This window comes from Hypomesus transpacificus, chromosome 5, assembly GCF_021917145.1.
Source record: "Hypomesus transpacificus isolate Combined female chromosome 5, fHypTra1, whole genome shotgun sequence".
In the NCBI taxonomy this organism is placed as follows: Eukaryota; Metazoa; Chordata; class Actinopteri; order Osmeriformes; family Osmeridae; genus Hypomesus; species Hypomesus transpacificus.
Window position 1 is genome coordinate 7,231,501 of NC_061064.1, and position 56,872 is coordinate 7,288,372.

General features: G+C 48.9%; 3 protein-coding genes across 3 annotated transcripts; 2 read left to right on the top strand and 1 right to left on the bottom strand.

The window, feature by feature from the left end:
- Nucleotides 1–2,551: 2,551 nt before the first annotated feature.
- On the top strand, nt 2,552–13,284 carry rps6kb1a (ribosomal protein S6 kinase b, polypeptide 1a). The gene is made up of 15 exons (XM_047020139.1): nt 2,552–3,449; nt 4,529–4,572; nt 4,702–4,822; nt 4,943–5,011; nt 6,068–6,215; nt 6,642–6,699; nt 7,015–7,115; nt 7,346–7,436; nt 7,562–7,652; nt 7,804–7,911; nt 8,045–8,107; nt 8,197–8,274; nt 8,537–8,644; nt 8,977–9,089; nt 9,850–13,284. Exons 1-15 carry the CDS (start codon nt 3,321–3,323, stop codon nt 10,115–10,117), a joined length of 1,590 nt encoding a protein of 529 aa, XP_046876095.1. The 5' UTR covers nt 2,552–3,320; the 3' UTR covers nt 10,118–13,284.
- Nucleotides 13,285–13,559: 275 nt separating this feature from the next.
- rnft1 (ring finger protein, transmembrane 1) lies at nt 13,560–17,861 on the bottom strand. Its single transcript, XM_047020140.1, has 9 exons — nt 17,673–17,861; nt 16,708–17,147; nt 16,481–16,557; nt 16,258–16,358; nt 15,990–16,143; nt 15,707–15,865; nt 15,540–15,605; nt 15,324–15,425; nt 13,560–15,207 (listed from the first exon to the last, which is right to left on the bottom strand). Exons 1-9 carry the CDS (start codon nt 17,696–17,698, stop codon nt 15,073–15,075), a joined length of 1,260 nt encoding a protein of 419 aa, XP_046876096.1. The 5' UTR covers nt 17,699–17,861; the 3' UTR covers nt 13,560–15,072.
- Nucleotides 17,862–41,576: 23,715 nt separating this feature from the next.
- Nucleotides 41,577–56,866, top strand: LOC124467773 (mediator of RNA polymerase II transcription subunit 13-like). Its single transcript, XM_047020195.1, has 3 exons — nt 41,577–42,179; nt 46,527–46,761; nt 56,680–56,866. The coding sequence occupies exons 1-3, from the start codon at nt 42,114–42,116 to the stop codon at nt 56,850–56,852; spliced, it is 474 nt and encodes a 157-aa protein (XP_046876151.1). The 5' UTR covers nt 41,577–42,113; the 3' UTR covers nt 56,853–56,866.
- The last annotated feature ends 6 nt before the right edge of the window (nt 56,867–56,872 follow it).

Here is a 56,872-nt window from a genome sequence, read left to right on the forward strand (position 1 = left end):
CGAGTCAGTCTGCCCACATGTGGTGTTGCGCTCGCTCACTCACTCGAGGCTTTTTGGATTGTAACGGATATTTTTTGTATTCGTTGTCTGAATCGAATGGTTCTTAGGATCAGGTTAGCTCCCCCAACTGGTCTGGCCATTGCAATAAGTTATAGATAAGTGAGAGTCTTGAGGCGGTTGGTCATGGTTGATGGCCTCTTTGAGGGCTATTAGAGCCACTGGAAACCACTGGAGCATGGACACAGGCTGTGCCTTAACACCTGGTCACTTCCTCAAATCTCCAAAGTCAATAAGTATGTCACAACCACCTATTTCCCTGAAAAATATGAAGTTTGTGGTTGAAAGCACGAATAGAGAACAATATGTTGTTCGTCATCACACACGTCAGTAGAGAAGTTGAATATAATGGAACATCCTTGTTCATTTGATTTTTCTTAGGCAACGGGTCTACCTAAGTGGTTGGTACCAGCTTTCTATATTACTGGGTTTTTAATAAACAGATTTAAATGGTGTCTGTTTTAAAAAGCTCTCATGTAACAGCATATTGTGATGTGTTTGAACAGAAAGTAGTTAGTATTGAATTCACATACGTACAAAATAGAATGTCATATATAGGAATTAATTTGATAGCATAGTTAGTTTTCATTCACATGGACTTTCTTTCTTGCTATCGTTTTCAAAATGTCAATGCATTGTCTCTAAGTTGAATATTGTTTACTATTTTAGACAATCCTAGGTTGAATATTTACTAACTATAGAAAATAAACAAAATACACTACTTTTGGAGATTATAAAGGCAACTTGCTTCAACACTTTTTGAGGCAACCCATATCATTTGACACATCACGTATGGCCATTTTGTATGGTTGAGTACAAGTGTCTGAGTCCACGTTCACAAACTGCCAGCAAGGCAGAGTGCTCCAGTGCTAACCGCCTCTGCCAGGTGCCAATGTCAGGATGCCAGGACACTCCCTTGTAATCACCTGGCACAACCTGTCCTGCACTGACTCAAAATCTTGGCTTGATTATTCTGCATTCATCCAAGTTACATTTTTTTTTATGACATCAGTTATATATATATATATATATATAAATTGATGTTGATTGTAGTTTGATTAAGCGATGACAAGAATGACTCGAGGCTGGGAAATGTCATTATTTGGAACCATCTTCATTGTTTCTGTTTACATAAAGAAGCCCACAATGTTTAATATCTAACATTTTCCTCCTTCAGTCCTTAACAACAAAGCTTTAATGGAAATCCCCTTTATAGTATTTGCAAATGTGTAAATGTGTTCTCTCTCTCTTTCTATCTCTTTCTCCCTCTCTCTTTCAACATGTGTCAAAAGCAAAAAGCCCCTTTTTTAATCTATTCTTGTGAATTTCTTGTGGGGAAATTCTCCAGAGACTTTTGATTCATTATTTTAACATACATACAAAGCGTCTCTTTTTGGCCCAATGCATGCATGTATATTGACTCACATGTCACTCTCTTTAAAAACAGGCCCTAATGAATGTTCACCATTCAGCAGTCTTAATTACACATGGTCTGAAATTTCAAACATTTTGCATCCCTTAGTAGTGGGTATCCACCGAGGAAAGTACAGAGGGCGAGAAAGGAGAGAAGAGACTAGCTTTGATCTGAAAACACAGGTGCCACAAAGTCAATCATGTGAGGAATGCCTGGGTTCTTTTTATGTCCAAGAATAAGCCATCTCTGCCCCCAGGCACTAAGAAAAAGGTAAGGGTTGTGGGATTACTCACACTATGGGTATGGCCATGATACTATCTGAAAGACATCACATCAAAATCACCCTCCCTCATCAGTGTTACCTAAATGGGTGTTACATGCACAATCCAACTATGGCAAATGGAAAGAAGCATCTGGATGGATCCAGAAGAAAAGTACCTATTTAATATCAATCAAACCCTTTGTTTCTGCTGCCACCTACTGTTGACTGGAGAGAATACAACTGATTTGTGTGGCCACGGCCCTCTTGGCCACTTCATCAGAGCTGAAAAGTCCTTATAGCAATTATTGTGGTTGTGGAAAGGGTTAGCTGTCTCTGAATCATAGTCATAAGATTCCTTTTTGGATTTGGTTTAGCTCACTAAAAGTTTGGGTTATCCCGTGTGTAAATCTCAGACATTTGCAGTGAGGGATCAAAAGAGTGTGACTATAATGGCTGCACGGAATCAAAGTTCTTGATACTCCATTTTAAATATGACCCACTTCATGTGTCTGGGATTTGCAAAAAGCGAACTCCAACCCGAATCCTATTTAGAGTAGATTTCACTGTAAAGTTGGAAGCCCTACTCATGTCTGCTGTATGGTGATGGGTGGACATGTTTGTGTTGTCTCTCGTCCAATATCTCACTATATGGGATGGTATCATTTTTAGGTTGCCTAGTTGATTGGGCCTGAAAAGGGGTATGTATTTGACCTTGTCATAGTCAAAGTAGACAAATAGTAATTGTGTCATATTATACTTTAACTGTTGGGCCCAATATTTGCAAAATTCTAAGTGTTTCTGATGTCCAATGTATGTGATCATGATTAAGCGTGAAATGTGGTGTTGTATCTTGAATGGGGCGATATATGTAAACTATGTATGAATTTAAACTTTGCAGGGTATCTTTCTGGAGATTGGGAAAATTGAGGATTGAAATTAAGGATTGGAAAGTAGATAGGGGCTAGGTCGTGTGGTGTCTGTTGTTGGCTAACTGCAGTGTGTTTTATGTTTCTGTTTGGGTTATCATGTATTTAACAGTATATTAAAAGTAGAATGTAGTAGATGGCAACCAAAGCTTGGGCATGTTCAAACACCCTATTGGTTGAGGTAGCAGTTTGCTTTTGGCGTATAGGTGCAGGATTGGGGGTGAGTAGAATTAGGAAATCCCGGTCTTCGAATAGTCTTCCCATATAGTTCTCACGAATAAGTGAATATAATGTACCAACATTTTTCATCAGCAACTTGGTTAATAATGGTAACAAAAGAGTAGGGCTATATACGGCATTAATAGGAATGACCATTCACCATTCTAATCCTGAACCCTAAACTAACGAAGACTTTTGTAACATCGGCTTGGATACTTTATTGCGAGTTTGTAACAAGGTTTGCACCTTTACAATTGTTTTAGTGCATCACGTGAAGTAGAAACCTGTAGCTGAAAAAGCACCGTAATACGGCTGCTCAACGCTAGAGGCTTTTGCTTTGTTATTTCCCCCGTGGAATTTGTTTCGTCGTCGGTATTCAATAGTGACTGGCGCATGGTTTCTACCGTAGCCGGTTATGGCGGAGATGTGTAGCTAGTTGTGCATGAGACCGGGGGCGAAAGCTTTTGCTTTACCGAATACATTAATAAAGACAGAGACGATGGCAGGGGTGTTTGACATTGATTTAGATCAAGTGGACGAGATTGTGTCCGACGAAGAATTGGAAGATGGGGTGAGTAGTTCGCTAGTTAACGTTAATGAGCAAGTTGGCTAGCTGGCTTACAGAAGCCTCACTTGGGCAGGCTATGCTAACAGTAATGCCAATGCTGCTGTGTGAAGCATATATCTAAGCTTTGTTAGTGTGTGCGTGGGGCTTCTACTAACGGTATGCAGCTAGCTGTAGTAGTAGCTAAGTAGATAGGCAGCGGCTAAGAAAAGTCAGCTACTAATAGATGGCTAACTAAGCTATGTCATTGCTAGGTAATTTGTGGTAGCTTGCTAACATTAGCTAGCCATACTAATTGATGAGGAATAAGGCTATCTGTTCAACCAATAAACATATTTAACATAACGTTGTCTTTTTTCCAATTACGATGTCTACAAGCAATGTACACGATAGTTTAACTAGATTAGTTAACACCTTGCAGGCTACTTCTCATCTACAGTACTTCTAGATATCGGCTGGAAGGATGCCGGCGGTGGTGTAGCAAGTTGCTAGCAGATAACCATCACTCTGCCCCATGAAATGATCAAGCTGACTGGCCAGGCATACTTGCTCTAGTCTTTCTCAGCAAGAGCAAGTGATGTTGAAGTGTACAGAACAAGCAGTGGCAGTTACACGATATTGCTTTGACGGACTAAAGCCAGACAAGCAGTTCCCTTGGCATTACAAGTGGGCGTTTTGTTCCGTCTTCATCATTACAAACCCTGTTAATTCTGGACTGGAACAGCAGATGATGTATATTTATAAGGACGTGTGATTGTTTACCAAACAGTGAAAACACTGTATTGAGGATGAGTGAGACTTTTATCGTCACTGATAAGTTCACTACCTTAGAAACAATTGAGTTAAAGTTTTCAAAGTGTTTGTCTAATCCTTTGCATTTGATTCAGATGTTCAAATTGCAGACATTTGCATATCGCATGCAAAATACTGCAGAAAATCAAGGATTCGAAGTGCATAGCTTCAGCATTTCAGTGGTTAGAGTCACGGGACAGCCTATATATTACCAAACACAGTGGTAAATCCAACATTGGTCTAAAGTGGTTATTCTTAATCCTCGTTTTTTAAATATTTTTTTTTATTACCAGGCTCAGATTAGTGAGTACATGGACCAGTGCAGCGGGTTTGAGTTGTGAGTATTAAACACAATTTCAATCCACTTGAATAACAATTTCATGTTGCTCAGTATTGCCATTAAATGGTGCAGGTAGATAGCTATTTGGATAGAGTGTATTGTAATGGGATTTGATCATTTCTCTAGTAACATGGATGACTGTGAGAAGTTTGAAATCTCAGAAGACAGCGTCAACAAAGGGACTGATCAGATCCGCCCAGAGTGCTTTGAGTTACTGCGAGTTTTAGGAAAAGGAGGCTATGGAAAGGTAAGGATGCCTATGTCCGTGATCATATTTAAATCTGTACTGTCTGTAGTCATTAGATCTTGTGATTAATCATCTGGTTAAAATGAAATCACTTTTTTCTGGGCTCCTGTCATTCAACAGGTTTTTCAAGTGCGCAAGGTGTCAGGTGCCACGTGTGGAAAGATCTTTGCCATGAAGGTCTTGAAGAAGGTGAGGTGTCAGCTGTGAATCTGGGACTTGTTCAGTTTGTTTCGGACCAAAACCAGACTTTGCAAACACAAATTCTCTTATAAAACATTTTAAAAAATTCACAGGATTCACAACACCAGATTTGACTCTGACCCCCTTGTGCTAGTGGCAGCAGTCTGTGTACACCATAATACATGGTACACTCCAGCTTACAGCACAAATGGGGCCCACCCACAACTTGAAACCAACTCAACCTCCATAGGAAGCTGCAGGGCAAGATAGGGTTAGTAATGGCACAGGGCTCTTTTCTGGAACTGGTAACTGCTGGTTTGGCCTGCTTTTTCCTACCCCCGACCCCACTTCACAAGTGAATTTCCCAGAATCCCTGAAGTTTGGTAATGGCTGTGTTTGTAGTTTTTATAGGCCTGTATTTACAGTAGCTACCATGCGGGAACTCTGTTTCCCTGGTTGGCCTCTGTGGTTGATGATGACAGGCATTTGACCTGCCAGCTGTACTCATTGTCAAATGAAACAGCAGGGTCCCACCCACACCTTCTCTTCTACACCATGTTGGGAATCCTGCCTGTTAGCACCCGGCAGACAGCAGTTTTGTTGTGTCATACTTCAGCCTTGTGTACTTGAGCATGGCAGTAAAACCTCACGCTAAGTGTTCTCACGATCATCCTTTGCAACACGGGCCATTTTAATCCAATCGGAAACAGATACGGTATTGTTCCTAGCGGCTGAAATAGTTCGAATAATTGAGATTCCTCAATCCTGGCCTACAGGATTGTCACGTGTTGTTGACCTGAGGGCAATATTAACCTCAATAATGACATGGCTGAGAGGAGCTCCTCTTGTTCAGGGCCTGGCTAGGGGAGAGGGAGAGCAATTATCTTCACCAGACGGGAAATGAACGTTTCCTTCACTTGGAAACATCTGCATTTCAGCAGGTGGTTTTCATAGAAACTCCTAACTAGATTAACCCACCACCCTGGAGGACAAAGGAAGGCGGTCGGGAACACTCAAACTTGTTTTTGTCATTTGGAGTTGTTGACTGTGTCGTGTTTCCCTCAGGCCATGATAGTGCGTAACGCCAAGGACACGGCCCACACCAAGGCAGAGAGGAACATTCTGGAGGAAGTGAAGCACCCATTCATCGTGGACCTCATCTATGCATTCCAGACCGGGGGGAAGCTCTACCTCATCCTGGAGTACCTCAGCGGTGAGGCGAACACCGACACACACTCGTCATCACGTTGTCTGTGATGTCATAATGGTTCATGTGTGATGTCAGAATGGACTTGCGAGCTACTCTAGTGTTGTCATAGTCTCCAGTAGTATCATAAGGGTAGTGCATGATGTCATAAGAGTAGTATAAAAATGATGTTCAAATATTCCTCTGATGCCTTAGCTATTGGTGTCAGTGGTTCCTCTCTTCTATGATGTCAGTCGTTTTTCTTTTTATTTGTCCGAATGTGACTGCAATATGAATGTTTTAATTGACACGCCTTATGAGTGAACAAGTGTGCCAGCTGAAACGGCACCGGGGGATCCTTTCCACACAGTCGTTACATTGAACTCGAATCAACATGCTGCGTTAAACATTGACGTCGATGAAAATGTTGTCGCACGTCTTGTGTGCTTGCAGGCGGGGAGCTGTTCATGCAGTTGGAGAGAGAAGGGATCTTCATGGAGGACACAGCATGGTGAGCTACAGAGGTAGTCAGACCAGGCGTGTGTGTGTGTGTGTGTGTGCGTGTGTGTCCCGTGTAGACATAGAAGACTGGAGCCTGCTGTCCTCTCAGTGATGTTGTGTCAATAGATGGATAGATGGAGGCGCCCATTACATAATGAATTGTTGCAAGGGTGATTAGGAGTTTGCACAAGAGCCGTCCTCGTAGCCCAAATGTCAAGGCCGAGCCCCGGTACTCAGGCGAAGAGTCCAGATGTCGTTTGACACGACAACGGAATGTTGTGGAAACACAAAAGGGTCTCATGGCTGTGAGGCTTCTCTTTGGCAGCTTCTACCTGGCAGAGATCTCCATGGCGCTGGGGCACCTGCATCAGAAAGGCATAATCTACAGAGACCTGAAGCCTGAGAACATCATGCTCAACAACAATGGTACGCCGGCAGACTTTGACCCTAAACAGAGGCTCTGTGAACTTGACCCACCTTTACCCGAGCCTTTGTCTCCCTTAAAGCGGGTGACCATAAATTCCGTTTCCTACCAAATGGTGGCTTGTTATTGGAATGAATGCGTGGCTCCCTACTGTCAAGGTGTAAAAACGAAAGACCCTACATTTGTTGTATGTCTACTATCTCATCCTGTCTCTCTCTCGCTCTCTCTTCAGGTCATGTAAAGCTGACTGACTTTGGCTTGTGCAAAGAGTCCATCCATGATGGCACGGTTACCCACACTTTCTGTGGCACCATAGAGTACATGTAAGTCGCAACGAGTCACGAGAACCAATTAGTGTATCAGAGAACCGGTCAATAGCCTCTATGTATTTTCCATGAAATGATGTCCTGACCCCCCCCGACCCCCCGTCTTCCTCCTCCCATCCCAGGGCCCCTGAGATCCTGATGAGGAGCGGACACAACAGGGCCGTCGACTGGTGGAGCCTGGGGGCCCTCATGTATGACATGCTGACTGGAGCAGTGAGTGATGTCACTTCCCTTGTTTTTTTTTTTTTTTTTTTTTTTTTTTTTTAAACAAACACCAGAAACGCTCTATTGAGAGATTGAGGATTTTTGGGTTCATCCTGTTATTTTGGACGTCTGCAGTTTACCGTTATCTTTGTCTGCACAGCCGCCGTTCACTGGTGAAAACAGGAAGAAGACCATCGATAAAATCCTGAAATGCAAGCTCAACCTCCCGCCATACCTCACACAAGAAGCCAGGGACCTTCTAAAGAAGGTGAGCCCTCGCTCTGGGCCTGGCCCAAAGCTGCAGAGCTTTTTCCCCTGACTCAGTTGAAACGTAGTTGCAAACTTTAACACGTCCCTCCATTTTTTTTTTCTTCTCCCCCCCCCCCCCCCCTCGGCCCCAGCTGCTGAAGCGCAACGCCTCCCTGCGGCTGGGGGCCGGACCGGGAGATGCCTCCGAAGTGCAGGTAACGGTACAGGCTTCAGCAGCGTTCTCTGATTGGCCAGGGCTCCGCAGAGCGTGTTTCTGAGAAGACGTGTGCTCCTCTGTATCCAGGCCCACCCTTTCTTCAGGCATATTAACTGGGATGATCTCCTCGCGCGGAAAGTGGAGCCTCCGTTCAAGCCTTTCCTGGTGAGTAGACGCGGCCCTCTGGAACGGACACAGCCTTGCGCGGTTTTGCGCGTGTCTGTGGTGAACTTGGTGAGGGCAACTTAAAAGTGTGATTATCTTTCTGTCCCCCATCTGCTTTGAACCTCAAGACAAGTCATTCATGGCCCGGGGGTCCTAGCTAGAAGTGGAACGTTCCTAGACGCGTCCTCCAGATGTGTAAACACGCGTCCTCTTTGGAGTGTGTTCGCTTCTTGACAGACCTGCTTCCTGTTTCCCGTTGCAGCAATCAGCTGATGATGTCAGCCAGTTTGACTCCAAGTTCACCAGCCAGACCCCTGTGGACAGCCCCGATGACTCGACGCTCAGCGAGAGTGCCAATCAAGTCTTCCTGGTAAGTGGGGCCACTCTGTCATTGGTCTGTTTGGTCTTGTTAAACCACGATCCTTTTGTTAGGGTTTGCACCCTCATAAGGGTCGGACATGAGCTGTGTGTATTTTTAAGCACTTTTTAAATATATAATTATATATATTTTTTACGGAAAGCAAACGTTTCTTACGAGAATAAGTTAATGCGTTTCATCTGGGGTTTTATTTTCTCATTCCTGGAAGCTCTATTGACTGTTCCAGCACATTGCACGCTCCTTGTTAGTGTAAGGTTACTCATCTGTCCTGTTGTTTTAGCTGTAACAGTCCTTGATCAGGTCTCTTCTCTCCTCCCACGAAGGGTTTTACGTATGTAGCCCCGTCCGTGCTCGAAAACGTGAAGGAGAAGTTCTCCTGTGAGCCCAAGGTCCGGTCACCTCGGAAGTTTCTGGGAAGCCCAAGAACACCAGTGAGGTAACTGCTGCTTGTGTGCGTGTCTCCGGGGTGGGGTGAATTCTCAGTTAAGGTACAATAAATTCTCTTTCGCGCCTGGAGAATTGAATAGGGTAGCTCCTATGGCCCTGGTCCTCAGGGACCCCCCTGCCCTGCATGTTTTGAGATGGTTTTCTTCTTCCAACACACCTGATTCAAATGAATGAATGAATGAATGAATGAATGAATGAATGGTTATCAGGCTTCTGCTGAGCTGGATGACAACCCAGTCATTTGAATCAGTGTTGGAGCAGGGAAACATCTAGAACATGCAGGACAGGGGGTCCCTGAGGACCAGGGCTGAGAACCACTGCGCTATGGAGATCTGCTGCCCACTTGTGGTAGTACTGGTTGCCAGTCATTCCTGGCTTGGTTATCCAAAAATAAAGGTGAAGTGTGGTGGTAGTAATCAGTTAAAGTCGTGCAGTGCCCCGTTGGCGATTCACAAGATGCATCGCTCAAACTCAACATGGTGACGCGTGCGTTTATTTATATATATATGTCGCGAACAGCTCATTCAAACAAAGCCACACTTGACACTGCACGTCCTTGGGTCCTGAGCATGAGTACACACACCGATGTTCGTCGTCATACAGTGCCTGGTTCTCCATAATGAAGCCACAGACGCACACACACAGACAGACATTCCTGCCTTTCCAGTTAGAAGCAGAGTCGGAGTGGAGTGGTGTGGTGTGGTGTTTCCTCCATGCTGACCCACTGCTGACCCCTTGCTTCTCCCCAGTCCTGTGAAGTTTGCCGGGGGGGTCTGCTGGCCGCGCGGGCCCACGATGGCAGGTGCTCAGTGCCTGCTGTCTCCTGGCGGCTGTGGGGAGCGGGAGCAGCCCATGGAGGTGTCTGCCATGGAGCACATGGACGTGAGCTCCAGCAACTGTGAGGTCTCGGCCCCCCTGCCTATCAGACAGCCCTCTGGCACCAGCACCGGACTCTACAAGAAACACACCTACCCCCTGATGTCCAAGCGGCCCGAACACCTCCGGATGAACCTATGACGCTCGGCTCCGCCTGGAAACCTAGGACTCTTTTTATTTTAAATTCCTCTTTTAATGCCTTGTTGTTTTCTTAAAAAAAAAAAAAAAAAAAAAAGACTCGTAGAAATTTAACAAAATGACTGACAAGACTGTCTGCTCCAAGCACCCAGACCTCTCCTCCCCTGTGTGTGTGTCTGTCTGGCTGACTGGTTCTGAGAGCTGGAGACTGCTGCTTTAGCTGGCCGCTACCTTGCCGCTCCTCTGGTCTGACTGACTCCCAACACACCCCCCCCCCCTTCTCCCAGAACAGACCAGGCTTCTCTCTCACCAACATGTGGATCTAACTCTGGTCAGACCCATTCTTCACTAAAGCTTACAACCCAGGTCATTATCAGGGGTTGTTATCGCTTTTTAATTTATGTACTAAAAGACCTGTTAAGCACCCAAATCGGGGCTGTTGTGCTTTACTAGAAGCGTGAATGAAGAGCTCTCCTTGCAAATTCTCTGGTTTTCACGTTTGTGTAATAAACAGTCGGTGAAATCTGAGGTGGTATTTAAATGTAGCCCACTTGAGTGAACGCGGCCACGAAGATAACGATTGGGCATTGTGCTGCGCCCGTCTGCGTGTAGTAAACAAACCGCGCAGTGTCCCATTTAAAAAAAAAAGTATTTATAGAGCAGTGTCTGACACGGGTTTAATCCACCCCTGGACACGTGTGCAAACACAGGTGGACCCCTCCCTACCAGCGGCTCAGCGCTGGCTTTACGAGGTCCGTGCGAAGGGCCTTCGGTCCGGGGCCCTAACTATAGCATCGTAGAGTCTGGAGGAGGACGGCAGAGCATCTGCTTAGGTTCCTGTGTGCTTGTCTGGCTGATGCCACAACATGGTGCTTTGTACTGTGGGTGGAGGGGACTGTGTGACTCCCCTAACACCGCTGCTTCCCCCCAGTATTATTCCCGCTAGAAGGTTCTAGAACGCTGGGGACTTCCCTTTTTTTTCTTCTTTTCATCTTTAAGATGTTTTAGAACTTGAGGGCCCAGGTTCCCCTCTCGAATGCAACCTGCTTCCCATTTGACTTACTTCCTGACTTCAAACGGGGTTGTATGCCAGAGAATCAGTGAATGAGTGATGCAAGTTGCAACGCAGTTATGAACACACAGGACGGTATTCACTTTAGACGTCTGCCAGAACTGCATTTTGTCCCTTTGCAAAAAATATGGAATCCACATTGCCTTCTTTCTGCTTTTTCACTTGAAATGTTTTTTTATTTTTATTATTATTATTCAGGATAAGATATACCTGGTACCTGTAATAGAAGAGAAGCAGCTATAGAAATAGTATAGTTCTGCTGAAAGCATCACTTCACACCACTCTCAAAACCAAATGCTGACATTGCTTTACCAGTCAAACTGGATAGCTCCAGTCTAGGTAGAAAACCTTGCCTGTATTTGATTTTGTTGAATGTAAACTGACTCTAAATGCCTTTTTTTCTTTGTTTCCATCGTGCAAACGATTGATATATATTCCCCCTTGGTTATAGTAATCCACCCAGATTGTTTTAAGGACCTAGATATCAGGAATCAAACAATCAGATTATGGCCAAAAATTGGGGCCAGATTCTTGTTTGGATCCTCATCACTGTCTGGTTGTGTTGCAAACGTGCAGTTTCACTGACATGAGGAATGGTGCTGTGCCCTCCACACTTTGGCACCTTCCGTTTCAGGTGGTAGTGTGACATTTGAATCTGTCTGTGATGTGAACTGAGTCTTTGGAGTTAAGCCATTTAATCCTCCTCCTCCAAACAGGATGCCATTTATCCAGCCAGGTATTGGCTGAGGGCAGAATATTGTCCCAGGCTCAAACCCTGACATTCATGACTCATTGTGGGTTTTAGGTCTGACGATGTAGCTGAATGTTTAATATAGTTGGTTTGGACAAGGGGCCCAGTGTGTGTGTGTGTGTGTGACTAATTACCATGACCAAATTTGCTTAACCAAATCATTATTTTCAACTTCAATTGTCTCATTTAAGAATCAAGTGTGTGGATTTAGGCTGGTTAATGACCGCATATAAAAAATAAAAAAAAACGTTGGCTGCGGGGCCCCTCCCCTCCTCGACCCTCTGCCGAAATGCTCACTTCTAAAACTGTGTGTGTGTGTATGTGTGACTGTATGGCTGTTCCTATGAGATTGATATGGCCTATTTTGTGGTCTCTTAAAGGCCTCTCTTTAAACAGAGATGAGTGTCTGTGATGAGAGCGTGTCACAGTGAAGGGCTGTCCATCCCTCGGCTCCCTGTGGTCTTTTCTATCAGAGAGGATGCAGCGTGTTCCAGACCAATCACCCCCAACAAATAGGTTTTTAAACTGTTTTTTAAACTCGCCGTAATCCTTTGCCGATTTGTAGAATTGTTTTGATATTTCCGTATACATTTGTCCATTCTTTTTTTTTCTCTGCGTCAGTCACACTATGCAAATAGTTTTCTTTTATTCTGTTTTTCACTCGTAGATCTCGTAAGAGGTTTAGGTTGGGCATTCATTTGTTTTGTCGTCGGTGCATATTTACTGTATTTCTATTGTTTACCTGAAATGCATTATTTCCCAGTTATGAGCAGTGTCTAAAGCTAGAACGTTCTGGTGCAAAAAAAAAAAAAAAAAAGATTCAACAAACACCATTTTGATATCTCGTACCAGCTTCTTTAAATCTGAAAACTTGAACTTGTATGTAGTGTCAGACACAGCCGTGTGTGTGTGTGTGTGCGTTGGGAAAAATATGGGTCACTAATGCAAAAACCAACAGGGGTGGGCTTGTGCCTTGTCATATTGCAGCGTGTATGTATTTGCAGATGGAATGCTCGTGAAGTGCTCAACCCAGGAGCATCTCCCCCTCTGTCACAGGGTCTGAGTGAAGCGCATCTCTTTAGAACCAACCGGGTTCATCTTGATGCTGAAGTGATTCGAGTGGGGGGTTTCCCCTGAAGTGGGTTTGGGCTAGAGATCTTGTATATCATATGATTCAGTGTTAGACAATGTTATTAGCTCAGAGAGAGAGATGATTATGATCAAAAACAGAAGTGAAAACGTAACCCGTCATGTCAATATTCCACTTTATTTATTCCATGAGATTCAGTTGATTTGTATCATGTATATAACTAATGGACCATGACAAAATAAAAAGTTGGCACTGCTGACGGGAGGCTTGTGAAAAGTGAAAGAATATGAATGATGCGGATCCTATCATCTGACAGCATGTTTAGGCTTTGTAAGAACATAATATGTAGGCACGCAACACCAAAAGTTCTAATCTGTGACACACAAAGGTACAAACACTGCAGATGTCATTGTTTTGTTCTTCGAAGTTCACACAAAATAATCCTGATTTGGGTATAGCGGATGAACTAATTTGGCATGTAGGGTAGAGTTTAAACGTAAGCATCTTGCCATCTTCAGTAAGGAAAGAGTCAAGAGATTGAATAACTTTTATTAAATTTGTTGATGGAAACATACTTTTCTTTTTTTTGCAAGGAAATTGTGACATGATTTTACTACATAATGGTACTAAAATAGATGCATCTTCCACTCTTTGGTTTTTAAAAAGGATGTAACTGCACCATAATAGAAAAATAATTTACGCATGGATCAAATTACACTCACAATTGCATATATCTTATTGAAAGCAAGTCCCAAAATCTGTCAAAAAATCCCATTGGAAAAACAAAAGTAAGGATACATATAGTAGAGTACAAAAGTCTGAGAACACAATGAACATTGACTGAGGGAATAGAAGACTGAGAAATACAACCCTTCTGTGACATCTCAAGAAACTCTTTATGACGTCAAATCAAAATGGACTCCACAAAGCCAACTGGTGCAGTCCCACATAGATATATATAAACCTATGGAGTCCCATGCCAGCTTAAGTCCACACTGTCATTCAAACAAAAGGAGGACATGACAAATAACTCGATTCTGAAAGTCCTTTTTCAAAGCTTCAACGTGTCACTCATTGTTGCTGATGAACATTTCGTAAAGACACATTTTGCGTTACTTATGTTTCGTACGTAAAGAATGTATTTAGACGAGTGCTCTCAGACTTTGGGACCCAACTGTATATTGATCACAGCAAAAGTGCCCCAACCCTCTCTCAGTATTTTGTTCTGTGGTCACTACATTGCAGCCTGTCCAGGCCTACCAGATGTCCCCTCTGGGGACCCGGACTGTCGGTACATAATGCAGGAACTCCGTGTGTGCTGTTTTACACCAAAACTGCTGTCATATTTTTTTAATTATAATCTATCAATCAATGTCTGTACTAGCTACGGAACTGGTAGGTCGTTACCGGTCGTTTTCTGCGTACGGAACCAAAACAATCGAAGGTGAGAGCCAGCACACACACAGACTCCCAGGTACTGAGTGAGAAACATGACTAAGGGCACAGGTGGTGTCTTGCAGCTCACTGGAGTCGTGTCAATGACCCACAGCCGACCAAACGGGGAAACTGAACCTGGGGGTTGATCTTGACCTCATTCAGGGCTTCTATAAACCTCTTAGCGTGTCGTTTAATACAGTTTTCCTCTTATGAACCCCATATGTACAAGTAGAGGAAAGCCTTCAGGTACCACATGGTCTTTTTTCTAAATAAGTCAAAACTAAATATAAAGGAACATTTTCACATGATAAAAAAGACATTTGGAAAATGGGGGGAGAAAGAACTAAATAACAAGGACATGCAGAGACCAACTTTGTTATAGTAAAGTGCCTCAAAGGGAGTCGCAATGACATGAACAGTGATGCTTCCCAATGCACATGTATGCCTTTACTGACATAGGCCAGTAGAGGGCACAGCCCTTTATGAATGGACAGAGGAGAAACAGCACGGTGCGCAAGTCAATGGGGGAGAGGGGGGTGTATTGCCATTGATACAACTATGACACAAAGCACCAGAGCTCTGTCCTGTCCGCACACTTGCGCCCTCTGTCAGTAGATCTGCAGGTGGGGTGAGGTGGCCCCGTCTCTCCACTTGTGCACCTTGTCAGTGATGGCTGTTCTACACAGCGGACACGTCTTCTCCCGGTTGAACCACAGAGCGATGCACTCGTCACAGAAAATATGCTGTGGAGGAAACAAACCGCTTTAACCGCTGTTAAACAAACCCGGTCAAAGTGTTTCTCAGAGTGAGAGGCTTCAGTGGGTACTGGTTTGTACTGGTTTGTTTTGATGGTCGTTACCTGACAGACGAGGCTCCGCGGCTCCCTGTACTCTCCCTGGCATATGGGACAGACGTCTCCAGCCTCGCTGCACTGGCTCCGGCTGGCCGCTGCCCCCGTGTGCTGCGGAGGAGGAACTACACGCTTAGTACATATACCCAGCAGCAAATCCAGACCCGTGTTCCTGATCACCCAGAAATGTCAACAGCAACAAAAAAATACAAATGAGTGCTATACCTCGCCATTGAGAAATATCCTCACAGTTTTCTGGAAAGAACCCCACGATCCATACAATCCTAAGAGCTGGATGGCAGAAGAGCAGAAAAGGGGGTTAGAGAAGATACGTCCAAAACTTGAACAAGGGTTTATACCGGCGGTCGCAGTGTAGACGGATGTTTTCGAACCTTGAGAATGAAGTAGAGCAAAGCCAGCAGGACTCCCAGGGTGAGTCCAGTGGTACCATCCACCTCCTGGTAAGTAACCAGGTAGCGGAACCAGAGGGGGAGAGGAACCATGGCCTGGTACACTTGGCCCACCTCCTCAGTTAGCATCAACCATCGCCCCTGGGAACCGCCACAGAGGAGAATGCTCGGAGGATAGAATCACAATCATACGGCATACAATATGACCTTTTTATTTGAGGGATGACGGGGCCTTTAGACACGACACCACAGCTGACCTACGCACCTGGGCTCTATGTGTCACCAGTGTGGAGGGCAGCAGCAGAATAAGGCACTTGAACCCCATGAAGAGGAACTTGACAGTGAAGTTGGTGACGCCCACTGCCCACAGGACCTCCCAGAAGCCCAGGAGTTCAACAGCAGGGCTGAGGAAGATGAGGCTGAGGAGGAGAAAGAGAGAGAGAGGGGGGTGGGGTGGTGGTTAGACGTGCTCTTGAGCCTCCTCGCAGCGCAGAGAAGCAAACGCGGCACAGCTCGCTCGGTCTCCAGCTCACCAATAGTAAAGTGTCTCAGTGAGGAAGGTGTAGTAGAGCAGGAGCGTGGAGGAGGTCAGGAAGAGGAGGAGCCACGTGCACTGCCACTTGGAACGGCGGTCCTGGGGAGAAACGATCCGGAGGGGAAGGCCCGCTAAGAATCACGCACACTCACAGAATGGGTGAAGAGAATGGCATGTGGGAATGCGTTGACGTCTCTGTGCTTCCCATGGCCGTGACTTACCTGAAGAAAGACTTGGGTTTGGAGGTTTTTATTTACATACAGGAAAGTTGTAAACAAGCCAACTCCAACTGCTAGACCTGCAACAATAACGTTTTAAATCATTTAGAATAAATTCATCCATTTAAATAGTTATCCCAAAAATATACAAACCATAATAATCAATGAACGTAAACAACCCCCAAAGAGAGGTCAACGTTCACAATAAAGCATTGCTTCTCACTACCTACCAAGGGCATGCTGGATGACTAGTTTCGCACATAGGATGACTAAGAAGGGAAGACTCTTCTGGACCCAGCGGAAGAGGTAGCGCAGCTCAGCAAAGGACGTGCTGGGCTCGCCAGCCTCCAGGTCCGAGTCCGCAGGGTCAGGCTCAGCATGGGAGTGGTGGTGGCCACGACTGTGTCCGTGCGAGTGGCTATGGGAACTGGCTCTTGACCTCCTGGATGATGCCCCTCCTCCACTGGACTCTGCTGGGCCACTGGAGATAGGTATATGCACCTCGCCAGTGCCTGATGTGTCCGAGCCCCCTGTGGCCAGTGTCCTTGTAGGTAGCTCCGGTTGAAGGGGCAGGGATAAGCCGTTTCCTGCCTGGGCACCCGGCTCATTAAAATTCGGCTGCATTACAGTTGGCGACTCCCTCAATATCAGTGTTCTTCTGGAATCACTCCTTTGACAAACATGGTGAGGGATTGGAGAAACAACAGATATCCTGGTTAGATAAAAAATACTGTAAATGACAGGACGGTTGTGAATAGGAGGGGGTAAAATGTTTAGGTAGCGAGATACCATACGATTAGCAACCGATTTATAACGACCCACTTCGACATCTATATATCATTATCTCACAAACTTCAGTTGCATTGCGTACACGTATAACAAACCGACAACAATAGTAGCTAGTGCTAACAGCACCGGACAAGCAATTGTCAGATTAAGTATTTATTGATGGCCTGACATTGGCTAATGATCAGTAAAACAGTCTAGTTAGATAGCAAGGCTATGCTGGTACTGGTGGGTGGCAGTAATCATAGCCAAGTGTTATCTTTAATGGCTTGTTTGCCTCAAGAACTGACTTCAGGGTAGAAAAACAAACAGCTACTCAGCTGTAAGCTTGTACTCACTAGTACTACTGTACTGTAGCTAGCTAACGTTAGCCAAAATGTTATTTTCACGGTTAAAAACTCTTGAATACCTGTCATACTGAGTCCGGAGTTTCATGATAAGCCACTTATACCCATCTAATAAATTTCCAAACGCATAACATTAAACAAAAATTAAAACAAAACAAACGATCTCAAATGAAAACTAACTCGCTCGCTAATGCATAAGCTTATTGGTTTTGCGACATCATGCATACGGCAGCATAGACGTCGCAAACTGACGTAAAATAGGTTAAAATGAAAGAATCGGTAATAAATAAGTCTTTACAATTTTTTACAATTGCTAGGACAGTTTTTTCAATACCTTAAACAAGTGTTCTAAACTCTTAACACACCAACACACCTACCACACACAATTGGCAAAACTGTTAATTTCATGCTCAAAATCACACATTGTAAACTAAATTCAAACACTCATTGTCATAACACAAAAACACAGTAAACATAACCCATGTCTACAAAACAATAACACACGTTCTCTTTTCACAGGAACATTTAGTCAATCATAGCACAATTTCATAAAAAAACACTAAGATTAGATGGAATTATAGAAACTGCATTCATTTATGCAGGTATGTGTCAGGTCTCACAGTACATAGATTATAGATTGTGTTTGCAATGCAGTTTCTTTTGAAGCCTCTAAATTTTTGTTTTGTAGGATATTGTAAATGCATGCATTTTGTTTCTTTTGCTGCATAGATTCAGAACAAAAAATGAATGACCCATCTCAGAGTAGGTTTATAGAATGTAGGTTACTGTATTGAAAAAAGAAGACAGAATCTTAATTGCTGCAGTAAAGGCTTCATTTGCAACAGGACATTACTGCAAGAAATATGCAATATAGCTGTCAGTTACAGTATTACCCTAGCTCTGGCCCTTCTCTGAGCGCCACCACACATTCTAACTCCTCTCCCTTGTCCCACGCCTCTCCCTTTTCCTGGTATTGTCTTCCTCTCCCTTGCCCTTGTCCAACTCCTCTCCCTTGTCCTGGTACTTGTCTTCCTCTCCCTTGTGCAGGCATTACTGTATTATTACTTTCTTGTGTTGCTCTATATTGTTCTTTTTCCACACCCGATCAGCCCAAATAGGTCCTCTTTACTGTCTATACCATATGGTCATGCAATTGAAAGAACCTCAACACCTGAGTGTTTCCTAGTTGGGAATCAGCTGTGATGTAAAGTATTCGCATAACTTCAGCTGTTTCTCAGTAGCAATGGAATAAAATACAGTGGATATATTTGTGTTTCAATTCACAATATAAACAGCTGTTCACTTTGACTTTAGCCAATCATTAGGTTTTAAACATGATGTTATCTGTTTTGCTGACAGTGTGAAAGCATTGGTAAATTGGGCAGTACAAATCGATTGTTTTGGTCTTGGTTGAGCTTGTGTGTAAAAGAAGTTCAAGAATTTGTGTGTTTACTCTATGCATTTTGTTTCAAAGCAACAAGAAAGGTGTTAATTGTACAGCCTACACAGATGGATGTTGTGCTAACTGTGTTAAGAGTTTAGGAAACGTGTTAAAGGTATTGAAAAAACTGTCATAGCGATTGCAATGTCTGGTAGTGGATTAATGAACTCTAATCTCACAGGAGAATAATGATATTGTAACGAGAAAAATGTTCCTGTAAATTAGACAACGACTTAGTTGATTTTCATTGAGGTGAAAATCAAATGTTCTTCTTTTATGTATTTTATGAAATACATAAAATAAAACATAACATGGACTGAGTGAACAGAAATTACAACTCGCCATCTGCTTTTATTGAGGTAATAAACTCTACACATGTAGAAATAAATACAGTATGTATAGACTGTGGTTTCCCAGATAGCAAAATTACATTTGCAAGTGCCATTCAATAAATGTATTTCAAGTATTGGTTCAATAACATATTCATATTATGTTGATTAAATGATGAACCAGCAACCAAACTATACATGAATACAACCTGCATGTAGAGTGAGGGAAATACCTTCCAATACCTTGCACAACAACAAGAAAGTCTACACTTATACATCCCCACGGAAACACCATTCCTACTTTGGAGCGTGGTGGTGACAGCAATGTTACAGGGATGGCTCACTTCGGCAGTAAAAGACACTTCACTCTGGTTGTTAGTGCCGGGATATTTCCAAAAGCGTCATCTGTCTCTGGGCTAATGCAGTGGGCAGCGGATCAAGAACCCCCCCGACAGTATACATTTACCAGAGGAAACAAGGCCTTCTCAGATGAACCTCCTGTTCAGCCTCCTCTGAGGCTGGGATCCCCAGGTGCCTCTGGGCGCCATGCCAACCAGCTGGAGCCTCCTGCAAGCCTGAGCTCACTTGTAGCGCAGGGCTCTGGCGCCTCAATGAATTTGCCACCATTTAATGGGTTACCTGCTGACTGGCAGCACCGAGAGACGGGTCTAACATACATTCACCATCCTGGGAAAGAAACACAGCACTGAAAAGATTGTTTACATGCTTTGCTAGCTTCTCCTGTATAAAAACTCTAACCTTCTACCCTTTATCTGTGTAAAATATGTATGGTTGATGGAAAACACCTAATCTCATTAAAAGACGGTCTAAATTGGTAGTGCAATAATAATATATATTATGATCTATGTTTGTGTCATCTTTCTTAATTCCACAGTAGGTCTGTACATAGGAAGTCCATGTAGTTATCCCGACGGAATGTTACCTCCCAAGACTGCAAGTGTGGATGTCCTTACTAGCCAGTGACTTGATCTGAAATGAAGGGTCTTGTTTTCTGTAATCTAGGTCTCTCAGTTGCCTGGGCAGTACATGAGCATTTAGTGCTCGTCATTCCAGCCGTGTAGCCGGTCGTCATTCTGAAAGGAGGTTAATGCGCTGTGGCTGAAAGAGCTACTCCGAGTCCCTGCTGCACTCTGTAATTGTGTTATTACGTTGTAGAATTGTCAGTAGAGTTGTAGGCCCCAGTTCGAGACAGCTGAGCTGCGCCTGTAGAGGGAGGTTAACTTGACATATAAATTGCTATCTGCCAGAGATGAATGGAGCTCGCCAGAGAACAGATGTGGGGAGCAGTGACCTGACATTGCTTCTGACAGCCTCTGTTTCTCCCTCTCATTTGCTCTTTCTTCCTCTCTCTCTCTCTTTCTTTTTTTTGGGGTTCACTCTTTCTCTGTTCATCTTGTCAGCTGCTGCTGACTTTGATATCTTGCTGGAGCTACCACACACTACCATTGAGCCTGAAACACTGCATTCTGTGTGTGTGGTTATGCATGGGGGCTGTGTGTGTGTTTTGTGTTTTTGTGTGTTTTTGTGTGTGTGTGTTTTTGCATGGGAGAGTGCGCTGGTTAGGTTCGGGGTCGTGTGTGATGGTCGATGGTTCTCCAGTCTAGAGTTAGGGTGAGGTCACACCTCAGGTCAGTGCTGTGGTTGATCGGACACAAAGACACGTTGTGCCTCTGGAGGACAGTAGTGCAGTGTCTGTCTGTATGTTCCATGAATCATGTCTGTTGCGTCATGCAGTAGGATCACTGATCGCACCAAACCGCATACAGTCATTTGTCATGGATTGTCGCTACAAAGCCAATCTCCTCTCTATCCACTTTTTGTAATGACTTGGGTGTTGTTGAGGCAGTTCATTAATGAAACAAAAGATCATTTGACGGATGGTTACCCTGACTTTGTGGCGTGCAAACGGGCATGCTTACAAGTGTGCGTGTTGACGTGCCAGCGTGCGCTCGTTTTCAGCGTGTGTTCCTTTTGAGGTCACCTTCCCCCCGCGTACTGGAGACCCTCCAGTTGGCAAGGGCATTGTGTACACAAGCACATCTGTTCTTCTGTAGCCTGGACTGGGCAAAGTACCTGGGTCACAACCAACGGGGGGGGGGGGGGGGGGTCAGGGGATTCCTGGGACACAGTAACATTAGCTGTTGACTGGAAGGGGTGTCCATGAGCGAGTGCAGGAGGATGGGGTTTGGCGTCTCGCGCCCAAGGACAAGAGGATAATGTGATCATGCAGTCCCCCTTCCCCTGCTGCCCCACTCTTTATGAGCCTGCATGCTTAACCCAGCAAAACAATCGATTGGCTGGATCCACATGACTAATAATACTCGCATTGGATCCAATGCACTGTCAATGTCAGGGGGACGCCCCCTCCCCCCCCTTCACCCTTCCCTGGGCCTGTGTGTGATGTTACCGAGAAGGAATGCCCGGCCTGGTAGTGTGTGTGGGAGCCATATCCTTCTCCGGCTCTCCCCCTTGATTTATGGTTGAGTGTCCCCAGAGGAGCCTGCAGTCTGCTGGGTGTGTGTCGCTCCTCCCCCCCCCCCCCCCCCCCCCCCCCCCCCCCCCCTCCCCAGCCTCATAGCTATGCCTGGCCTCCAGACATTTGAAGTCGAGACCCTGAAGACTCTAACCTCACTCTGTCGACTGATTTATCTTCTACAGACTTAATAAAGTTGAAGATCGTTTTGCATCAATTTGTGTGGCTGTCAAAAACGAGGAGATGAGGTCTGGCCTCTATAGATATTGAGGAGCTTTTTCTCACGACTTAATACTTTTCTATTCTATGTATGCATACACATAATACAGAATAAATAAATACAATCAATTTTTAGTAGCCAGGAAATGTGAAAAACTGCTGCGCTTCCTCCCACAATGTCCAGTAGATGGCGCCTAATTACAGGGGATGAGCCAAAACAATGAGCTGAAATCCACATGAAAATAATGCAGGATCGAGGTTATAATGAATATTTAGTTCAGCTAGAAAATCAACAGTTAGGTCTAGCCTGAGAGCGGCCACTTACTGGTAGGTCCAGTGGTTACTAGTGTTTGGAAATGTGCCTGCAGGCGTTTCAAAAGAAAATCAAGATGTTTGCGTGCTCATGGAATTGTCAACGGTGTCACACTTGAAGCACAGTTGAATTTTCCAAGTGTGCAGGTGTTTATTCAGGTGTTTAGCCTAGCTGCCGTGTATAGACAGAGACCGCCAGAGTGGCAGCTGGCGATCGCGATGTACAGCTGACAAACGTGCGGCTGAGTGGGCTGTGTGGTAGATCTTCGCATGCTCTTACCCACCAAGGTGAAAAGAATCGTTCCACGGTGACCTTTGCATGCAGCTGCTGACTCTCCCTCACTCTCTCTCTCTCCCTCTCTATCCTTCCCCCTCGCTACGCCGCCCACTCTACTCGAGGCGCCGACGCTCTCTGCTCCACGGTCGCCGTCTTTTTTCCCCCTCTGTCCTAATGGATTACTAGGGTGGGCTGCGCCTCGGCCGCGCTGGAGCAAACAGCCCACCGGCCACTGCACAGGCTCTCAATTGTCACTCTGATCGATGTGTGTGCAATGGTTATCTGGGCCACTGCATTAAGTGGCAGTGCACTCCTCTTTCTTTGTTGATGCGCTGTAATGACTTTGTCATTGCAGTGCCCACACCGGCTAACAGTCCATATACTTAGCAGTGTCCCTTTAAATATTCACCCGGTGTTATTAACCTTTAAATCTTCACTTTGGTGTGATTAACCCTGATTTGCATCGAGCTGTGTTCCTGGTTTTCGCAATGACAATGTGGGTAAGGAGGGGGAGGGACAGCTCAATCTTTCACCTGCAGTCATTTAGCAACGAAAGACGCCGTAAACAAGGTTCAGGGACAAAGCCCAATACGGCGAGCCAGCAGAATCTGGATCGAGCACGGGGGCTCCGTGATGTCGGCGGGGATGGTATGCGTGCGCTGTACATCCCAGCAGAGGGTCCCCTCCTCCACTGTGCCGGCCGGAGGCCAACAGCCTGGGCCGCCTCGCCAGTCCTAATAAATCCTGATCGCCTAGCAGGAGCAGCAGCAGCCCCACATTCCACCACAGCCAGCACGTCCTCTTAATCGGCCTCAGAGATGGAGCAACAGTTGGCGTGGTGGGCGGGAGAGGGCTGAGGGGCCAGGGGAGGTGGGGGGGGGGGGGGGCAGGGGGGGGGGGGTGGGGGGTGGGGGCCAGGAGGGGTGAGGTGGGGTGTGTGGTGAGTTGAGAGGGCGGGCGGGCGGCGGCGGGGGGGGGGGCTCCCTACTTGACAGAGTGTGATGGCGTTTGTGAAACGCCGGGAATGTTGGGATTGGACTCCCGCTCGTTGGCGGCAGTGCGAGGGTCCAGCCCGGCGCTGGTTTGGGCACACGTGTTCATTTTTCGCCCCCGATGTCGCGGGTCTTCATGTTCATTGCCGGGTAAAAAAGATCTGATTGCCTTGCTTACCACATTGCATTTTTCCAGTGATAACCTGCAGGGCTGTGCGTGTGTGTGTGTGTGTGTGTGTGTAGCTGTGGGTGTGTGCATTCAGTGTGTGCTCACTTGTATGAGAGAAGCCAGTACTTGAAAATGCCTTGCAGATGTGAAGCACACTCATTGTAGGTGATTCTCTGCCAAAGATTTTTGTTGGCAGAGTGATGGACATAATATATCATGTGAGATGTTGATGGGCTCCTTTATAAGATCTAGTACATAACAATGATCAGACAGGTTAACATACAGACCTGGCTATTGTCTCTTATGCAGAGGTGAGTTATAGACTGATTGACTAACATGAGTCCCTGGTTGTAGTTTATTTATTAGCTCAGGTAGCTCACACTCAGAGTGGAGGCGGTTTCAACTGGAGTGCTTTCCATTGGTGCTCTCACTTCCTGCTGGTCGCTTCAAATTGATTACTTTAATTTGTCCTGTAACGCGCAGGGCGCCTCTCGCCTGCGATTAGTGTGTGTGTGTCCGTGCGTGGTCTTAGTGGATGGGTGTGTGTGTGTGTGTGTGTGTGTGTGTTGCGCTGTGTTTAATTACTGCAGCAGATGAGGGCTGTGTGTCTCCCAGCAGGGCTCCAGAGGAGTGGGAGGGACACAGACTGGGCTCCACTGCTGCACATTATACGCCCCCTCAGCTCCACCCCACACAGAGAGAGAGAGAGAGAGAGGGGGGGGGGGGGGGGGGGGGGGGGGGGGGAGAGAGAGGCAGAGAGAGAGTGGGAGCGAGAAGGAGAGCGTGAAAGGAAAAAAAGATTAAAAAAACGGCTTTGTCCTCCCACCTGTTCATTCAAACCAGTTCACGTGTCGTGTGTCACACCTTCTATTCAGGAAACGGGAGGTGAAACGGCGTGCGTCGAGGTGAAACGGGGTGCCGATCTTCCAACCTGCTCTGGTCCCACTGCTTCCAGGAGAACGCAGATGGAGGGCCCAGTTTGTGTCGCCATGTGTCAAAGCACACGGCATCTCTCTCTCTCTCTCTCTCTCTCTCTCTCTCTCTCTCTCTCCCCCTCTCCTTCTTCTCCTTCCCGGCTTGTCTCTGTTTTTGTTTCATAAAAACATGCTTACTCATCGGGCGATCTCCTTTTCTGGGCCAGAGCTTTAGATTCCCCCTGGGCCATTGTAGGCGCTGGGGATTTGCGGCGAATGCAGATGAGATAAATAGCTTTGCTGTCCCTCTTTCCCCCCAAGCCCCCAGGGTAGGTAACAGCCTCCACCTGTGTTTTAATCATCTGTGATAAGGATATGCGGCAAGCCTCGAAGCTGTCACTGAGCCAAAGTGACTGTTTTATTACATGTGAAGGTATGCAGCTGCTGTATCTGATGTCTGGCTGAATTGAAATGATTTTCACAGGGATTCAATTTGGCATGATTATGTTAAGTTTCCATACAACCTAGATTAGTACTTTGCTGCTACCAAACTCCCATGTCTGGGGATTTGACGATGGTATGATTTGGTGAGTTTTTTTAACCCACTTTACTGGAATCAAATGCTACACGTACTGTGTGTCAAGCAAGTTAGGTAAAACAAACCAGTCGTCAGGATTCTGGAACAATATGTAACACGTCGTTATTGCAGCGATTTGACGGCAATCGTACAAATCATTATTCACAAAGAAGAAACTGTTATCTCAAGCGACCTCAACCTCTCTTTAATTATCGAGCTTGTGTTCCACGGATGCTAATTTGAAGTGCAATACTCTGTTCCTAATGATGCTGCTGTCTTTCATCACCCGTCAACAGTGTACCCACCAGCGGAGTAAATACCAGTTGTTTTTCTCAGTCATTAAGCAGATAATCTCACATTGATTAACAAAGCTAATGACTATTTTCAAATGCACAAGCTGCTGATCTCAATAGGATCTAACAACCTGACACGCCGAGAAGAATCCTTTTTAACAGAGCTGTTCCCTTGTTATCAACACAGGCATCTGGAGAAGTGGATTATTCGCTAACCTCACTTGTGTTATTCTACCAGAAGGTAGATAAGGCTGAATATTGTAGTACACAGACTTGTTTTTGATCTCCCCTAAAGCTCTGTGCCTTACAGTTATCAGCAGTGAAGTCTGCATTACCCCCCTGCCACCATTCATTTCATTTGACTTGCCCAACACAAGCCCCCTTTCCAATAACACAACTGAGGCACGTAGTGCAAAAATATGCTGCTTCGGAATGAAGAGCAACTTCTTTCTTTTCCTCCACACGCCACCGTATCCGAACAAATACTATTGTCCTTATAAACAACTGTGTTGTGGTGTCTATTTCAGACCCTGCTGGCCTGGCATTTGAAAACACAGCCAGTCAGCGCTTGCTACCTCCGCGCCACCTCGAGTTTAAAGGACTAGCTGGTCATTTCGGAAGCTCCGCTATGCAAACAACCATCCGTTCAGTGTTGTGTTTGCTCACTGATAGCAGGGCACTAAAAACGGTCATCTTCAGCTTTGATAGGGCTCTTCCTCCAGGGCGCCGAGGTCTGTGTGCTGTGTTCCCTCTATCTCGTCGTGGCTGTTGTGTTTGTGGCCTCAGCCGTGTGGTGAGATGTCCCTTTGAGATAACATCTGTTTTCAAACCCGCCCACCTTCCTTCTACACAAACAGACAAAGGCTCTCGCCCCACTCGGTACCACAAACACTCCCAGTCTCCTGGTGGAATTAGAGTACGTCAACAAATTAGACTCCTCATACAATAACTGCACCGTACTGCCAAGGAAGTATTCAGCTATGAAAACATTTGAAATTGGTTTAAGGGATATCTTATTTTCACAGCGAGTAACATTTCAGTGGGGCCGCCACCGGTTATTTGCGGTTATGAAACACAGAAAAAAAAGAAGAAATCCTATAAGCTATAGATAATCGTGCATTCACCCAAACATATAATGCTGCTGCTAAGAAACTGGGTGTAAGCCGGCGCTGGAGGCTACAGCCCGTCTGTTTACGTGCAGGCAGAGAGCGTGAGGTGTGTGTGATTGACAGCCTCTGCTGCGCTGTGTGTGTGAGAGCTGGCAGTCAGATGGAGGGCCCAAGCTGTGTGTCCTCCCCCCCCCCCATGTCCCGCCGTCCCCCCAGCGGCGGGCTGTAACCCGGGCCTTTACCCAGGGCTGTGAGGTCTGAACATCACTCACACACACACACACACACTGACGCACGCATTCGAAACACAAACGCCGGCACATCTTGAGCCCAAATGAATGCAATCACTTGGCACAATTTACATACATTACCATAGATCATACACGTTGAGGCGGTTACAAGGTCGTCGCTAACCCCCCCCCCCCCCCCCTCGATCTTTACGGAAGGCAATCGCGAAGTCTGCGCCGGATTGTAATGAAGAGGCCATCGAAGGAGGGGCGGGAAGGGGCATCAGTCTGGAGGGTGACAGGATCACAAGGCGGCGGCAGAGTGACACACGCTCACGCCAGCTTGCCTCACCCCCTCACCCCCTGTCCCCTCGTCCCTCAGCCCAAAGCGGAGGGCCCCCCCCTCTCTCTCCCCCCCCCGGCTCCCCCGCAGTATCTCAGCTACCTGTTCACGCTGCCGACGCGGTCGCGTGAAACACACAGACCTTCTAATTACAGACCGCCGGGAGGGGGGTTGGAGGGGGGGGGGGGGGAGAGGGGGAGGATTTGGCCTTTTGTCTGTGTAACGGCTCCCGGCGCTCAACAATGGGGCCCCTGTGTCTCAGCTCTGGAAGGTATGTGTCTGGGCGAGAGCCCGGCTAACCCTGAGGAGAACGGACTGGGATGGCGTCGCTCAACGCTACCGCCCACCTCCCCACCCCCCCCACCCTCACCCCACCACCCCCCCCCCCCCCCACCCTCACCTCACCCCGCTGGTTAATATGCATTTCATTAGCAGGCGGGCTGCAGGAAGCCCTGCTCTTTTGGCTTGTCTCCTCCAATCACGGCGTGACTCCCCCCCCGGGAGGACGCGAGAGCTTCGAATGATTCCCATGGATGGCAGCATATCCAAAATCCACTTCACATCCACTCCCTGGCAACTGTTTGGACGATCAGTCTCCCTTCGCTCTGCAGCCGAGTGAGATGGATGCAGATGAGCTCTTTTTTCTTTCATAACCATCTCTGTGTTTATGCCTGTGTGTGTGTGTGTGTGTGTGTGTGTGTGTGTGTGTGTGTGTGTGTAAATGAATTGGTCCAGGAGCAGCTTCTTTAGATTGGGTTTGGTGTGGCAAGCACAGGGGATAATCTGATTTAAAGCATGTCAGGGATTGTGAATAATTTCCTCATTACCCCTACCCCTCCTGTCATTTTAAAGGCATATTTTATTTAACAAGTGTGTGTGTGTGTTCATGTGTGTGTGTGTGTTCGCTTTTGTGAGTGTGGAGACATGTCTGCCTGCTCGAGGAAGCAAAAACCATTCCACGCACACTCAGTCTTTCCTGTTTGCCCCTCCCTCGCATCCCTCTCAATCTCTCTCTCTCTCTATCTCTCTCTGCCTCCCTTCTCTTTCCTCCCTCTCTCGGCCTCCTCTCTCACGAGGGGTACAGCTGTCACAGTGTCTCTTTTCCCATCCATAATTGAAGAGTGCACAGCGCACAAAGCCCTGGAACCATGTCATCCAGTTGCTCCTGTTGAATAATCAGCCAGAACCAATGGGTGGGTCTGGGGTAAGTGAAGGGGTGGCGGTGGGGGGAGGGGTGGGGGGGGTTTCTGTACATGCATGTGTGTGTGTGTGTGTGTGTTGAGGGGTATGTCCTTGGAGCTGCCTGTGTCACTGTTGTCGTGTCATCATCCTGACCCCCTCCCCCACCAAGCAGCCCTGCTAATAAGACTCACGTTCCTACGGCTCATTTGCCCCAGTTTTCTATTCAGGCAGGGTCGACCTCCCTGGTCAGCTGTGAGAGGAGGTCACAGTTTTGTGGTCTGGGGGTGGGCGTGGGGTGTGAGGGTGGGACGCGAGGGTCTGGCAGGAACTAAACACCACCTTTACTCTGAGGGCCAACCAGTTGGGGCTCCTGGGGGTGGCTGAGTTTAATTGGTTCAACTTGACCTTGAAATGAACAACATCATATTCCTTTGTGTTTTTGTTACCCCCCCATCCACCCACACACACCTACCCCCATTAATTTTTGATACCATTGAGAAAATGATTAATATTACATTCACCGTTGTGCTATTGTTGGAGTGCAGCTGCGTCGTGACGCTGGCGGCTGTTGAGCGCTGCGCAAGCCTCGTCGTTCTTTTCGCAAAGTCTAAATGTTTGTGTATGGTGTTGCCATTTTCAAACGGGCCCCGTATTAATTAGTGAACCAATGCTGCGAGCGCCGTGATTAATTCGAGGCTGGGAGGTATGCTGTGTGTGCTTTCCCCCTGCCTAATGCTCCCCATCTCTCTTTCTTCCCACAACTGCCTTTTGTCTTTCTTCCTTTCTTCCCCCTCGATGGCTGGGCCTCTGCGCTACCTCAGTGTCAGGAATCAAAGCAGGCGAAAACTCCCAGAAGGCCGAGCGGCACTCAGCGGTGAGCCTCTCCCCCCCCCCCCCCCCCCCCCCCCCTCTTTCCTGTCTTTGCATAATTAACCAGCCCCTTCTTCACCGGCGCAGCGCCGCACGCTGTCACAGTCACCGTGACAATACCAGCCCAGGTGACTACCAGAGCGAGTCGCGTGAGCCTTCCTCATGGCGTCCTCTGCCGAGCCGGGCCCTGGCCGGTGAGAGCTGCGGACGCGGTGGAGCGCTTCCCCCCCCCCCCCTCGCGTCGTGAACTTCGAGCGCGTCAGAGCCACCGAGAAATGCCTCCGTGAAGGCTGGGCGGGTGAAGCTGTAGGGCACGTCTTAATAACACGCCTGTCGCCATCAAAAAGCGGCGGGGGGGATTGTCAGCGGCTGTTCGCTCCTCACACGGAGGTGCGGGGTGTGTGTCAGACAGGGGAGGCTAAAGAGCTGTAATTACCAGCCCGGCATAGCGAATGTAAAAGGCTCCTTCACAGGCATTTGGCAGGGGCACCTACGCTCTGGGTCTACGTTATGATTCCCCGAGCTTGGGTCCTTTGGAGCAATAACATCATCCCTGCCATAGGCCCAGAGGTGGGTTATCAGTGCAGAGTGGAGGAGGAGGAGGTGGAGGAGGGGAGTGGAAGGAAAGTAGGGGAGGGAGGCAGGGAGAGGAAGATCTCATGTTGAGATATATCTGGCTGCTCCTCTCTGTCATACGTCATGGGACTCCTAACGCGGTGTCACACACGGAGCTCGCGAGGAGAGCACGGAAGAGTGTTTCCCAAGGGGAGAATGAGAGCTGACTGTCACTTTAATGGATTCCTTTTGGACCTCAGTATTTTTTACGTACTTGAAAAAAAAAAGAAATTTAGAGTGTGCTTATGTGCCATGTTTTCTGCTTGATCTATATTCCCCGCGGCGTGGAATATAGAGGGGGATCTGACTTCCCCCTCAGACTAGGGAACTGTCGCGTTTTATTCACGGCGATACGCGCCAGTTGAAATGTGGTTTTATTTACGGTGACACGTGCAGTCGAAATGCCGAGGCGGGGAAAGGCCAATCTAGTCGACCTATGGAGACAGAATCATAACATCCTTATCTCTCACGCTGCCATACGAGTCGGAGCAAATAGCTCCACCTTATCTCGCCGTTGTTATTTACTTATTCCGTGAGTCTAAATGTGGAATGATATTCATTGTGTGGAGGTGTGAATGCAGGCAGGCAGACAGGCAGACATTATGTTAATGTGGTGCTAGTGTCTGCTGCTGAGGAAGAAAGGACTGTGGTGTGTTTGTGTTTGCCTGACACTCAGCTGCCGCGCCCTGTGAAAGGAGACAGCTTCAAGGTTTTCCCCTCTTCAATAACCAGAACTATTCATAACTGTGAAAGACCCACTAGCACAGCTTTCTTTGTGTGGACCTGTGTGTGTGTGTGTGTGTCTGACTGACTGGGTGTACTGTATATAGTTCTGTGCACATTGGTTCAGAGGAGGAATTTCAAAAGCCATCAAAGCTAACCAGTTGTAGGAAGAGCGAGAATTCGAGTCTCGGGTAAAGTGGAGCTCGTGTCAGTAGTGGGATTAGGGCAGACAGATGTGATGGTGTGTTCAATCCCGACAACTGCCCCAATTAATGCCGTACAAGTCGAAAGCCCTCAGGAGGAAATGGAATATGAGGCTGTGTGAATCAGATGGGACGCTGCTTCTGTCGGGGGGGAGGTGGGGCGGGGGGCATTGAGTGCCAGCTCAGATGCCATGGCGATGTTACGGGGGAGGGGGGGGGGGGGGGGTAAGCCCCTCCCTGGAGTCTGACAGGGGTCCTTATGTGACAGGGAGTTCATGAGTGATGAAGAGCTTCTGACGTCATGAACCAGGCCCCTGAGCATGGAGGGTTCTGCAGAGGACTGGAGGTCAGTGTACTGTACAGCATGAGTGCTGCACGAGAAAACAGGGAAAGGAAGGTGCGTGCGGACCCACCAAAAAGGTGGATGAGCTTTTGATATCCTTTGGCCACGTTGACTGTCTAAGTTTGTGATTGCTGCCGTTTGGCTGTACGTCCTGCTCATAGAGGATGTGACTCGCATCGTCTGGGCCTAGTGTCCCATCCAGGGACGCTTCCTCGCTGTCTGTCTGTGTGTCAGCTTTTATTCTGAAGGATTTCCTCTTCTGAATGGTCCGCCTCAATGAGTGTCCTTGGCTGAGTGTCTCTGCTCTGCCTAGGGACCCAGGTAGAATGGGATCCCCTGTGTGTGTGTGTGTGTGTGTGTGTGTGTGTGTTACTGTGTGTGGGGGTATGTGCGTGTGTGTGTTCTTTCTTTCCGGCTTCCATTTTGCTCTGGACCCGAGCTCCAGTTCTCAGACATCTTGTGTGTTTCTGGTGAGTAATCAGGTAATTGATCATAGAGACAGGTAATTATTCCTGTGCCAAGCTCACTGGCAAATGAAAAGTCCAGCCATAAGGATCCATCTCCACCAACGCAGCAGAGGAAAAAGGGAGGAAGAGGCCAAGAAAGGAGCAAAGATGGGATCTGAGAGGATGAATGGTCAAACGAACGCCCTTAAATCCAAGACTGCAGATTGGAGGCTTCCAACCTCGGTGTTTCCGATGTGTGTGCGCCAGATGTCCACAACATCATCCAGATGCATGCTGGGTACAACGCCATAATGACTTCAACTGACAAGTCTTCCAAATCCTCCGGTCAGTTATGAGCCATATGTTTCCTGCTTCGTGCATAGCTGGGAAAATTATAATAAAAATAAAAAAAACGGTATTATTTTTTCATACACTCCGACGGCTAATCCAGCGATCTCATGAGCTGAAACCCGAGTGTGGAATAGCAGGCCACAGCACTAATCTCCAGCGGGTCACTTCAATCAGTCGGCGAATGGAACATTTCAATCAGTGTCCCTTGGTTGTTGGCTCAGGTCTATGCTTCGCAGGTTATGAGAGGTGAGCTGTGGCCACTGTGACAGAGTGCTTACAGAAGGCAGTTCCCCCCCCCCCCCCCCCCGCCCCCCCCTCCCTGTCTCCCCCCTCAGCCTGCCTACATCACAGTCCTCAGTCCTCGCCTCGCAGCTTCATTGGTGTCATTTAGGTTTGTTCTGGGTTAGTGAGTAAACCAATCTCCACACGAACACCCCCTGTGTGCAGTTTGCCTTGATTTATGAACAACCGATAACCAAGCAAAGCCTTGGGGGCCATTTGTTACCTGTCATTGAGATGCACTGGTAAGGTGTTTTCTTTTTTACAGACAAACAGCTCAGTTGGAGGTATATGCAGTGCTGGGGATGTGTGGTGGGCCTGAGGTGTCGAATAGAGTGAACAGGGTTATGGGGTTGTTTGGAGCGCGGTTCATCTGTACTCACACGTGGCCGTCGACACCAGACGAGGTTGTTTACTCTCTGCGATGGCTCTTTGTCCTTTTTCATCTGCGTGAGTGAGCGTGTTCTTTATTCCTCCCCTCTCCTTCCTCTTCTCTCTCCTCTCCCTGCTCCCTCCCCAGAAGTGGTTCCACTGCTGTGGGCTGAAATTCCCACTGGAGACAAGACACTTATTTTGGCTCCAGGATAAGCTAGCTGTGTGCTGAATTGAAACGCTAACTCGAGCATGAAACCAGGGACCTAGAAGACTAATCAGTTGTTGAAGAGCAAATAAATAAATACATAAATAAGAGGTAAACAGCAAATGTAATTTATCCCGGTTGTATGCCTACGCATTTTGAAGACAGAATGGAAGAGAGATCGGCTAGTCCAGCATTCTAAAACGAGACGTTATTTTCTTTTTTCTCTGTGGGGAGTGAAAGAGAGGGAAGGAGAGAGGGAGGCATGAAGGAAGGAGAGAGGGAGGGATCAAAGGTGAGAGAGGGAGGACCCAAGGAGGTGAGAGAGAGAGAGAAAGAGAGAGAGCGAGAAAGAGAGAAAGAGAGAGAGAGAGAGAGAGAGAGAGAGAGAGAGAGAGAGAGAGAGACAGACAGACAGACAGACAGACAGAGAGAGACAGAGAGAGAGAGAGAGAGAGAGAGAGAGAGAGAGAAATAGACAGACAGACAGACAGAGAGAGAGAGAGAGAGAGAAACAGACAGACAGAGAGAGAGAGAGAGAGAGAGAGGGGACGGGTGTGAGAGAGGAAGGGAGGGAGGGAAGGGGGATGAAGTTAAAAGCATGTCTTCAAGAAATTGTAGACTTCTCATTAATTATGTATTTCTTCAATAGAAAATCCCTCTAAATACACGCCCAGAACTGACATTAAATTGGTTCCCCCTGAGCTATGTGGAGACAGAGAAAGAGAGAAGGGAGAATAAGTGATGACAAGAAAGAGAGACAAGGGAGAGAAGGGCAGTCAGGAAAAAAAGCTGAGCTGACAAACCGGAAAACACATCCCTAATCATGCGGAGGCTTTGACATTCTGTGATGGGAAATACAAATATAGACATCGTTCAAGGAAACATTGGAACTATTGAGACAACGTTCTTAATGGCGGAGAAGACATTGTACTTCACACCCCAAGTGAGCGCCCCAAGCACTCGCTAAGTTAAAACAACCGCCCAGCTCATGATGTCACTTGATGACATTTTTTTCCACGTGTGTTTCATGACCTTGCGTCTGTATCTTGCGGAACACCCCGTCATCGTCTTTCAACGTTTCTCCAAACATTTCCGTCAAGGGGGATGACTCATCAACCTATAGATCGACGATCCATCCCTGTTCGATGAAACAAACCGCTGCGCCTTTTAGGAAGCAGCTGGGGGGACAGGCTACTGGCTGTGTTCTGGCTGTCCCTCTATCCAGCCCTCTGGCCTCTGTCACACTAATTAGCCATCATGTTTTGGAGTCTGGTGCCAGGTAGCTAGTTACCTGTGACCTGGGGGCAGGAGGAGCTGGGCTAACCAAACTGATGATGTGTCTTAAGAGGGGGGGCGGCGGGGGAGAGAGAGAGAGAGAGAGAGGGACTTACAGACAGCCCAAGGGATGCCCAACGTCAGACAGCAGGCCAGACCCTGCATGGGAGAAGGGGGGGCCAGGGTGGCTGCTTTGGTAGTCCACGTCCAAGGGCAAAGCGGTCAGGGTGACAGTCGGACACAGACATGGTTTAACCCGGGCCCTGCTTTGCACGAGCAGACAGAGAAGCCATGATGGATGGATGGTAATGCTCCGAGCGAGGCGAGGCATCCGAATGCCGTCTGTCTCCCTCTCCCTCTCTGTCCTCCTCCTTTGCTCTCCCTCCACATGTGACACCTCGGGGGGAAAAGGCAGCTTTCCCGCCTCCACTCGCTCGCCCAGTCCCTCAGAGAACAGGAGAGGGGGGGGAGGCTCGCACCCATGGAGGCTTTTCATCCGTGCCCGACCGGGACCCACGAGGAGCCGAGAGAGACAGACAGCCATCCAGTCTGCATTTCAGGAAGGCAACGCAGGCCGTCGCTGACCCCCTCGACGGTAACGCGTCGTCAGGGCCCCCCCAGGTTTTGACAGGGCTGCGAGGGTTTAACCCCGGCGCCCCCCCCCCCCCTTCCCTCCCTGTCTCTCTGCAGGATCCCTGCACACTGATGAATGCAGCCAGTGGACCTCCAACATGTGAGGCTCCCGACCGAAAAGGGGCTGGTTGAAAAACATGGAAATCACATTCGCTCGCTGCTCTGGGAAGCTGCTCTCTGTTCTTTCACTCATGTGGAGAGAGACCCTTGTGTCAACAGAGGGGGGGGGGGGCACAGTGCTCACAAACACTCCGGTTGTGGGTTTGATTCCCAAAGCCTCTTGTAAAATCCCACTCTGAAACCGCTGAGAGTTTCCTTCGGCTAAATGGCGTCGGACCGGGCCGCCCCGGTGGTGTGTACAGTGTTAGCATGTGCTGTCGTGGGCAGTTGAAAAAGGGCCAGAGTGTTAAGAGTGCAGGAGCCACCCTCTGGGCTCGTTTTCCCTCTGAGGCCACGGCGACTGGCCGGACCCGACGGTGACTCATCCACACCACCGAGAGATGAATCAGACGGGCGGGCAGAGGGAGAGAAGGCCAGGGAGAGGAGGAGGAGGAGGGGGAGGAGGGGGGGGTGAGAGGCCGACAGGGAGCCGGTTTTGTCTCGTTTCTTGATTTTTTTGGAGGGTGTTTCAGTCCAGCATTGCCACAAATTCATCTGCTGCCATTGGTTGTAGCTTACGAATCAAGTTGGATGTATTGGGGAAACTATGCTCTGATATATAATTCATTTTTGAGTTGGATCATTCATACGTTGAGGACAGAGTATTGTTGTTTGGATGCGGGATTGAAGTGAGCAATGCCTTTATTCCTTTTTTTCACGGGTATTATGAAAGCACTCAGACATCTAAGGGGCCATTTGCAAACACATTTCATACCTGAGTTTTTTTTTCAAACCCTTGTGGTCTTGTGGTGGATACAACAGAGACACAGACTCCAGACCTCCAGGGCCCATGTACAGGACACCAGTACAACTCTGGGTGGTTGACAAACATGAGGTGACAGTCACTTGGACCATCCTCCTACCAGAACAGGACACGAAGATGCAACGTACATACGAGGACAGATGCAAACATGCACAATATTCATGATCGTGTGAATCTGTATGGGAGGGCACGCAGAGGGGTAAGAGCGTTTATGGCATATTGCTCCGTGACTAATAGTACCGCACACGTATTTCCACACATCCTCCTCGAGGAACGCTCCACTGCAGATCGTCATCTATTAGCCCACCAGCCCTCTATTGACAGGAAATAAATGGACCGCACTTCATTGACGCTTATAAGGGTAACTATAAACAATCACACACCTCTGCTGAAAGGAAATTCCAATACAATGTCATTAAGTCTCGGTAATCAGAACTGTTATGAGCAGTATTCACTTTTAAGCTCTATTGGCAAGAGAGGATTTGCGTGTGTTTACTATAATCAAGAAAGCTAGGGTACACAGTTAACACTCCTGCCAGCCGTGTGTAAACATATTGACCAACAGCTAATATGTTCAAATAAACCCTTACCATAAATATTGAGTGGAACACTATCAAATATTGATGCCGTGAGTAACCTTGAGCAGTGTTTTCTGTGCCTGTTTCCTCGGCTGCTACAACCCAGCCACCTGGATGCTCCTCTGAGACAGGAAGTGAAGTGGTGGACGGAAGTGATGTGGTAGCATCTGTGTCATGACCATAAAGTCGGCCCGACGAGGATCTGACTGATGTCTTTCGAAGCCAGCCATTCCTCTTAACGTTACTCTTATCTCACCTTTCCTTTTGAAAATCGATCGATCAGACAGCCATTTAATTCAGGCGTAATCCTCCGTTTGCTTGATATATGATCCGGATACATATCAATGCCGGTGCACCTTTAATCCCCCGGATTTCTGCAAGTGTTGCACTTCTGCCGTGAGTGTATGATCGTCTAATGTGATGAGCTACAGGATGCTTGTGTGGGGGGGGGGGGCAATCCAATCCTAGCCCGAGGACTGGAGCCCTACTGGGGGAAATGGCTCCCTATCAATCAGCTGAACACGGAGACACATCTGGAGCACATTGGCTCCAGTGCTCTCTCCAGTTCACAGACGGCTTCCAATTAAGCAATTAGGAGATGAGGTCCCTGATGGGGAAACGGGGGTGGGGGGGGGAGATCCATGGAGAGTGCTCCGGTTCAGGGGGAAATGAACAGCCCTCCGGCCACACGCCACGACAACCCCTTCACTCTTCATCTGCCCTTGAATTTCACCCTGACCATGCCCCCCCCCCCTCTCTCTCTCTCTCTCTCTCTCTGTCTCTATGTCTCTCTCTCTTTCTCTCTATGATTCTCTCCCCCTTTTCCCTCTGCCTCTCTCCGTCTCCACCTCTGTGTTTCTGATCTAATTGCTGTTGCCTGCTTGGAGACTGTCTGTATGGAGGAAAGTGCAGCGTGTGCAAACCGGGATGTCTTCCTCCCAGTATGTGGATACGACGTGGCCTTTGCAGTGCCATTGGCTGCCCTGCTCCAGGCAGATTCTTTATGTGCCGAGGCACAACTGCTTTTAAATCTGTGGGCATGGATCTGTGATTGGATGTGGAAGTCATTACTGTGCCACTCAACACTGTTTGTTTGAAATTAATCAAGTTGAATTGAATTGAATTGATGTTTATTTGCCATGAAAGTTTGCACAGACACAGAATTTACTTTGGCAGGAGAGCCTACCTAGGCAGCCATTAGCGGTGCCAACTAGAAGGTTACAGCAAAGCATAACATGAGGAGAGAGGAGGAGAGAAAAAGGCAACTCCCATACAATGTCAACCCCCCATCAATAACAATCAATAATCAAGTAAGACAATGGTATAAAAAGATGCTTATCAACTGTTTTTTCCCTTTATGCTTTTTTTTTCCTATGGGTTTGTGATCCGTGAAAATAGGCTATTTCTGGCCCGGCTGTTTGGGTGTTTCTGGGTAGTAGTATTATGAATGTTCTACGCTTTAAGGGTCACTCGCTGTGTCCTTAAGAAGGAAAATGACAAAGCACACTGTCGCTGAGGCATGTCAGGCATGTGGTACTCTTACACAGGTCAGGTTCCGACAGAGGGCCGTTTTAGTTCTTTTTTAGCTGACTGCCGTTTTTGGTGGTTTCATTTCGACAATGATCTCATTCTTTGCCTGCCTCTCATGGAGTTCACAGCACTGCCCCCCAGTTTCCAGTTGCAATGAAGGTGGGGGAGCTCATTTCATTAGCTTACAATTCATATTGAATGTATTAATCTCACGCTGTTTCTGCAGACTGGAAGCTGCTTAAGGAGGGGGGAAAAAAAACTTCAATATAGACACCTTCCCTCCATCTGCTCACCATGTGTGTGTGTGAGAATGTGTGTGAGTATGTAAGAGAGAGTGAGAGGGAGGGAGAAAGAGAGAGAGAGAGGGCGGGAGAAGCTGAGAGGGAGGGAGAATAAAGGAGGGTGGCGAGGGGAGGTGGTAAAAGTGAGAGAGGGGGGGGGGGGAGAGAGCCTAAACATACCCTGGCAGGCGCTTCGATTCAACTCAAGGGGCGCTGCTCGGCCCAACTGCCTTTGAGTGACACGATCTGACACAGTTCAAAAAGAGGGGCCGTTGGCCAGGAGCTGGCACCATCTGTGCCCTCGCAGACCCGCACACAAAGCAGCTCCTGACTGGACGAGCTGGACACGAGGAGGGAGTCAGCTCGGTCCAGTGCCAATGGTATGTCCACCCCCTGTGAGGATAGCCTGTGAGGAAGACAGCCAGGACAGCAATCACTCACACAAAGGACGGCAAAATCGGGTCCAACCAAAATGGTTGTTTTTTCTACTCGATTCCTTCGCTGACCTGAGATGCTCAAAGCGCTAATGGGGACATTAGCCTGATTGGGGAACTCAGGGCTGAGAGGCTGTGTTTAACCCCTCAATCAGAGGGCCTTTGAAGCAGCACATTCCTCTCGCTGGTTAGATGGAGGCAGGGGGCTCCCGGCCAGCCTCGACAGCCTCTACAGCCCCTAACAGCACGGCTTGCTCTGAGCATGGCAAACTACATGACAAGAGACATCTGGGACTTTTGTTAATGTTCTAGATAATACACTAAATATGGATTGGTTGGATGAGGCCTGTTTCTTTGTCATGGACAGCAATATGTTTCCAAGATATTAGGGAATTAGAAGGGGATATAGGCTGTACTTCACAGCGTGTTTATATAAGGATTTATCAAATCATATGTAGCTTGCATTTTAGTTTCGCGCGCTAGAACTTAGCAGGCTGATTTGAAGTCATTTTCAATCAACGTCTAATAGTGTGTTTTTTATTTCTTTTTATTGCAACCTTTTTAATTCACCAGTTAATTAGCAGGCTGATATTGCAGGCCACTGAGCAATATTAATTAAAGCTTTAACATAAACCAACATATACATACATCCCTCCAGGGGCTAAAAGCCATTGAAGAAAAAGAAAACAAATTAAGACGTAAAACCCCATGAGCATACGCTTTTCAACTCCAGCCAGAGTGTCTTTTCAAACATCCATTTCTTAAATGAGAAAAGCACCGCAGCCTCAGCTGTCGAGATTGCCTTTAATCCATTTCAATACATTATTAGCCCTGTCCAAGTATCATTATGCAGGCAAATGAATAGGATAATGGATTTCTCATCGGTATCACAATCGCTGTTTACAATCGTGTCGTGGTGTCGTATTGGGTGTGCGGGCCACGGGTGTGCTTTATACGGGGCTCAGATGTGTGTGAGGACATGAGGGCTGGGTGGGGCTGCTTTATTTGAACACGGCGCTCTTGTTGACCCTCTTAATTACTAACCCCATTCCGCCACTGCCGAGACTCAGTAAGGGATAGAACCACTTAGCTTTGGTAAACATGAGCTACGCTGTTGAACTCGAGACCTTGGATTGCTGGCCTCCGGCGTTGCTGGCTGATGATGGCTGGCCCCTCATAGCAGCTGTGTGTCTGTCGAGAGAGAGAGAGAGAGAGGGGAGAGAGAGAGAGAGAGAGCGAGAGAGAGCTCTCCTGGATGGTCAATTCTATTGATTGACAGAAAGCTTTTTGAAGACCGTCATGTGATTTCTGCAACAGCAATGTACACCCTGTCTCTTGCTTTAAGGTCACCCTCTTGACTCGAAGAGGCTCTTTGTCGGGTCTTTCCCTGCCTGTCTGCCCCCCCCCCTCCTCTCTCTCTCATACACACACACACAATTGGTTGTCTTAAGCCTGGCTCCAGGAAAAGCTGATTCTAACTTTCAGTAATCAAATTTACATCCCTGCTCCCCCCTTCTTTCTCTCACTGGAATACTGTTCCTCGATTTGACAGATTCCGCATACTGAGTCAACGTGGTCGTTTGTGGATGGATGCCATTCCACTCAGCCCTCAGCGTATAGCTCGTTTGTGACCAAATCAGCCCCTACATCCCGCGTCACTTGTTGCCGTTTCTCAGCCCTATCTGAACACACTGTTTCCGCCCATGCAGTCCCCATGCACCCATCACAGGAAGGACCACAGATGGTTTAGTCACAGCACAGTGATATTCTTCCCTCTGATGAAATGCCGCACGGCTCTTTTTAAGAGGACAGATAGGGGGACTGCGGAGCGAAGTCAATCAGATGTCACAGGAAGTATTGTCCAACTTTGAACACGTCCCACCACTTTCCCTGTGGTCCACAGTCTTTTATGACAGGCCTCTCGTGCTTTTTAAGGTGATACGTGAAAGAAAAACGATCAGCAGACACGATAACAATCTGGTCTGGGTCGACAATATTACAGTCTCCCATTAGTCACAGAGCTACGACAATTCTCCTTATCAGTGCACCCATCAGATGTTCGTCTGTTAAACAATCTACCACAGATACCATCATTCCACAATTGTTTTTCATATCTAAGGGAGGGATGATAGAGGAGCAGAGAATGGGAGATAATCAGGCTTGTCTGCTGGGAGATTTATCCATGAGAGCAGCAGCTCAAGCCGCCTGGATCAGATCAGAATCACTGACGATGGGAAACCCATCAGATAGGTACCTTCAGAGACTGAACAATACCACCGCAGGGGCAAACAAATGGGATAGGCCATGACTTTGACTGGGGATCATCTCGTTTGACAAAGTGCTTTCATTATTATCTGGAGGTTCCTGGAATCTAGGTGAGAGAGGGGAGGGATTGTAGACGACTCCGAATTAAGTGACAGTTGTTTGGAAGAAACTTGCGGTTGGCATGTTATGTTCAAGAGCCAATTACCAAACATTTGTTTAAAACCTTTTATATCAGGAAGAATTGAGTGCGCTTAAATTACATTAAAGTGTCCTTTTGCATATTTAGTTTTAGACATTATCCATGCACATTTTAGCTTGGCCACTGAGTACAGTGACCATGACTGTCTCGATTGTCTACTCATGTCTGACGGGCAGAAGAGTATTGTACAGGAATGTACTCCTAATTACAAGCATTGATCATCTCATCCTGGTAAATGCAAATGATGACATGCTCCACACGCGTCTCTAGTAGTTCAACAAGGCTACGATGTTTCCATGTAAAAAAATAATGTTGTATCTAAGCACGTAGCCTTATCAATTTGAATTAGCAGATCGCTGTCGCAAGGGCATAATCACCGATGTAGCAAAGATACATTTCTTTGAGATTGCACTAGGTGGAGCACTATGAAAGTCGGCAAGTTTAAAGGTTTGATCATTAGTAACAAAATCTGGTTGCTCAGTAGCGCCACTCGCTCTCGCCTAGCGGCAATACCCATCAGTTACAGTGTTATTACACCCCTCATGACCACGAATGAGCCAATAGGCTTTGGGAGGCAGAGTTGTCCCTGTGGCCGCCATTAAAGAAAGGAATCCATGAATTCAAATGGAAACCAGCAGGAACAGAGACCTAAATAATGGTTAAAATAACTACGAAAATATAGGCGTACGCCAGATTTCGATCGATTTAAAGGATGTATTTCGTTTTTAGATCGGAGTTGATGATGGAGAGATAGAGGGACGTTTCTAGCAAAGACCGTTTTAAGCTAAGGGGGAGGGGGAGAGTTGCTTCTTTGCTCTCTCCTTTTCTTTTTGTTTTAAGAGCATTTTTCGCTCCCTTTAAATTTTTACTTCAAGTACGTTTGAGAGGTCGGCATTGAGACTGTGAAGACTGCATTTTAACTGCTTTTAAATTGTGTCAGACCATAGCAATCTAAGGTTGTTGAATTACTATCTCCAACCGATTGTTAAAAAATTATTCTCTTTGATTAGCCTGCTTACATTTTACAAAACCCAAAACAAATCGTTCTTTATTTCCCGGGAACTGAAATGATGGAGCGTTCGATCGCGCTGTGAAAGGATGAGTTCTTGTTTTGTACCAAACGGGGCCAGCTTGGAGGATTGCCATTCCAATCTATTCTGTCTGGTAAGAGATTTAAAACTAAAGGAAAAGCAGCCATTTTTAACTAGCTGAAAGGAGCTAGCTTGCTAGCTGATGTTAGCCATAGGCATATCACAGAGAGAGAGCAGGCTTATGGCCTGTCTGTCGAGTAGCAATAGCAAGGCAATGCATTTACACCATCATTCACTAAGTCATATTTGGGTTCTGACAGATAATGCGAGGTTATGCATGACTAACGAGGACAATACAGTGACAGTGAGGTGTTACTAGCACCTGCACGCAATCATTAATGTTACTGTTGCCTCTGCAAAAGTGCAAGCAGCTTGCAAGATAGCAAGGCAATATTGAAGATCCTGCTGGATTACTAACCATGCTGCATAGATTATCATTATACAATTGTTTGCATTTTTGTAATAGCTCAATGCATTGTGCAACCGGTGACCTGAAAACCAAACCCTTTAGCAGCAGAGCTAGCAGCCTGCCCAGCTTTGTTGTGCTCGTTTTGCAGAAGCAAACAGATACACACACACACAAACACACACAGCAGGCTAACATGCAGCGTTAGCATTCTGTGAAAATAAAAGCCTAGTGAACATCGGCTTCTCGACATGTCACTTCGATTTGTTTAGTTTTCGGAGTAAATAGCGTAATTTATTTTAAATGTCAAACAACACTCAACAGTACAACAACGTCATACATGTTTTAACTAGCTGGCAAATTGGTATTTACTGGCGTCTGTCTTTCGGTGTGCAACAGCAGGCAGTCAGTAATGTTTTGTGTGTGTTTTGACTTGTCACACACCAAGGAACCAGGAAAGAATTGTATAATGCGAATTAACCAGACTCGCTCAAGCCCCAGATATTTTGAAACAGCTCTCTAGCTCTTTAAATTCAAGGAACTGTGCGCATTAGAAGCTGTTTTCTTAGTTGCGAGTTGTCAAGTTTAGTGTGCAGGTGAGCATGTCGTGTTCTCTTAGCTAATCCCAGATCGTTGCTGAGATGCATTTGAAAAGTTGGATCGCGCTCACATGGCTTCAATACCCGGGTCACAGCACAGCTGCTACCAACAACCTTTTAACGAACGTAACAACGAAGGCTTGCGTATTTAGTGTCATATTCCGCTTGCTTTGTAGTATAACAACAGACACGTTTATAATGTGTAGTATGTCTTGCCAGGGAGGGTAAAAGGAAAGATTACTCATAAAAGTTTGTATTTAATGCTGGTTTATGTTGTTCAGCTATGTTGTCAGATGGTCAAGTGGAAAAATATTTTCTGAGTCATGATAAACAGACGAATGCAATATGGTGTACGAATGCATAGACAGCTTGACACTTGTTCCATAGCTTTTCTATGACTACTGCTAATGAATGGAAAAACTCCTTCTTGGTAATGCTAATCTATATAATGCCTAAATAGTGTGTAGGGTAGACTGGTATAAATCTACGTTACTATGTATGTTGTTGTTTTAGATCTGGACTTTGTTCAACTTCTTTGACGTTGTTGTTAGCTTATCCAACACATTACTGTACCTGAACTGGAAACCCGAACGGTGCAGCGAAAAATGTGGTCAAAAAGGGAGGATATATGTGACCAACAGGATTTGCGTACTCCGTAGTGCAATGTGTAAACAGACACTTGTTACTTTTATGTGTGCCATGCTGGTGCCTCTAGTGCTAGTCTTCAGTGACAGAGAGAGAGTGGGAGGGAGAGGTGGTGGCGGCTGCGGCTGCACGGTGTCTTAGATTCTTTGAACGACTTCACCTGTTGCTGGTGTCGGGCAGGGGAATGGCAGGCAGGCAGGTGTTTGTGCTTAACGTTTTCATTGGGAGCTGGAGCCCTGAGCTGGAAGAGCGAAGGTGAGCAGCTGACGAAAACAGAGGTCACGACCCCCAGATCCGGACAGCTTCGAGTCAACATCCTGAGTCCGTCAAAAGGCTCTGCCCTCAGATGCCACTAAAGCTGCAATGTGGGTTTTGCCTTTCTGTATGAAAAGCGAAACTTGACTCGACGCCTGCCGTTGTCTTTTTGCTGGGACACTTTGCATTGCGCGCACACACACACACACACTTTGGACACAGGCACACACATCAAACAGGACACAGGCACACACATCACAGTTTCTAGTTGATAGAAGGGGTTTCTTCAGCATACACTTGCACAGCATTAATGTATCTATGGAGAGTAGTATTGTGAGGAGACAGATTGATACCTTTTGATAGAGCAATCTGCCTCGTGAAGATTGCCACTTAGTGCTTGCTGAGACCAGCTATGGATTGACAGCCCCCGATTTGATCTTTGACAGGGAATGAGGGCTATTCGAACCGTGAACGGCCACATAGACCAGTGAAAATGTCACAATCGTTTGGAAATACATCGTGGCTACGATAAAGGGATCCTCTTAAATACCTTTTATGTGTATAAAGTTGCCGTGTGCGACCCAAGGCCCCTTCTGAAACGGGAGCTTTCTCGCTCTCCTGTCTGGTTTCACTCCACTCATTGTGTGAACAGATGTTTCCTTGCAAGGTGCAGGTACCAGAGGAGTGTCTTCCACCACCACCACCACCACCACCAGGCTGCAGGGAGATGAGGAGATAGTCACAGTAGCCTAATTATAGCATGCACTCCTGGCGCCAAACGTATGTGTGCCGGGAAGTGGACGAACCGAGACTTGCGTTTTTCGGCCCAGCCTTGTGTGCGAGTGCCCTTGGGGGGGATTCCTGCTAGGAGATATTGCATATCGTGCAGCTTGATGAATTGATAATTCATGATAACGTGACAGTGATGTGAGTGGCTCTCAGGCTCTTGGCTCGCATTGCCAGTCATTGTTGGTGTTGGATGGAGAAACAAGTGCGAGTGCTGAATAAGAGGGCCATGTGGAATAAAGTTGTTTTCCGGGCGGGATTGATTGTTTCGTAACCAAGTGAAAACCAGGGGAGCGCTGCTCTCCAGATCACTATGAGGAGGAGATCTGCCTGGGTCGTGTTTTTTTACACATTTCAAACCGAGTTCCAGTTCAAGCCCCCCGCCCCCCCCCCTCCTGGGACCTCACCCTTACAGACTGGATAACTTGTTGTGATCCAGCTCTGCTCCAGTTGACACCGCAGAGAGTTTTGTTTTGACAATTCCTCCCCCCACCCCGCTCCCCCCCTCCTCCCCCCACACAACCCCACCACAAATCTCACGGCTTATCCCCCTGAGCCTAAAGACCACCGCTCCAGTAGCGCACCGAAAACCATAGTTTATCGCTTGCTCATGCTCAGACCGTCGGAAATTGATCAGTTGATTCAGTTTTACCCCACGAATGGAATAGGTTAATTGGCTACTTTTGCCCCCCAAAAAAGGGAAAGTTTGTCAGCTGGCAAACAGTCTCCCAGCCGCAAAGCAGAGAGGCCCTCGCGGCGAGATAAGGTTCGGCGCGGTCCCAGTCGGCCAACGGGCCGACGAGGGAACATGTCTGCAGCCTGATTAGATAGAGAGGGGGGCAAGGCGAGCGCGGTCGGAGGGCGCACGCCACGTGGTGCCCGTGTTTTGCTGTGGCGACTGCGGGGATGCTGTTGTTTTGCTGTAATGGTGCTAATGTGTCAGGTGAATGTCGCTGGCTGGCTGGCTGTTTGTCTGTCTGACTGCTGGTAGCGGTAGAGCTGAGTGTTTCTCCTTTTACACGTAATAACCATGCTGGTGATTTATGGCCTGTTAAAGGGTCTCATGTTTTGTCCCCCCCCATAAAAGCCACAGCACCCAAAGCACTTGTTATTAAAAAGGATTACAATGGCCAAACCCTCGTTTAAGCATTAGTCGTTTTTTTTTCTTCTTCTGAGGCTAGAACAGCGTTTTTTTATGCCGAAATTGATTCCACGATTTTGTAAAAAACAACAATGTTTTTGTAAAAAACGAACAAACTGCGGAGGTCTTTCTGGCTGTCAGCGTCACGTCGCGCCGCGTGTGTACTGATTATCTTAGGCTGCCTGTTCTTCTGGTACTCCTCTTAGTAATCCTCTCTCTCTCTTCTTCTCTCTCGTTCTCTCTCTCTCTCTCCCTTATGCTGTGTGTGTCTCTCTCCCTCCCTTTCTCGTGCTCTCTCTCTCTCTCTCTCATGTTCGCTCTCTCCCTCTCTCATGCCCTCCCTCTGTCTCTTTCTCTGCGGTGTAGCTGGCTCTCTGGGCTACTTCTTCCCGCCTCTGTGGCCCCTTGTCATAAGTGTTCCCTCGCAAAGGCGCTCCATAAAAGAGGATTAATGCCTGTTCTTTAAACGCTGTTTACCCACGGCAGCTGAGTGGCTCCTGGAGCACTCTCCCCCCCACACACACACACTCCCTCCCACATGCTAACACAGCCCCTCTCCCCCCCCCCCCCCCCCCCTCCGTCCTCCAGGCTGACCTGACGGGGATCAAATGGAAGCGCTTCGTGTGGCAGGGGCCCACGTCGGCGCCCATCCTGTTCCCGGTGACGGAGGAGGACCCCATCCTGTGCAGCTTCAGCCGCTGCCTGAAGGGCGACGTGCTGAGCGTGTGGCGGCGGAGCCAGCGGCCGGGCCGCCGCGAGCTCTGGCTCTTCTGGTGGGGCGACGATCCCAACTTCGCCGACCTCATCCACCACGAGCTCGCAGGTAAGAAGGGGGCGGGGGAGTTTGTTTTTCTTTTTCGCGCCGACGTTGAACGAGTGGTTGGGGCGGGGGGGACGACACGGAAACAAAGCCAACGAGAGCGTGATTTCCTTCGCCTCTCGGAGCTCCTTCTAATCCGTACACTCGAGGTCGTAGAACCGTGCCGACCGGTGGTGATTTTACAACGATAATGAAGGAGTGTGGGGGAGGTACGGGTGGTGAAGAGGAGCCCCCCTGTGCCGGCGCCGGTTCCTGACAGGTCTGCCTGAGGTATAATCACCAGAAATATTCCACGGTCCGGAGCTTGATTGTCAGGTCTGACGCACCGAGAGCCGGGGATATCCATTCCCTGTAAGTGAGAGCTTAGGAGGTGTTAAAGGCTGGGTAACCTGATAGGCCTTCATTTGTGGCCCCTCTCCTCCCTACACACACACACGCACGCACGCACGCACACACAGTCCGTCATGCTCTGTAGCTGGGAGACAAACCTTGGCGGCAACACCAACAGGTGAACTCCTGCAGTCAGTCTGGTCTGTCTTCTTTTATCTGCTGAGTTGTGTTTGTCTGGCTGGCTGGCTGGCTGGCTGCAGCTTGAAAGACTCAGGTATTCTTGTCTTGTTGCTTGTGTGCCTGCACGCGTGTGTGTGTGCTCCTGTGCCAGTCTTATCACTGCATCTAAAAGGCTCCCGCCCTCCAGCGCCCCGCGACTTTGTGTCGGCCGAGGCAGAACAAGAAAGCTGCATCATCCCAGTCGGGAGATGAGGAGGAGGGAGAGATGGAGGAGGAGGGAGAGGAGGAGGAGGGAGAGGAGGAGGAAGGGGAGGGAGAAGACGGAGGGGGAGAGGAGGAGGAGGGGAGGGAGCGGTGTGGAAGATGGAACATGCCGGAGCGCCGGTGCAGAAAGGCATCATGGAGGACTGGCCTCCCTCCTCTCCTCACCCTTCGTCTTCCCCAGCGGCGGCTGATGGACAGAGGCCATCTTTATTCATGCGCTCTGGTGGCGAGATTGAACTCCCAGTCTCTCGCCTCAGCCAGCCAGCCAGCCCTCCGCCCCGCCACCCCTCCTTCATAACAACACCCTGTGGGCTGGAAGCCGAGCGCAGGGCCAGGTGACAGCCTGCAGGGCCAGGCTGGATTAACCTGCAGCACGGCCTGGCCTGGCCACATGGCTGGATCCAGGTCTGCATCACGTGGGACTCCATGATGTGGAGGAGCAGGGATACGCGCTGTGGACGTCTGGGTGGAGTCCGTGCTCTGGAAGCATCCGAGGAGCCACGCCATGTTTAGACCACACACTTCCCCAGATGGTCAGCTAATCTTGAAAAGGTTTGCTCGTGGATGTGCGTACACGCACGCGTGTGTGTGTGGTGTGTGTGTGGATGTCAGGGCTTCCTCTCGTGGTGTGAATGGCTCCCAGCTGGTTGGTGACGTCATCGCTCGTGTTTTCCTGTTTTGGATCCCCCCCCCCCCCCCCCGCTTGCTCCTGTAAGCCAGGAGCAGCATGTCAGCCTTCCTTGACTGATCTCTCCCCCTCCCTTCTTATCATCCTGGTGTGATGGGGAAGCTGTGAGCCCTGGGAACACACAGAGGTTGTGACCCCTACATCACCAGCCTGAGGTGTGAACCTGTGTGTGTGTGTGTCTGTGTGTCCCCCCCCCCCCCCCTCCCTGGCCTCTCTGACAGCACAGTGTTGTGGTAGCCTGAGGCGTGTGTGTTTTCTGCACCACTGGGATGGCCCCGTCCCATATCCAGGATGATGACTGACAGGCTGTGGGCTCTGAGGGATCTTGATGGCGTGCGGGCGGGGGGGTGTGAAGCGGGGGACAGGAAGTGGCGGTGGTGAGACGGGTCAGGGTGGAAGGTCACGGACGTCGTCAGTCTAACCGCCCGCGTCGGCCCTTCTCACCTCCGGCGGCGTCGGCGCTCGGTAGAGAGGCGCAAACGCTTAAAAAAAAAAAAACGATTTTGTCGCGGCGTTGGTGGCAAGCGCGAGGCGCCTCCGCCCCCCCTCCTCGCGCGGGCCGCCGTCCGCTCGCTAGATCAGCAGCCTGTGAAAAGACGGCTCGTTCCAAGCAAGTGGCGTTTCCGTCAAACCAGAGTGCCAGTAATCCCTTCTCTCCGAGGGAGACGGAAGGATAGAGCGGTGGGAAAAGAAAGAGGTGAAGGAGAGGGAGGGAAGGGTGGGGTGGGGGGTTGAGGGAGATTTGAACGCCTGATACTTAATCACCATTCAAGCAGCGCTGAGAGAGAGGGCAGTGGGGGACAGGGCCTGGGATCAGCCCCTGTCCTCCTTCGCTGGCACGCTCTCTCTCCCCCTGTTCTCCAACACGACTCCAGAGAGAAAAGCAATTCTAATCTTCCTCCGGCCATGCGCCAAAAATTATTCCGGAGCAAGTGAACGCGATAGCTAAATTAAACCAGTGTCTCCCCCCCCTGGTCAGTACAGCACAGGAATGGTATTCTTATGCAAATGATCGCTCTCGCTCTCCCCCCCCCCTCCCCCCCTCCTTCATCATCTTCTCCTGCCCCCAAAGCTGGCGGGGTCTCGCCCCCTTCCCCCCCCCCCCCCTCTCTCTCTCTCTCTCTCTCTCTCTCTCTCTCTCTCTCTCTCTCTCTCTCTCTCTCTGTGTCTGTCTCTGTCTCTCCCTTTCCACTATCCAGGGGCAGCCTTCAGAGCTGGGGCTCAGATCTGGAGCTAAGTAGTTGCCTTCCTCAAAGAACCACTGATCTTTTTAGCCCAGAAATGAGGAATGGAGGTCTGTTCGTGAGGGTAATTGCTTCGGCCAGTTCAGCTGGTTCCTGGCCATGCCACTCACGCTCCCCCCCCCCCCTCCCCTGCCGCCCCGCTCTGCCAGGGAGGGGGGGGACTGCTGTTGCCTCCCTTTCTCCCTCCATCCCTCTCTGTCGTTTGTTGTCATTCTGCCTTTCGCCCCCGTGGAGAGGAAGCAGTCCTACCTGCTCGCGCTCCCTCTCCACGCCGGCCCCCGGAGACCCGAGGGCCCAATCAGCGCGCGACGCTCTCCTCCCGCTCCCAGGCGTCCAGCTCTCCCCCAGTAGGCGAGGCGGAAATGAAACGTTCACGTCAGACGCGAGCCCTCATTTGTCTGTTTACCCATCGCTGCCACCGTGTGCACACAGTCCCCCATCACACCGCTGGGACCAAGCAGGGCCCTGGTTGAGAGGGAGGGAGGGAGAGAGGAAGGGGGGGGGGGGCTAAGGTCCTAGGCTGGGCTGAGGTTAAAAGGGAGAGGAGGAGGAAAGGGGGGTGGTGAAGGGGGGAGAGAGTCGTCTGTAGACCAGGATGTGCTATCAGCCCAGTCATCTCCACCGTGTTCCCTCCCCTCCCGGGGGACTGGAGAAACTGAGCAGCACACAGATCCATTCATTACTGCGTGTTGGGTCAGACCCCACGGGATCCACCGAGGAGCGCAGCGAGCGAGGGAGGGAGAGAGGGAGGGGCCGCGCTCCAAACATCCCTCCTGCCCGAGCGCAACATCAACAGTATTGTTTGGGGGGGGGGGGGGGTTCTGGCCACCCAGCCTCCATTCGAGGGGACGCAGGAATGCTTCTGTTGTCGCCCGTCCTCGCTGGCCGACCTGACTCCTGAGGGTGTTCCCCCCCCGCCCGCTCGGCGACTCAGAGAGGACCCTGACGTGGGATCCAAACTGGCGCGCTTTGCACCCCCCCTATCCCCCTCCCCCCCCCCAACCCCGTCAGGCGCAGCTCTCAGTTCCAAAACGACCAGCATCTGAATCACGGTGAACCTAGTCCACCTCTGTGTGCTCGCCAGGCATCAGCAGGATCCCATCAGGATAGCTTCCCCCCCCCCCCCCTCCACCCCCCCTCCCCCGTTAGAAGCAAACATCCCAACAATTTATGCAGGCCTATTTTCCTCTGGCCTTTGTCCGAGTTATGAAGATGGCAGTATTGAAAGGGAGAGTTTGGCTTTTAATGGGAAAAAAAATGGAAAGGTGTGTGTGTGTGTGCGCCCTGCATGACGGAGGAGGAGGCGGAGCACACACTGTTTTCACAGCTCTCTTGTCTCTGAGTGGCTCTCAAGGCTGATCCTCCGGGCTAAGTGTTGACAAGAGGAACTGGTTTTCGAAAACTGCTCTTTCCGCCTTCCCCAGAGCGGCTCCCAAGCTCTTATCCCGGGCCGCCGTGACGTGTGGCGTCACATGATAAGGCCGGTCCCTGTCTCCACGCACTGATAGTAAGAACGGCCAAGGTAGAGTGTCGCTCACGTCGCTAAAGAGCGAGAGAGAGACATACAGAGAGAAACAGACAGACCCCGAGAGAGAGAGAGAGAGAGAGAGAGAAAGAGAGAGAGAGAGAGAGAGAGACAGAGAGAGAGACAGAGAGAGACAGAGAGAGACAGAGAGAGAGAGAGACAGACAGACCCCGAGAGAGAGAGAGAGAGAGAGATATATATATAGAGAGAGAGACAGAGAGAGAGAGAGACAGACAGAGAGAGAGAGAGAGAGAGAGAGAGAGAGAGAGAGAGAGAGAGAGAGAGAGAGAGAGAGAGAGGGAGAGAAGAAGAAGAATTCTGTTTGGCCTGTCTCGTTTTCATTTCTTCCCAGTAAGCATCCGAACAGTATTTTCTTCCCCGTGCCGTTTGACTGTGACGCCTTCTGGAGATGGTGAGTCACCGGAGGTTGTTTAAACTTCACTTCAGCTGCCTGTGGTTGCATGGTGGGTGTTGATGTGTATCTAAGATAATTGGAGAACGATATGCCCTGTTAGCCCCGGCACAGCATTGTAAGTGCTCCAGTTGGAGTCAGTTTTAAGTGTCGGCCGTGAAACCCCAAGACTGATGAATAGATAAATCACATCCACTGGTGTGGGGGGGAGGGGGGGGGGGGGCAGGAGGTTGTATGATGCCTTTTGTGCTCTGGGATCCATTTTCCAGGGCTTATCTCCTGCCTCTGACCCCCACCCCTCTGCTCTCTGATGGATCTCCATTGGCTGCCTGGCACAGGGGACGCGGCCATGCGTGCAGCCTGCACTCTGGGCGCTGACTCTCTCGCTCTCTCTCTTACCCTCCGTCTCTCTCTCTCTCACTCTCCATCTCTCTCTCGCTCTCCATCTCTCTCTCTCTCTCTCAGGAAATATTCATTAATTAGTAATGGAGACTTTGCGGTGCACCAGTGGTGCTCACTGTGCTCTGAGATGGGGAGAGGGAAGGAGAAAGGAGAGAGAGAAGAGAGACGAGAGAGAGAGGAGAGAGACGAGAGAGAGAGAGCCAGCGGTGAGGAAAAGCCCTGCGTAGCCCTGCAGAGCCCCCCGGAGCCTTGTGGATCACAAGACATTAATCTTGCTGTTTAATGACCGGCTGCCTCTCTAATTGCTCGTGCACAGAGACCTGTGGCTGGAGGGAGCACCTCCCTAACCCTGCCTCCTCCATCCCCTCCCCTCAGACCTCCTCCATCCCCTCAGACCTCCTCCATCCCCTCAGACCTCCTCCACCCTCCCAGACCTCCTCCATCCCCTCAGACCTCCTCCATCCCCTCAGTCCTCCTCCACCCTCCCAGACTACCTCCATCCCCTCAGACCTCCTCCATCCCCCCAGACCTCCTCCATGCCCCCAGACCTCCTCCATCCCCTCAGTCCTCCTCCATCCCCCCAGACCTCCTCCATCCCCCCAGACCTCCTCCATCCCCTCAGACCTCCTCCATCCCCTCAGACCTCCTCCACCCTCCCAGACCTCCTCCTCTTCAACACCCACAAACACGCCGGCAACGGCCCATGGAACCTGTGGGTGTGTGTGTGTCGGTCTTTGGTTGGTTCTGAGCTGTGTAACCACCCCTCTAGGTGGGAGCTTATACACGTTGTCGTGTGAGAGGTTTGTGCGGGTGACTGCGTGCGTGTGTGTGTGTTAGCTGCCGGTTGCAGAGCCTGCTCTGTAAAGCCTGTTGGCCTGGTGTAAGATGTGTTAAAGGTCAGCTCATTTGGGACCGCCACATGGGAGGGTGGACATGAAAGTGTCAGAGCCGTCAGCCGAGTCCATAAATCGGCCCGTCGGCACGGGGGCCGGCTCCTCCAGAGCTGGCCTCCGCGGCGCGCTAACTAGCCCTCACACCCAAGCCAATTAACAGCCGGGGGAATTACGGAGTCGCAGCGTAAAAGGGCCAGGCGGCTGGCTTATTAGCTGTTGATTTGAGACTTATTCCTGTTTTGATAAGCCTGTTTCACGGATCTCCGACGGGGGGGGGAAAGAGAGCGATTTTCAAACACTTACACTTCCTCCGCCCCAAAGAGCGGAGGAACACTGACCCCCCCCCCCCCCCCACCCTCTCTATCGCTTGCGTGCTTTTCAAGTGAGCGGTTTCATTTGAAGGAATGTCATAAGCACTCACTATTCAGTCAGCGTATAATTGTAGCGGGAGTGAAATGGAGACAGGCCTTTCTTTTGTTCCTGTCTTTGTCACATAAGAATGCCCCTAATGGTCTTTTTCAGGACTGTGGGAACTCGAGCATGTAACACACTCCATGTAGGGGGAGAAGGAACAGGTTGCACCCTTTCCACCCAAGCGGGTCTTGTCGAGAAGTCCATTCAACGCGTTTCCTGTAATAGCGCCGCCGGCGGCGTATCCCCTTGTGTCTCCCCCTTGACCCTACACATCTCTCAGCCCCGCCCCCTGACATGGCCCCACCCCCTTTCCTCACATGCCCTGACATGGCCCGCCCCCTGTCCTCACATGGCCCCGCCCCCTGCCCTCACATGTGCCCAGGTTGCGGCCCTGGTTGATACCGGGTCGAAACGTTTTGGGGTTTTGTCTCGAGTTCTCCATATTGTTCCCCCCGCCTGTTGTGTTTACAGCCACGCACTCCATGTGAGGAAGCCGTTAGGAATGCTTGATGCAAACCAGACGCTGCCATGCGCTCGAGGACGAGGCGGAGGCCATCTTTACAGAGCGCAGCAGATGCGTATCAGGATGACCAGTCCTCTAGGTTTAGCTTGTCAAGTGAAAACATGTTTATACTCTATTTACAAAAAGGCTCTGTAAAAAAAAACTGGAATATCTCCGAATTGTGGATCGAGTGAAGGAATGCAAGGTGACCAATGCTGTGGTGTTGTAGGTTCCCCCTCCTACGTTCTCTAACCTTGGGCCACATGTGTTAGCAGACACTGGAGGGATCTGTCTATCCTCTGCTTGGCTCGGTTGTTTGGATGAATCTTCAAGTTTGTATTCCTTCCCTCCCCCACCCTCCTTCTGTTAATCTGACCATGGTGTTGGGGGGTGGGGGGGATGGGGGGGTTTAGCATGGATGGCTTTCTAGTAGTTCTGACCTCCTGCTCTCTGGACGACCATGTAAGGGCCCGGGCAGCAGGGGCCGGCCTCCATGTTAAATCCCTCCTCGCAAATAGAACAAGAGTCTCTGGCCTTAACCCCAGCCCCTCCACAGCCTCTCTGGAAACACACCAGCTCACGGCCCACGTTTGTCCTGGTCTGAGACGGTCGAGGTTCTCCATATTCCTTCGAGAACTCGACACTTTCCTCGAGAACTCCCCCGAACACAAACCGGATTCGGCTTGTTTTTCCGTCGGGCCGCAGATGAAATAGTTTGGGGAGGCTTACTAGCGGTGTCCAGAGAAGGATTTGAAAGAAGGGTTGCTTTAAGTGGGTTGGATGGGGGTGTGGGGCTAAGGAATGGGAGATTTTTCTGTTAGATGGGTTGGAGAGAGAGAGAGAGAGAGAGAGAGAGAGAGCGGTGGGGAGGGGTTTGAGTCAGAAGAACAAGGTCATACTCTCAGCAGGGTGCCTGGAGAGAGGTGTGTGTGTGTGTGTTGACGGGTGGAAGGGTGCTTTGCCCTGGGCCAAAAGGGTTAGAATGTCATTTTGTACGTTTCTCAGGCGGTTGTTTACACGTGCAACTATGAAATGCAGCTGGCCCTCTACTTAAACCCATGAAAAATATATGAGCTTCCCTTAAACAGGCTCCTCAGTCCTCTCCGCGCAGGGCGGCGCTTTAATTTCCTCTTTTGATAGCGTTGTAATCATCTCTGCCCGTGGGTTTTCACCTCGGCATCCTGCGAAGGCAGCCCACCCCCCTTTCCCCTCCTCCGAGTCAATACATTTTCATTTACCTGCGTTTTTTACCCTGTGCTCCCCGGCCTGGTGGAATTGCCCAACGGTGTCTCCTTAACTACGGTTCTACACGTGGTGGGTCATGCCTGGACCCCATCCTCCTCCTCCTCCCCGTGTGTTTGCAGGCCGCACGCAGGGACGTGTTTGCTGGGGACACGTTTGAAAGGACCTTAAGTGCTCCAAGATGTGAGCAGCGGCTGTTAATGAGATTAGCGGCGCATCCAGGCCACAGCAGAACGTGATCCAGGAACGAACCCTGGGTATTACGGGGCTGGTGTAGAGGCTGAAGGCTGGGGCCCGGAGGCTTGGTCCTGCCTCCAGCAAGCCAGGAGGCCACCCGGCCTCTAACCTCAGGCAGTAGCCTGGAGATGGCCGCTGAATCTATTAACGACATGCGCTGTGGTTTGTCAAAGCATAAAGTGAAAGAAACACTGTAGCAGTTCTTCCTGACCCCCCTCACCACCACCCCCCCCCCACCCCGGGCAAGCAGTTAACATCTGCTCTCCCGGAGTCCTCAAAGATAAGGCTCTCTTTTGCATGTCAGGAAACGCCCCCCCCCCCCCCCCCCCCCCCCAAAAAAAAGTTTCACTGTCTATTTAGTTTGTTTCTGTTCTGTTCCCCGGGAGCCAGAGTTGTGCTGGCTGGAGGGCTTGGGACAGGCCAGGCCAGGCCACACACAAACACTTCCCTCATCTGAATGTGCCCCTGCTGATAAGAATCAGCTTCTTAACACATCTGTGCTGGCATCCAGTCAGGGAACCCCTTTTAGGTGCTTCCTCCGGCTCGTTTGAAAACCGATCCACACACAGCGTTGGTCTGTCCTGCTGCAGATGGGACCCGAAGCAGGGGCTTATCCCCTTGTAGAACACAACGGGGATCCTTTCATTTAAGAGTTTGAGGGATGGCCGGCGAGAAATCAAAGGGGAACTGTTGGCGATGTCTGGGAGTTTTTCATCCTCCGGAGCTGGAATGTATACGGACCACGCAGAAACCTCCGCGATGCACAACTCCAAACAGCAACTCGCAACCGTTCGTCAAACCGTAAGAAATGACCAGATAATCAAACAGTCAAGACTTTAATAACACCGTATGGAGGGAAACAAGCCAGGCTCTGTGAGTTGAACACCATGTTTCCACGTCGTAGAGACAGCTATCTCGCCGGTTGCAACCGAGTATTGTGTGACAGGCTTCTCACCTTAGAAATTGGCAAGTGTTCTGTTGCTGTTTCAAGCTCGGTCTAATCTGTTCTACGTGTCATGATGAATGATAAACTAAAGACCAATTAGATCCGTTGCTCAACTCACGAGCCGATGTCAGTCTGTGTGAGATTTGGGAAAGGTAATAGTCTTCTTTGACTGCATAGGTCACATTTAGCAGTACCTCTTCAGATCCACAGCCCACCAAACGGTGATCTGTGATGCCTCATTAGCAAGCTGAATTTCATACGTTGACGTGTGACTGGGAGTGATCTTGTGTTCTCTGTGTTGCGTGGGGGAGATGGGGTCGGTGGATTGACTGTGTGCTCTCTGTGTGCACTCTGTGTGCTCTCTGTGTGCGCCGACTTGAGCTGCTGTTTTAGAGCTCTCTCAGCAGGGGGGCCCCGGCTCCGGAATATTCCTTCCCCTTTACCAGACGTTCTAGAGCAGTCTCTCAATTGGTTCAGAAGCCGTTCTGATGAGTGTGAACGGAAGCAGGAGTCTTGGTCTCGCATGCAGACGCTCCAAAATAACCAAAGCCTGTGAAGGAGCAGCAGGGTTGTTGTTTCAGATTTTTGAGATTGTTCTCATCTCGTTCTAACTTCATCTTTGCTTCTCTCTCTCTCTCCCAGCTGAGGAGGACGGGGTGTGGGAGAGCGGCCTGTCGTACGAGTGTCGCACGCTCCTGTTCAAGGCCATCCACAGCCTGCTGGAGCGCTGCCTGATGAACCGCGGCTTTGTGCGCATCGGCAGGTGGTTCGTCAAGCCCTACGAGAAGGACGAGAAGCCCATCAACAAGAGGTAAGGCCTCTGACCTTCCACCCC

Excerpts from the sequence above, each read along its gene's own strand:
- rps6kb1a (XM_047020139.1), top strand. The coding sequence starts at position 3,321 with ATGAGACCGGGGGCGAAAGCTTTTGCTTTACCGAATACATTAATAAAG. Across the intron at positions 4,573-4,701 it reads CAGTGCAGCGGGTTTGAGTT|TAACATGGATGACTGTGAGA; the intron begins GTGAGTATTAAA and ends TCATTTCTCTAG. Across the intron at positions 8,275-8,536 it reads CTCCGTTCAAGCCTTTCCTG|CAATCAGCTGATGATGTCAG; the intron begins GTGAGTAGACGC and ends TTCCCGTTGCAG.
- rnft1 (XM_047020140.1), bottom strand. The coding sequence starts at position 17,698 with ATGAAACTCCGGACTCAGTATGACAG. Across the intron at positions 16,558-16,707 it reads AGTCATCCAGCATGCCCTTG|GTCTAGCAGTTGGAGTTGGC; the intron begins GTAGGTAGTGAG and ends TTATTGTTGCAG. Across the intron at positions 15,606-15,706 it reads TGCTCTACTTCATTCTCAAG|CTCTTAGGATTGTATGGATC; the intron begins GTTCGAAAACAT and ends TCTGCCATCCAG.
- LOC124467773 (XM_047020195.1), top strand. The coding sequence starts at position 42,114 with ATGAGTTCTTGTTTTGTACCAAACGGGGCCAGCTTGGAGGATTGCCAT. Across the intron at positions 42,180-46,526 it reads ATTCCAATCTATTCTGTCTG|GCTGACCTGACGGGGATCAA; the intron begins GTAAGAGATTTA and ends TCCGTCCTCCAG. Across the intron at positions 46,762-56,679 it reads CATCCACCACGAGCTCGCAG|CTGAGGAGGACGGGGTGTGG; the intron begins GTAAGAAGGGGG and ends TCTCTCTCCCAG.